The sequence below is a fragment of the Panthera pardus genome, unplaced genomic scaffold (genome assembly GCF_024362965.1).
Source record: "Panthera pardus isolate Hobbes unplaced genomic scaffold, ASM2436296v1 HiC_scaffold_10, whole genome shotgun sequence".
In the NCBI taxonomy this organism is placed as follows: domain Eukaryota; kingdom Metazoa; phylum Chordata; class Mammalia; order Carnivora; family Felidae; genus Panthera; species Panthera pardus.
The window spans coordinates 1,639,989-1,710,387 of NW_026526655.1; the positions used below are offsets into that span (position 1 = coordinate 1,639,989).

The 70,399-nt window shown below is 55.1% G+C and overlaps 2 long non-coding RNA genes across 2 annotated transcripts; one reads left to right on the forward strand and one right to left on the reverse strand.

Annotated features, from left to right (window-relative positions):
* Positions 1-3,597: 3,597 nt before the first annotated feature.
* On the forward strand, positions 3,598-26,219 carry LOC109264817 (uncharacterized). Its single transcript, XR_002078877.2, has 5 exons — positions 3,598-5,210; positions 7,708-7,823; positions 12,412-12,774; positions 25,291-25,443; positions 25,557-26,219. It is a non-coding gene; the product is annotated as an uncharacterized LOC109264817 (long non-coding RNA).
* Positions 26,220-56,951: 30,732 nt separating this feature from the next.
* On the reverse strand, positions 56,952-61,551 carry LOC128777115 (uncharacterized). Its single transcript, XR_008422328.1, has 2 exons — positions 61,304-61,551; positions 56,952-58,124 (listed from the first exon to the last, which is right to left on the reverse strand). It is a non-coding gene; the product is annotated as an uncharacterized LOC128777115 (long non-coding RNA).
* Positions 61,552-70,399: the final 8,848 nt, after the last annotated feature.

Here is a 70,399-nt window from a genome sequence, read left to right on the forward strand (position 1 = left end):
TGTTAAAACGCTCGTCAGAAGTGATCCCTGAGTAAGCTGTCTGGTGCTCGTACAAAGAGGGGAGGACGTATGTTTAGCCCACTTGAGAGAGCACACGATTAGCGTGTTTGAGGAAGCGGGAAACAGCCAGGTTCACAGAGGGGGCCGCCCACAAGTGGGCACTTCTGTAAACCCTCTCCCTAGCGATCCACCCAGACTGACTAATCCCTCTGAGAGTGGAAGGCGTAATCGCCCGTCTTTGGCAGGTGAGGGCACCTAATCTCTGGTTTTGTCGCAAATGTGGCTCTCTCCTCTGTGGGCCCGCAGCAGCTGCCGCGGGCCTGCGTTTTCCCCCAACCCCGGTCTCAGAGGGTCTGTCCTGTGGGTGGGTGTGACGCTGGGGGGGGGGGGGGGGCAGGCGTCAGACCAGGGGCATTAGGAAATGAACGGGTTACCACCAGGCCCAGCGGGGGAGCGTGGCAGAGCCCGTGGCAGGTGTGAGCCAAAACTGGTCCCGGGGCCCCGGTTCTGACCCGCCGGGGTCACCTGTCGCTGCATGCGACTGTCTCCAGTTTCCCTAATGGGTGGGGCCCGGGGATACAAGGAACAGGAGATGCCTCGGGTCTCTGGGTCCGAATCTGTGGGGGGAGAGATGTGGCCCGCCATGAAGGGCTCCTCCCTTGCCTCGGGTCACCCGTCCCCTCCCTGGCCGCAGGCACCTGTGAGGGGACTGGGAGCTGAGGGGAGGCACCTGCCGCCCGGCTCCTCCTCTTCCTCCTGGCGCTGTGGGCTTCCGACCCGCAAGGGGTCTGCTCAGTGTCTCCTCTTGTCCTCCCAGGACCCAGCAGGAGCCCGCACGCAGCAGCTGTTTCCACTCGTTGAACGAATCAAGCGTGGGTTCCCCAGAGACAGAGAGACCCGGAGAGATTTAAGTTTTACAGGACTGGCTCGCACAACCGTGCAGCCGTCAAGTCTGAGATCCGCGTGGCAGGCTGGCGAGGCTGGGAATCCGGGCGGGACTTGTTGCCACAGTCTTAAGGCCGGCTTCCTTTCCTCCAGGAAACCTTGCATTTTTCTGAAGGCCTTCAACTGATTGGACGAGGCCCACCCACGTAACAGAAGGCGATCTTTGCTCAAAGGCTGCTGATGGTGGGTGCTAACCACACTTGCCAGATACCTTCACGGCAGCACCGGCATCAGTGTCTGGTTGAACTGTGGGTACAGCTGCCTGGCCCACGTGGCACCCGAGCTGACCCGGGGTCACACATGAGAGATCCCAGGCACAGGGGTTGGAGTATCTGGCCTGGCCTGGGAAGCAAGGGAGCTTGTGGGTGGTGCAGGCCTGGAAACAGAGGCCCTGGTGAAGACCGCCCCCCTCCACTCGGTGCCTCACCCCTTCCCCCCCCACAACTGCCAGACCCCTTCACCCGGCTGGGGGAGGCCACACCGCCAGTGACCAGGTGGGAACGGCCGGGACCCCTGGGGCCTCCACTACCACAGGAAGGGACCCGGGGAGGAGCTGGCCGGGACACTAGGGGTCTTCCCCTAGTGTCAGGGGGCTGAGGATAGAACCCAGGGAAGATAGCCTTGGAAAGAGGGGCCAGACGAAAGATGGAGGGAAAGGCCAAGTCTGGGGGGGGGAGGTGGAAGGGCAGGGCGAGTGGAGGAGGGGCCCGGCTCGCCTGTCCCCTCCCCCACCCCAAGGGAGGGCAGCTGTAAAGGGAGCACCAGGGCCCAGCACAGCAGTCCTCCCTGTCTGCCTGTGGGCCCACGGATCCAGGCCACCACCCAAGGGCGGGTGGCCAGCCGGGTCCTTCACGCGGTCAGCAGGATGTGGAAGTGGGAGAGGGGGAGGCAGCAGGGGGAGCGGCAGTTCAGGAGGAGGGTTTGGTGTTGGGGTAGGGCTCTGGCTCCTGAGGATGGCCCGAGGATGGCCCGGGGGGAGAGCCGCTGCAGGCCCAGCTGGAAAGGGAGAAGAGACACTGGCCTGTGACAGAGTGACATTGTGCCCCCACCACCTACCGCGTGCCAGGCCCTGGGCGGCCGCTATAAACGGCCACGGAGTGGGTGAAACCTGGTGGTTTCCCTCCCCAAGGCCCCTGCGGTCGGTCGGTCGGTCGGTCGGTCGGAGGGCTGGGGGAGCCTTCCAGAAGATGGGGGAACCTGCAGGTGGAGGGCAGGAACGGGGGTGGGGGAGATGCACTGAGGGAGGAGCACCTTCTAACAGGAAGGAAAATCACTGTCAGTTAAGTGCTGTTAAGTTTCCCACACAGACGGGAAACTGTGTGGTCGCGGGTTGCTTCTTCCTCAGGCCCCGGGGAGGGGGACGCGTGAGAGCAGGGCGAGGCGGCAGAGGGGGGACCTGGTGTCTGCACAGGTGCCCTCCTGAAGGCCCCCGTCTACCCTGAGTCACCCCCACCCCCCAGGGCCCAGGCGTCCATCCGTTGTCTCTCCCGACCCCTCCTCCCGACTCCGGGGCAGGTGGTGGTCATCTGGCCGCCGTCCTCCTGTGGCCCCGGCAGCCCCCCACCTCCCGCCAGCCCCGTCTTCCCTGCTCCACACCTGCTTCACCCAGGGGGGATGCTCAGAGTGGATGCTCTCTGTTTATGAGGGGCTGGGAGACCTCCCCACCCCCCACCACCCAGGGGGCAGCACGTTCGGGCGGTGGGGGGGGGGGGGGGGGTGGGGGCGGCGCAACCGAGAGTGAATGCAGGTGGGCGGTTCCCCTGACCCCATCCTCAGGGAAAGGCACCCAGGGTGCGGGGGGCCTGGGGTCCCTGACTCAGTCGGGGGGAGGCGCCCGGGGTACAAGGAGCAGACCAGCAGGACCCCTGACCCCTACGTCCGGTGGAGGAGCCCGGAGGGGCAGAGGCAGAGGTGGCCCAGACCGCCTTGGTGGCGTGGGGAGGGGGCGGGGGGCGGAGGGCTCCCCCGGGGAAGGGGCTGGCAGGGGCTGGCAGGGGCCGGGGCACCAAGCGTCTGGAGGCGTGGCTGGCGGCGCCCACGGGGCGGGGACCCAGGCAGGACCTCCGAACCCGGGGTGTGGCTGCCCCGGGCTCCCGAGCAGACCGAGGTGAAGAGTCGCGCCCCGGCTGGGCGGGGGGGCGCACCTGGGGGCGGCCGGGTTGCCGTGTGGCTCCCGAGGAAGGGGCAGAACCGACGGCCGGGCTCCCGGACGCGGCCCCCGGGGCGGTGCGCCCGCAGGGAGTCGCGCCCGGGGGTGGGGAGGGAGGCCGCCCGCGCGCCCGGCCCCGCCGCACCCCTGCAGCCGCTCAGGGCTGGGGGCGCCCTGGGGCCGCCGGGAGGGGCGGGCGCACAGGAGGGGGTGTTACTGGGCCCCCTGCGGAGCAGAACCGCTTTCGTTTTTCCGTGTTTTCCGGCCGGTGTTCTGGGCTCTCGTGTGCTCTCTTGGCTGGTGATGCGCGGACTCGCCGCGCTCGGATTTCCCTGGCACATGAGAGTACCTCGGGTGTAATTTTTCTTCCGTTTCTGGAATAGTCGTGTCTTCACGGTGGCCCCTGGCCTGCCTGTCTGCCCGCACGTTTGCTGTTCCTCGTGCCGTCTGGCGCAGACGCCCTTCCGCGGGGCCCGGGGTTGCAGGGAGCCGGGCCTCCTGGGCCCCCAGCGCTGCTCACCTGGGGACGGTGCTTTGCTTGCTGGCTTCCTTTTAATGGTGCAACGGTTGTGGGCGCACAGGACACGGCAAAACCAGCGCACGGCGTGGGGGAGGGGGGCACGGACCCTCCCCCAGGTGCCGTGAACGTTTGCACACAAGTGTGTGGGTGGACATAGTTTTCACTTCTCTGGGATTCGTGCCCAGGCGTGAGGCTGCCGGATCCGACCCTGACTGTAGGTTTGGGTTTTATTAAGCGACCCCAAAACGTGCCCGCGGAAGGGCCGCCACCCCACCTGCGCTTGGGAGAGACCCGTCTCTCTGCCTCTGCCGGGGTCCCAGTCCTTCCTCCAGTCTCTGCCCGGTGAGGGGTGGGCTCGACTTCACGGGGGTCTTAATTTGCATTTCCCTGGTGCCTGAAGATGTTGAACGTCTTTTCACGTGCTAATCGGCCTCCCCCCACCCCCCCAAATGTCTGCTCACATCCCTTGCACATTTTTTAAGTGGACTGTTTGTATTTTTTACTGTTGAGATTGCGGCTCTTCACGCGGGCAGAAGTGAGTCCTCTGTCACCTGGCCTGCACGCGGGGGTTTCAGGAGCAGAAGTTTGTCATTTTCACAAAGTTCAATATTATCGTTTTTTTCTCTTACGGATTGTGCTTTGGGTCACGTTTCAGAGCACTTTCCCTCGCCTGGATCCCCAGGGTTTCTCCTGTGCTGTTTTCTAAGAGTTTTAGAGATGTACATTTTACATCCAAGTCTGTGGTTGGTTTTGAGTTAATTTTGTATGCGGTGGGAGACTCGGTCCCATGTCCCCCCTTCTGCCCGCGGATGTCCACGTACTCAGGTACCTGCATAGAGACGACATTCTCTTCATTCCCCTTCTTCCCAGAATCCCTTCTTTTCTGCTTTATTTCTGAAGGCTACTTTTACTGGGTATAGAATCTGGGACTGGTAATTCTTCTTTGGAAATCATTGTGCCAATTTTTTCTGGCCTCCGGGCTTTCGGATGAGAAATCTGCTGTCATTTAAGTCCCTTTCCCCTCCAGGTAATGCCTCGTCCCATCAGTACAGACTTTATATTTGAATATTAAATATTTATTATTTTAAATATTTATTAAATATTTTAATATATCATATTAATATATTAAATATGTAATATTTGAATATTAAAAAGAAATTTTTATAGGTTGGTAAAGCACACAGTTGCAAAAAGAGCCGTGAGCCTTCTCTATGACTTACACCAGGTTGTCGGTGGTAAAGGGTGGATGTAATCAGCAATATGGTTTATTGTCAGCATGTTGTGGACATAATCTAAGGGCATTTCCTCTCAAACCTGAGACCCTTAAAAAATATCCCTCAATAAAGTCTCACATGAACAGCTGCCCATGTGTGGGCCAGCCATATGATACCAGGCCACTGTCCCTGCCCCCCACACGCCCAGGTCAGGCCCCAGGGTGCATCTTTGGTCTGGCTGCACCCCCTCCCAGGTGGGCTGGCGGGCATGAGTGGCTTGACAGGAAGCCTGTCCCCGCAGGTGGCCCCGGGACAGGCTCCAGGGCTCATGGGATGGGAGGCCAGGGAAGAAGCTCAAGGTTTACACAGCCCAGGAGTCCAGGTAAGGGGTGTGCGTTGAAGGGTGAGAGGCTTCACGGCCCCATGTCCCCAAGCCCAAAGCAGCTCAAGTGACTATGGCACCTGCAGCTGCTCCCACACCCTGGTTTCCAAGGCCCCGTGACCCCTGGGGATTCTATCCCGTCCAAGGAGCGGCATGGACTCTCTCTCAAGAAAGGTCTCCAGGCTTGGGGCAAAGGTCTCTGTGCCGCTGGCCTGGAAGGTGGAGGTGGGGAGGTCCCAACGGCCCCTCCGTCCTGGGGGTCCACTCGCCTGGTCTGGGCTGCAACTCGCCACCAGACACATCCTGCAGACTTTGAGGTCAAGCCTCCAAGTGCCAGGCTGCCTTTCAGAACAGCTCCCACACTATCCAAAGATGCTGGCACCTCCAGAGCACAGAAGAGGTTGGGCGGGGTGGGGCACCCAGTGCACTTAGCACGGAGTCATGACAAACTCTGTTAGGGGCGATTGTTTATAATCGAGGGAAAGTGAAAAATGGAAGGAAGAAAGGGAGGGAAAGCAGAGGAGGAGGGAAGGAGGAGGGAGGGGGAAGGGGGAGGAGGGGGAGGGAAGATGGAGGAAGGGGAGGGAGGAGGGGGGAAGAGGGAAGGAGGGGGGAGGAAGGATGCAGGAGGGGAGAGGGAGGAGGGGAGAGGGGAAGCAGGAGAAGGTGGGGAGGGAGAAGGGGGAGGAGGGGGGAGGGAAGATGGAGGAAGGGGAGGGAGGGGGGGAAGAGGGAAGGAGGGGGGAGGAAGGATGCAGGAGGGGAGAGGGAGGAGGGGAGACAGGGGAAGCAGGAAGAGGTGGGGAGGGAGGAAGGGGGGAGGGAGGAGCGGAAAGGGAGACCTGAGTCAAGAGAAAAGCACCTGCCCTGCAGTCAGGCCTGTCCTAGCTTCGAGAGACCCACCTGTAGAGCAAGATCCCCACCGTTTGGTGTCCCTGGGGCCCCAGGAGTGTCTGACCCAGCATGGTATCTGTGTGGCCCTGAAACCCTCACTGCAGGACAGGACTCGGGGCCTGCTGCTGGCAGCTGTCCCGGGGTGGGAGTCCCATCCCGCAGACACTCCGGGGACTCGGGCCTGCATCAGAGGAGGAGCAGCCTGGGCCTAGTAAGGTGGCCTCGGCCACGTTGGAAGATCAGCCTCAGAGGGCGTGAGGCCCCGCTCTGGGGCGACCGGGAGCCACACACACCCCAGCGGGCCCAGTCTTCCTGCACGAAGGCCTCCCGGTTTGCTCTGGTTTCAAGTCCGTGGTCTGTCACGGCTCAGAGGCCATCCGGACCTGAGCAGCACCCCTGTAATGTGTGTCTTTCCAGGGCAGGGATCCCCGGTGCACAGGGTGCAGGGTGCAAACGTGGTTCCCCTAAGGACATGAGGACAGACCCACCTGGAACATTCCACATCTCCCCTCCCTGGACAGGAGTGGCCCCAGGTGGCCCAGCACTGCGGCCCCTGAGTGGGCACCACCCTGCTCCCGTCTCCAGAGGCTTCCAGTCTCCCTGGGGAGGCCACTGCCTCCTGGCTCTGTGCTGCCCCTCTGGCTGCCCTCCTTGCCCTCTGCCAGCTGACCTGTGCCCTCAGCCCTCCGGCAGCCGGGCAGGGTGCTGTGTGCCTGCTCCCCTCCTGCACCTGCTCCTGTCCCTGTCTGTGCTGAGTGCTCCTCTCCGACACTGTGTGTGGTGCTTTCTCAAGGGCCTGGATCCTCTGGTCATAGGCAGGGTAGGAGCTGACCAGTGGGTCCCCAGTGCAAGTCTGAGCCTTGTCTTGCGGCTGTGGCCTGGATGAGACCTCGGTTTCCCCTCCTGTCAGGACCATACCAGGACTCACACTGGGGTATGTGAGGCCTGATCAGAGCGAGGGTCCTGGACACACAGCGCGTAGGGATGAGACCACATGGAGGCCTCACTCTGAAAAGCATAGCAGGACTCAGTGGTCCTGCTGTGACCCCAGGTTCCTTCCAGCGAAAGCCTCGTGTCCTTAGCAGAAGTCAAAGGCCGGGGTGGGCATAGATACCTGTCATAGGAACGGGGTGACCTTTCCCAGAAACCGTGAGGGCGACCGTGAGGGTTGGCAAGTGGCAGGGTGCTGGGGAGGCTGAAGCAATGTAGCCCCACGGCCAAGATTTGGGGTCCCACCCCGTTCCCGGGTGGGAAGGCAGCAGGGCCTCCCCAGGTCCTACAGAAATGCTGGCCGGGGCCACTTGGGCAGAGAGAAGAGCTGCCACCCATCAAGGCTACCCCGTGGGCTGGTGACGGCTGCTGCTCTCCTGATACTGGGGGTTTCTCATCGAGACTCCCTGGAACGGGTCCCCGCCCCGCCGGCTGCAGGCTCCCCAGAGCCCTGGGGTTAGACAAGTGCCTCTCCCTGGGGCAGGAAGGCCACCTGGGTTTGCCCAGGACTTCAAGGCCATGAAGTGCACCACCACCCCGACACTGGCGCCCCTGCATCTGAAAGAGACACCCGTCTCCCCACCTCCTTGCCCCCGTGATCTTGTTTTTGCAGGGCCTCGGAGGAACCGGCAGCTGCTCGCTAAGAAGGGGCCATCTGTGAGCAGGGGAGAGACGGGCTCGCGGGCAGCTTGACAGCAAGGAAGGACACCGCAGGGAACAGCAAGAAAGGTCAGACCCTGGACCAAACCGCAATGATTTTCTGACCATACGCCGAATAATTTCTGTTCTCTTCCTTGTGAAGTGCTCGCAGATTCTCTTCTTTATTTCTAAACAGGGCCCTGTGTGGTCCTCTTTGAAAGATGTGCTTCTTATCTGTGGCCTTGCGGAGAAGCTCACCTTCAATCTGGGAGTCTCGATCCAGAAGGCTCTAGAGCTGCCTGGTCGCAGGTGGTCGCGGGGCGTGCAGGACTGACATGGCCCACACCCTTCCGGGTCATCTCCAGACAAGTTTCACAGGTGTCTCCCTGCTCCGTGTTTCGGGCACAATAAAGAGCCTGGGTCCCTAGTTACTGTGTTCCCGGAAAGCACATCGTGAGGTTCAAGGCATCCTCGGGAAGCCTGCTTCTCCAGAGATTCGTCATAGCTCCGATGAGACGAGAGTGGCCTGGGTCAGCTGAGAGGGTGCTCTCCAATCCCACTGCTGTTGATTGCCACGCCTCTCAACGCTGGGCCTCGGTTTCCCCGCGTATAAAACAGGCACGTGACTGCCCTGGGAGAACGTTGTTTAGACTGAATGGAATGACCAGCTGCACCCCAGCATTGGCTGGGCTTGTGCCGTATCTTACTTTGGGTTAAAATCAGTCAGATCTGCCTCAGGGGACCCCAGAGCCCTCCCCAGGGGTCCTGCCTGTTTCCAGGGGTTCGCCCCCTGGCTGCCTCCAGGTTTGACTCCCGAGGCATCGGTCCACACCAGGGAACGCCTGGCCAGCCACGTGCAGCTGGCTCAGTCACATCCTCTGTGGCCCCCGAAGCCGCTCTTGACAGAGCAAGGACATTCACACAGTGTGTCACAAAGCATGACCCCGCCCCATGTACCCGTGCTCTGTGTACATGTGCGCGACAGAAAAGTCTCTTCACGGAACAGCCCCCGCTCTGGACTGCGCAGTCTGGCATCTTCTGTGTCGTTACGTTCCAGTCTGTTCTACTCGTTAGGAAGAAAACACTAGTTGTGAGCCACTAGATTGACTTCCTGACCCATCTTATGAGTCGCAGCGCCACCCACCCCCCCCACCCCCAACTCAGGCTTGAAGAGCCTGGTGGAGAAGGCCACAGTGAGGGCTTTGGGTGAACACAGTATTTATTTTTCCGAAATGTGAGCACAGAAACGTTCAGCATTAGATCCAAGTTCCTCTGCTGTGTCTGCACCTGGGGTTCAGGCCGAATCCCTCACTGCCCCCCCATTGCCTCCTTCCTCCAGAGCCAAGAAGACACCGGAAGCCTGTGCCGGCTGGCTTTGGCGTGATCCCGGTGCACACCTCCCCCCACCTCCCCCCAAACACGGGCTTCTCCCTTATGTGGCATCTGAGGCCCCGGAGCCTTCTCTGCCCCGCGGGGATGGGGCAAGGTGGCCGGGTGGTTAGATGTCTGGGCTCTGAGGCCCACCAGCCTCTCCAGCTGACCTTGGTGAGTTTGGAGACTTGCTTTGTCCGGAAAGAAAGTTACCATCTGCCAGCCACCTCCAGGGGCCAGGCCCGCCGGCTTCTCCTGCAGCGTCCGGTCTGCTGCTGCTTTTCTGTGAAAGGGGATCCTCATGGTCCCCCACCTGGAGAGAGGGCAGACAAATGACCAGCGGAGAAGAAATGTCAGCTGCGCTCGCTCACGAGGACTCCTGTTCTTTTCGCAGACCTCTCGCCTGATCCGCGGGGGCGCGCCTGGTTCTAGTCTTGCACACGCTGAAGTGTCGCTAGCCAGCGGGAGTGAGTCACGAGAAATGCCCACGAGCTCCACGTGCAGAGAGAAGGGAGTGAAGGAGGGAAGTCTTTGGTCCTGATGTTGGCCACCTGCCCCCTTGGTGCACCTGTTAGGGCCTGGTCTCTTTGGGGGTTAGAAACCCCCGGGGTTCAAGTTCACCGGGAGCAAAGCTCCCCTAGTCTGCAGCATCAGCCCCTAGTTCTAGAAATCCAGCCTGGGGGAGGGGAGCAGAGGAAAATGCAGTGTCTGAGATGCTCCCTCAGGGTGTCTCTGGGGGGACCAACCTTTCCGGGCTCCGGGTGCTGGCACGGGGAGGGGAAAGAGGAGGGGGAGGATGGCAGATGGGGAGGAGTAGGGGCTTGGAAGGCAAGGCTCAGGCTTTGGTTGGTTGCCCTCCTCTCCCCTCCCTTCCCCACGACACCTGGGAGGACTGATGGCAGCAGAGGTCTCTGATCTAGGGGAGGACTGTGGAGCCCAGATGTCATGAAGTGATGACACTCTGGCCACGGGAACCCGTGTTCATCATTTTGAGTACCTTTGCACCAAAGGAGGGCCCCCAGGATGGCGCCTGCATGCGGTTTTCAACCCTGCTGCCTTCTTGAGCAGCCTGGAGGGTTCCACGCTGACGCAGACCAGGGAGCCCGGCCGGGTTCCAGCTCCCAGGGAGGGACTGCTCACCGGGGCCAAGGCTCATCAGCAGAGTAACAGAACAAAACTGGGGCTTCAGAAAGCATCTTTGGGGCCTAGATACTGGATCCCACTTGGGATCCCACTTGGGATCCCACTTGGAAGATAACTCCTCCCAGTTATCTTCCAAAGCCAGGGCTATTAAGCGCCAAACAACACCCTGACTCCACGTGCACAACCCCAGCCCCCGCCCCCGGCTCAACCCCCCCAACCCCTTAAACTCAGCCCCCATCCCGCGGGCTACCCACCAACCCCCGGGCTCAGACCCCGCCCCCCGGGCTCAAACCCCACCCCTGGGCTCAGCTCCCCCCGCCTCCCAGGTTCAGACCTCGCCCGCAGGCTCAGACCGCCGCCCCCCCCCCAACCCCGGCTCGGCTCCCCCCGCCCCCGGGCTCAGACCCCGCCCTCTGGGCCCAAACCCCACCCCCGGGCTCAGCTCCCCCCGCCCCCCAGGCTCAGGCCCCACCCCCGGGCTCAGCTGCCCCCGCCCCCAGCCCTCTGCCCCCTCCCCCCCACTACGGCTCAGACTCCGCCTAATGGGCTCCGCAGAGACCAGCCCTCAGCTCCTGCAGAGCCCAGGGCTACGCTGACAGAAGACACTAGGGACCTGCCGAATTTGGGGTGTCTCAGGAACATTCCCTCCCCATATTCAGCGTGGACGAGGGCACCGCGCTTGGGGGTCGGTGGGCCGTGCTGTGAGGCAGTCGTGACATTATCAAGAGAGGCGTGGGGCGGGGCACTCGGCGCGGCGGGCTCATTCTCCGCAGGTGCCACCCGCTCCACCCCTGCATCCGCCTTCACGTGGGGGCTGCCATATTGGCACACTTGACGCTTCTCCTGGTCTCAGCCGATTGGCTCAGGGGTGGACACGTGATCCAAGCTGGGCCAATCAGGGTCTTCTTGTGTGGATACTCCCGATACCGGACAGGTGAGGCAGGGCTTTGCCCACCCGCTTTCTGTGCTGGCAAGCGGGCCAGTGTGGCCAACATCTGCCTGCCTCCCCCTGGGGGTCCCCCTGGGACTTCCGCTCCCCCCCTGCGTTTGGCCTGTTGGGGAGCGCAGCAGGAGATGGGGAGGAGGGGGGCCAGGAGTCAGGATACCTACCGTTCCTGCTGGCTCCCCGTCCCTGGCTGTGTCCCCGCTGAGGTCACAGCCCCCAGAGGCTGCCTCCTGTCTTCTGGTCCCTTGTGGTTCCCTTACCTTCTCCCTGCCCGCACGTTAGTAACTGGTCTCTTTGTTAAGCCCTCCTGGAATTACCCTAATGGACTGTGTCATCTGATGTCTGCCAGGATCCTGGTCCCCCCTTGGAATTGTGCGCCAGAGCCCAGAAGGAGAAGTCGGAATTTGGGTGGGGGGCAGAACTGAGAACTTGACCATCGCGTGGCTCCGGGGGCCGGGGTCAAGCAGATGAAGGGGGAAGCCGTCTCCCTTCCCTGATTTACGCCTCCCAGCCCCGTGCTCACAAGCTGTCCAGCAGCCTCAGCATAAATTTGCTTTTCTGCTTAAACTATCGTAGGGTCATTCTGTTACGTGCAGCCAAAAGTCCCAACTGATACACCACCAGGCAACATAAAATCTTGTAACTGCTTCAGACTACTTTTAAAACAGAAACAGAAGAATTTTCATTTCCTTCCAGCCGTTAACTTTCCCACAAACCCAACACCAAAATGTTGATTACAGGTGCTGTTAGAGGAAAGTCGTCTTTAGCAAAACCAGGTAGGGATGACTCGGGCCACTGGAGAAGGGCTGTCCTGTCGCAGAATGCAGGCGTGCCAAGCAATGAGGGACAGAGACCCTGACGGTGGGTGACAAACCGGGAACAGAGCCAACTACCGGCTTGTGTCTGGACGAGATGCTTCTCGGCTGAATCTCTGGGGCCCACCTGCCTCCACCTTCCGGCACCTTCCAACCACTGGAAAGTCTACGTGCATCCTGGGCCCTGCTGACCTCTCAACTGGCCCACCTTGTGTGGTAGGTGGAGAAGCTGAGCGCTGGCTCCAGAGGGAGGGCAGGACCTCCTGCGAGGCAGCTTGGGTCCGAAGGGCCCATATCACAATGTGTGACACCCAACTTGGACAGTGAACAGTTTCATACGAAGTGCGATGCATTTGGTTTTGGGTTTTCTCTTGGCCAAACGTTTTTTTTTTTTTTTTTTCAGGTACACAAAAGACTATCGGGAACGTTGGCTAGCTGGAGTTCCGATTTATGTGAAGATACGACGAACACAGATACTTGTGCACAATCCCGGGGGTCCTGGGCCGTCCCCCGAGAGCTGCGTTTTGACCAGTGTCTCCCTGTGAGGACCGACCGCGAGGGAACAGCTTTCCTCAGTCGCAGCTTGTGTTGGAGGGAGGGTGTCTCCAAAGATATTAGGCGTGTGTATTCATGAGCCACAATCGGTTCAAACATTAAATGGAAACTTCACAAATTCTGTCCCCGCTGATGTGTCCCGGACCAGCTTAGGAATCGGTACAAGCCCTGCCCTGAAGAGACAGGCAGTTGGAGCCAGCAGGGACAGAAGGTAAGGCAACGAGCCGGCAAGTGAGGCCAGGTGTTTAAACACACCTGCACCAGCCGTTCGCGAGTGCCGGGGACAACAGAGGACTGTCCCCCCGGCTTCCCTCCTCCTCTGCTCGCTTTATTTCAGTGCAGCCGTGTGCGATCGTAGCAGACGCTGGATAGTATCTGAAGTAAAACGCACACCCACTTGTCCTCCAGCTGACGGAGGCGACCTGCCGCCTGCCCTCTATCCCCAGCGGTCTCTTGCCCGCCCCCTGTGTAATTCTCAGCCACTTCCAACATCTGTTTCCTGCGGGTTCGCTGACGTTAAAATGCCCGTCCGGGGTTCGTGTCAATTGGCCTATCGGCACGGAAGGCCCTTCGCTCTGCTTATACCGATGGAGCGGGTTCTAGATCACTTTTCTAACAGCGACAGTGGTTATTTAGCTCCCGAATTAGCTCTTGTGGAGATGGCGAGTTACCCGTTTTACTTCGTGGCCTAAGACTATCCGCGTAGCCTTCATCGGCAGCAGCATCATTCCCCGGGTGGGAATCCTCTGCCCACTGTCTCCGGGCCGCCTTCGTGCTCTGCCCACTGCTGGTGGGCGCCTCGGAAAACAGGGCCGGCCCAGGGCAGGCCTTCCCGACCACCCCGGTAGTGCCCACGCTGGCTGGGACACGGGAGTGTCTGACCTCGGGGTGTGGTCAGCAGGCTCCCTTTGGGCTCCACCTTGCTGCCTTTTCAATGTTTCGTCCCAGGGAAATGTGAACTTGATCTCCGGTGCCCACGGCGGGGACTCCCGTGGGAGACCCGGCCCCAGGCCACGCCTGCGTCTCCACCCCTGTTTTTTGGAAATCCGTCTGATGTTTTGAACGAGATGAGCTCGAGGCAGGCCCCAGCCCACGGGCACTGGGCATGATTCGCATAGGTAGGCTCCTGAGCTGCTGTCTGTCTGATCTAGACCCCACTCGGGAGGGCGGGCGCCCAGAGCCTGCCGTCTCCCGCTCCTGCTTGGGGACAGGGTGACCAGCAGGGTGGACCGCAGTGTGGACACAGCTGGGACTCCGACCGCCACCCCAGAGTCCAGTGGAACTGGGACCCTGGGGCTGGGGATCCCCTCACGCAAGGCCGGTGAGAGGCCGGGTCAGACGCTTAGCGGGGTCCCACGGAGCCGGGCTCGGCCGGGCCTCGGGCGGGACGGCTACGCGTGCGTTTTGTTCTTTCTCAGGCTAACCCCTCTCGGAGCCGAAGTCCGGCCACCTGGGCTCGCGCTTCTGAGTCACTTCCTGGCGTCCTTGTCGCCCTGTAGCACTCTCAGCAGGCTCTTCTCATCTCTGCAGGCACGAACGATTTTCCCATTTGTGCTTTGCTGCGTTCGTCGGGCTGACATTTTTGTCGTTTTATTTCTAAGTGTGCAATTCGGTGGTTTTTAGTATACTCACAGATACGTGCAGCCGTCACCGTGGTGAGTTTTAAAACCCCTCGTTCACCCAGGAGGAAACCCCGGCCCTTAGCACTCACGCTCGGTATCCCCCCCGCCCCCACCCCGAGTCACGGCTGATCCACTTTGTGTCTGTGCACTTTTGCCTGTTCTGGACCTTTCCTTCGTGTCTTCTCTCACCGAGCGTGTGTTTAAGGTCCATCCAGGCTGTAGCAGGTGTCAGCACGTCTTCCCTCGTCGTGGCCGAATAACGCCCCGTGGGGGATAAGCTTAGGAACCCCCCGGGCTTACACCAGTGGGTTAACAAGGCACAAAGAAATACGAAGTCAGTGTAATGCGCACACCCGAGTTTGGGTAAACCAGGTTGGCACTGCAAGAATAGGGGGGTGCAAAGACACCCCGAGAGTAGGGAGGGGGTGCTGAGCCCCCCAAAATAGGGAGAGAGACGCCAAGACCTGAGAGATAAATGGCACAAAGGTGCCCAATACACAGGAATAACAAGATGAGATATTCAGGGTGAAAGCACCCCAAATTTAGTACTATAGCAGAAAGCTGCTTTCATAGGAGAATAGGGCCAGGTTCGGTAAATCGGTGAATTGGACTTTGGACGGCTGCGCTTTAGGCAAAGCAGCCCTGAGCGGAGGTGGTTAACAAAAGAAAAGATGTCTTGTCAACCCTGCCCTGGGCCGGCAAAGACAAACAGGCACGGCGCCTCCTGTCCGCTGTTAACAACCATCTACCCATCTGCCCGGCGCCTGGATTTTGTTTTATGTTGACCCAAGCCCCAAACACTGTATGTCTTCGAAATCCCCCTTCCCCCCTCACATCCACAAGTTAACGTTCCTGGTTTCTTTGTCTCTTTGTACACGCCCATCGCGTTTGCAAGCCTTCTGATCTGAATAAAGACGGGGCAAGGACCCTTATTCCGGGCTCTTGTCTTTTTCCCGAACAGTAGCCATCCCTCGTCTGAATCCTGCGTCCGCTCTTTTGCTGGCCAAAAGAGAACTTTGGACTTAGAGTCTACGACACGCCCCTCTGTGTGGCTGTGCCACGTGTGGCTCTCACGGGCATCAGTTGATGGGCGTCGGGGGTCGGTTCCACCTGTTGATCTGAGTGTCCTTGCACAACTGTTCGCGTGGCCGCGTGTTTTCACTTCTGTCGAGTGTCTACCCAGGAGTGGTCGCTGCGCCACGCGGTAGCTCTGATTCACCGAGGGGCTGACGGGCGTCACAGCGGCTGCTCCGGTCGCATTCCCACCTGCAGAGCGCCAGCCTCCCGGCGCTGCCGTCATCACCAACACGCCCTTTCCTTTACAAGCCTTGGTGTTATTGTGAGGTTGCTGGTGGTGCCGCCTCTTTTCCTTTCCGATTTTAGTAGTTTGGAGTCTCCTCTCTTTTCTCCTTGGTCAGGCTGGCTAACGGGTCGTCGCTTTATTGAACTTTCCAAGGAACCGGCTTTGGTTTCGTGGATTCTTCTGTATTTTTTTTTTTTTTTCATTCTCTCTTTCATTAACTTCCATTCTAATTTCTACGAGCTCTTTCCCTCTGCTTCCTTGACATTTATTGTGCTTTCTTTTTCCGGTGTCGTCAGATGGCAAGTCAGAAAGACTTGAGGTAGGTCTCTTCCTTTTTTATGATTTTATTTTATTTTATTTTTAAGTTTATTTTGAGAGAGAGCACAAGCAGGGGAGGGGCAGAGAGAGAGGGAGAGAGAATCCCAAGCAGGCTCAGCACTGTCAGCGCAGAGCCCAGCTCCAGGCTTGAACTGATGAACCGTGAGATCACGACCTGAGCCGAGATCAAGAGTCAGACGCTTAACGGACTGAGCCACCCAGGCGTCCCGAGATAGTGCTTTTTTAACGCAGTCCCTTTAGCGCATGAGTGTCCTTCTAGCAACGCTTAGCCACACCATGCACGTGCGGGCCTGTTGGGTCTCATTTTTGTTTTATCTCGAAGTATTCGGAGGCTTACTTTCTGATTTATCCTTGGACTCCTTAGTTATTTACTATTTAGGGCGTGTCGTCTAACACGTCGCTGCGAGCTTCCCGGTTTGGTTACCATTTCATGTCGGTCACAGAACACAGCGCTGTTTCCGTCCTTTCTCACGATGGAAGTTTATTTGCGGCCAGCACGTGGTCTGTGCCAGAGAACGTTCCGTGTGTGCTCCCAAAAGGTGTCTCCTGTGGTTGGTGGGGCGCCCCGTGGAAGGCTGGCAGGTTTTCTGTGCGTTTGGGTCTATTTCCCGGTGATCGTGTCCTGGCCACATCTGTTGTGGGCCGCGGGGGGTGTTGAAGGCTCCCGCCGTGGTTGTCGAAAGGTCTCTTGCACTCCCATTCCTGCCCCTTTTGCTCCACGGATCCTGGAGATGTGCTGGTGGCTGCTCTGTAATTGGCTCTTCCTCGCGGACGGTCGCACAGCGTCCCGCTGACCCCCAGCAGTATATTTGGCCCAAGTCTATTGTGTTTGCCACCGGGGTGGCCACTCCAGCCTTCCCGCGTCTGCCTCTGAGTGATGCACCTGTTTCTGTCATTTTACTCTTGACGCGTTTGCATCTCGGCTCTGCAGCGTGTCTCGAAAGTGGCCGTGTTCCCAGGTCGGCATCTCACCCCCGTTCACCGAGGGGGTCACAGGAGCTTGGAGGCACCCCTGCGCTGCCACCTGGGTGTCTTGCCTGACTCCGAGTCCCGCACTTTGACAGCTCCTACGTCACCTGCCGGTCTGCCGACGGCTGGGGCGAGTTTGAAGCCCCGGGGCCCTCGTGCACGTTTTCTCATCTGGTTTTCACGCTGCTCGGTGCACTAGGCCTGCTGCCTGCCTTTCCAGAAGCACAAGCTGAGGTTTGTGGACGCAGGATGCTCTGCTTGGGGTTCTACAGCCAGTGGGGAGCGGGGGGCCCGGCTCCAGGCCCCTGCTGCCTGGGCGCCGCCCCTCTGGGCCAGGCCCGCATTGCAGCGACAAGAGGGCTCGGCACCGGGGGTTTTACTCCCAGGTGCACACACTGTGGCGGAGCGCACCCTCCCGGACCCCTGTCCCCGCACAGACATTCAGCCCGGTGGGGAGGATGCCCGTCCACCTGGGACACTGGCTCAGGGCTGGCAGCCAGACACAACCTGCCCCACGGGGAGCCGCTTCGGCCAGTTGTCATGCCCGGGTGGCCTGCACCCCAGAGAGGGCGGGGCCCCGTCCCCAGAGTCCCGGGCCTGTGGGCTGCTGGTCCCAGAGATGCCCTCGGGGGGGATTTGCACGCCACGCTGAGGGCGCGGCAGTCCCCTGCCTGTGTCCTCTGGGTCCTGCATGCGTCACACCTGTGTCGCACATGAAGCCACAGCCTGGGAGAGGAGGGACCTAGCGATCTTCTCATCTGTCCACCTCTGTTTTAGCCAAGAAAACCAGGACTCGGGGCATGGTCTCATGAGGAGGTGCCACGCGGGAGGGGAGCCGAAGTCCGGTCACCGGGCACGCTGGTGGTTCTGGGTGTCAGGGGACAGCAGGTGCTGCTCAGGTCCACGAGCACAGTCAGCGCCTCCACAGGTGGACATCTCCGCTGGCCCTTGTTGCGATCAGCCTCTCTCTGTCCCTCAGCTCTGCCCAGAGCCGTGTGGCCTCGACCCGGCTCCCTGCTAATGCAGGTTGCGGGGTGGGGTGGGGGGGGTGTCTCAGGCTTCCAGAACAGCAGCCTCCCCTCCCCCCACACACACGCTGCCCTGTCCTCCTCCGGTTAGCCCTGAGTTTTGCGGACATCCCGCGGGTGCCAGGGAGTTCTCTGGCCCTGGAGTCCCCTCTCACCTGCTGGGAAACGCCAGGACCTCGGTCCCCGGGGAGCCGCTCTCCAACGATGCACCCGAGGTCCAAAGACTCACAGACGACTTCCTTTCCAGTTACAAAATATCTCACACACACACGACTGAGGACGGTAGTGACCCTCACCTGTGTGCCCACACCCAAATCAGCCAGACTGGCAGCGGAGGGTCTCCAAGATGTGTCCTGGCCTCCTCGGGGTCGTGGGGTGATGGGGGCAGAGCGACCCCAGGAGCGTCCCCTCCCTGCATGTACGGCCTGCAGGGCCAGGCGTCAGGTGGGATGCGGGGCTCCCCGTAGCTGGGCACGGTCACCCTCACGGACCACGGGGAATCGGGGCTGCGTGCTGCCCGCCTCCCGACCCGATGCTTCAGAGAACTGGGAGCTGCCGCCGTCCGCGAGCGTGGCCTTCCCTCTCGTGTCCGCTGGTTTGTTGCTGCCCGCTTGGCCGTTGCGGGAGAACGCTGGCATTGGCTCCCAGAAATTCACTCTGGGCTGGTGGCACTTACCCCCCCCCCCCCGCACCCCGGGGGGCTGGCTTCAGGGAAGTCGGACCTGCCTGGTCGTGATTAATGGACACAGATCTGCCCCGGAGAAGCTAACGTAACAAGAGCCGTAGGCCTCTGCTTCTGCGCTCCTGCCTCGGCCGCGGGCGCACGCGTGTGTTTCTGTTGGCCGCGGCCCAGATACCATCGAGAGGTGGAAAACAATCTGGAAATCTGAACAGTGTTGAACAAGGAAAGAAAATGCTCTATCGACCCAAACAAACAGAGATACGGTCTCTCCGCCCCCGGCCCCCCGACGTGATGCTCCGCTGGGCCTGGGAGGAAAACAATGAGACGCTGAAGGAGAAACACGTGAAAACACGCAGCCCGTGAAGACAGAACAGAGTGCGTCCGTCCCTCGGCCGCAGCCCCGGACAGACCCTGGGACCCCGGGGCAGGCCCCCCCGGGAAGAGGGACCTGGCGAGCGGGGCAGGGCTCTCCCGGGGGTCCGGGCCCGGCCCAGGCGGCCTCTCTGTCTGCTCTGTGGACAGCACGGGCGTCCGGGTGTGACGTGAACGCCTCTCCACGTGTCACCCGCTTCCCTGTCACGGATATGTGAGTGATCTTCCCGCAAGGATGCGCTGCGCCGGGCACAGATGGGCCTGGGACACGGCGGTGGGGGGGCCCGGGGGCTGTCACACGGAGGTGAGAGAGTCGGGGAGCCCGAGGGGCGGCGCCGGGGTCTCCGGGCGGAGCCTGGTCGTGGAGCATGAGGACCAGGTTGTAACTCCACCTGAGGCAGCAGAACTGCTGCCCCCCTGCCCTTGGAGGCCGTGTTCCGGCAGGTTCCACATCCGGTTGCATGGGGGTCACGGGAAAAGCACCGGGGCCGACACTCTTGGTCCTTCTGGAAGGAGGGAGCACAGAGCCAGGTTCCACACGTGCTCTCTTCATGGTGAGGGCGCCGGGGACCCACCGTGGGCAGCGGGGGGACGTGCGCACACAGGCAGTCGCCTCCCCCTCAGAGCCTCGGGCGTGGGCCAGGGGACCCTGACGGTGCCCCCGTGCCAGGGCCGTGAGGCGTGCGCTCTGGGCGGGCTGGGGGGAGGAGGGCTTCCGAGGACGTCCCCCCGCTGCCGTGCAGGGACCGTCCCCCCCTTGCGCTGTCCTGACAAATGGTCGTGTGGCGAAGGTGCCGCGTGAGGTGCTGACGAGGAACGGCTTTTGGAAGGATTGGGGTTTGCGGGTCCAGGGCAAGGCCCGAAAGAGCTCTGCTGTTCCTCCGAGCCCTGCGGCTGCTCCAGGGGCCCACGGCCCCCCGGGGTGACCGAGGCCCAGGGGACAGTGGACGAAGCGATGGGAACTCACGGCCGTTCACCCAGCTCCTGGCTCAGCGTCAGGCGTGTGGCCCCCCCGGGGCCGAAAACCGCACGGCCCGGGGAGGGTGAGGAGCCGGAGGGCCGCCCTCCTCTCTGCAGCCTGCCCCCCACCACCCCCGGCTGTGCCTCGAGGGCTCCGCTCGTTCTCAGGTCCTGGGCAAGACCGCAGCTCAGTTGTGTCCCTTCTATCTTACAGAAAACTTAACCTTTTTACCCAATTATTGAGGACAGGATTCTAAAGGGACCCCGACATTTCCCCGCGTGGGGCACCTGCCTGGGACCCTTTTCCCCGTGCAATGGGGCGTGGGCACATCTGTGGATGCTTCACACGGCCAAGAGGACTTCGTGAGTATAATTCAGGCTGCGGGCCAGTGCACTTGGACGTCAACCAAAGGGAGGTCGTTTGGGTGGGCCCGGCCCAGTCGCTGGAGCCTTTTACGTCTGAGCAGGGAGGTCCGATCAGAGAGCGCGTGTGGTCCTGCCGGCCTGCAGACGGTCGCGTGATGCCGCCGGCCCGAGGGCCACCAAGCAGGGAGGTGCGGGCCGCCTCCACAGGTCAACAGAACGAGACGGTTCTTCCCCAGAACTGCCCGCAGGGGACACAGCCTGGTCACGCGTCGGTTCCGGCTTCGTGAGACCCCGAGCAGAGAACCCGGTCACGCCGTGCTGACTCCTGCCCCACAGAACCGTGGGCCAGTGAAGCAAGCGTTGGCCGAGCTACTAAATTGTGATTCTTTAATACGCAGCAACAGGTAATCATACAAAAAGCAGCACAAACGCATGGTTGCAAAGTTAGCAAAACCAGACGGTAAAAAGAAGGGAATGAAAACCACTGATGGTGAGTCCGCCCAGACGGGCCTCTGGCTAACGTGGTTGAGCAGCCTTTCATGTATTTTCTCTCTCTCTCTTGCACATTTACCAGCTGTATCGGGCTGTGGCTGACCTACACCACGTTTTAATGTTTTTAAATCATGGTACAGTTCGTCAGATGGACGTGTGCTTGCTCCCACGAAGCCTGCCCCTCAATCAGGATATTGAACCTGTCCTACTCCCCGGAGTCCCTCATGCTCCTCTGAGGCCCCTTCCGCCCACGCCCGCCCATCCCCGCCACCCCCAGGTGCGTGATGACACCGTTCTGTCACTGTGCAATGCAGCAGTCCCCCGCCTTAACTGTGGTCTCCGTGACCGGCGCTCGGCCGTGGTCCCGGAGCAGATGATCCTGCATCACAAGCCCTCGTCACTGGCCCACCTCACCGTGTGGGCGTTCCGTCACCTCCCAGCCTCCCAGGAGGAGGGGCGAGTGCAGGGCAAGAAGACATTTCGAGAAGAGAGAGACCACGTTCACGTACCTTTAATTATAGTGCATGGTTATAATTGCCCTATTATTAGTTATTACTAATTTCGTGCTGTGCCTGAGTTTAAAGTACACTTCACCGCAGGTGCATATGTGGAAGAGAAGAGTCTCTGGAGGGTTTGGTGCTGTCCCTGGCTTCGGGCATCTGCTGGGGGACTTGGAGGCATCCCCTGCAGATAAGGGTGGGGGGCGCTTCTGTGCCGTCACGTCCAAGAACCGTGTGTCGGTGGAATCATGCGGTCTGTGCTCCTTGGTTTGGTGTTTTGATCTCCGTGTTTCCTCACGCTGCCTTCAAATTCAGTAAGTTCAAGTTCATCTGCAAGATCGGACCTTCTGTTGATCCCATCCAGCCACTTTCCATATGAGACTCACAGTTCTTGTCTCTGGGCCTCTGATCTGGGTCCTTCCGGCCTCTCTCCACCCTGTTTAAGGTGCGCGTCTCCCCCTCCCTCCTGGAACGCACGGGGTCAAGTTGTGACGAGGGCCGCAGTGTCCTGTCTACCAACACATTCACCTGCGTCACGTCACCCTGTTTCAATCAACTTGTCCTAATGGGTCACACTTCCCTGCTTCGTGGCACGCCTGGTGGCACTTCACTGGATCCGGACGTTGTGTGCTTTACCTCGTCGGGGGCCACGGAGTCTCGTAGTCGCGTGACTACTGCTCTCCTCAGACGCGTGTCCTGCTCAGCGCTCCCCTGTCCTGGGTCTGTCTTATCAAGCTCCCCACACTCCAGCCCCTTGTCCCCGGGCGGTGAGCGGGCACCGGGGGGCGGGGGGCTCAGCTGGGCTTTGTTCCCATCCTGCGGCGTAATGTCCTTCATTTCCTCATGGCCAGCGTCTCCAAGAGAGCCCTTTCCTGTTTTGTCCGGTGTTTTCTTGGTTCAGACCAGAGGGTAACTCCAGTTCCTGTTATTCCATCTCAGCCGGATGTAGAAATATCGGCGTAGATTTTGAAAAAGAAACAATCAAGCCAGACCCGGTGTTTTGAATCCTGGTCACCATGCCTGGAAACGGTCAGTCAGTGGGGTTCGGGCTGTCTCCCTGCAGAAGGCCTGGGGAGGTTGGCTGCGGGAGATCGAGCCCCACCCCGTGCCCTCGGGGTCACTGCTGGGCTCAGGTCCCCGTCGGATGTGCCCATGGGCCCATCTCGTCTGTGGGAACCCCCAAAGTGAGCTCTGGGGAGCCGGGTCCTGAGACGCTGACCGGGGTCAGAGTGGGGCAGGGGGACCCTGGGTGAGGACGGGCTGCCCGTGGAGGAAAACTCACACGCGAGCAGGAGATCCTTGTCGGGACCTGGTTCCCGGGGCCGAGGTGGGGAGGCAGCCGCGTCCACAGGGCCGGCCTCCCGGAGCCGACACGCTCACACCGTGAGTGTTGAAGGAAACCACGACCTGTCGTCACGGTGTTCCCCAAACTTTTTTAACTTAAATTTAGTGAGTTGAACCTATTGGTCTCCTAACTAGAGCGAATCCATCTGTCCGTCCACACCCAAGTTCCTGTTCGGGGCCCTGAGAGCCGGCCGCACCCACACCCCGTCCTCCGGTCCAGGACCCGGGAAGGGACAGGGCGCTCGGAAATTCTCTGCCACGGAAGCTCCGCGTACACATCGCTGTCCCAGGGATGTCAGTCCTGTCCAGCGTCAACCTGAGCGATGGTCCCCCAACCGCAGCAGTGACACCAAACGGGAGGAAATTATCGCAGTTTCTGGATCAATAGAAGAGACGTGTTGAATAGAGTGACAGGAACGTTCGATTTGCTCCGTCTAGAAATCACATGAGATGGGAGCCATTTACTAATAAGATTCACATGTGTGGAACGAACACATAAAACACTACCCTGAAATTATAATCTTACCAGGTCTCTAAAACATGGCGTAAACACTTAGTAATAGCAATAAAACCAAAGGAGGAAAAAAAGTTGAATTTATTTTAGAAGACAAAAATCTGGCTGTGTGTCTGGGTTATTTTAGTGAATTTATTGGCAATAATAAAGATAGTGTAATTACAGTACTTATAAATAGGATAAAATGTAGGAATCTCATGCAAGAGTTATTTAAATACTCCGCAGTTGTAGAACATTATCTAAAAATTATAATCTGAGAGGTTTGAGACATTGATTAATCACTTCATGGCAGTAAAACTAAGAGAAAAACCAGAATTAACTTAGGCAGAGAGGAAAGTGTCTTGCTGTGATTTTGGGTCTTCAGAAGCCTCCTTGGAGGATGGGGACAACTTGGAGGCAAGTCACTTCTGCTTTGAGGCTGCGTGGACAGTGCTTGGTGTAGACACATCTCTGGGCACGTCAATGGGCATATGCATGTCAGGGAGTCCTGGGGTAGGGCCCCAGGCCCCTAGGCAGTTTCTTCCTCCCGTTCTGGAATCTGGGGAAGGACCGACCCTCTGCTGTGAGGCCAGGGTGAGGGAAGGAGGGAGCCCAGGTCGGCGACACCTTGTTCCATGGGCAGGCTGGATCGAAAGAGTTCTGTCTCCCGCTTCTGACTGTGATTTTCTGCTGTGGCGAAGCGTTCCCAGGGCGGTGACTTCCCCGCGTGATCTTTAAGGGCATGGACTGTTCTGGCACTTCCATTAATCCCACACACATTTGGGTGTTTTCTTTATGTTTAACTCGCCGCATCAATGTGTCTCCTTGGAACCCCTTTGGGTCACCGTCCAGAGGGCACCCTGAGACCCGCTCTCTCTCCGTGTTCCCGAGCTTCTTTCTGCTGACGAACTAGGTCACCAGGCCCCCCTGCGTGCCAAAGCTCGGTCAGGAGCTCGGTCGGGGGCTCCCCGTTGTGGAAAATGCCCGTTTTCAAAAAAATCTTTATTGCAGGGGCGTCTGGGTGGCTCGGTCGGTTAAGCGGCCGACTTCGGCTCAGGTCGTGATCTCACGGTTCATGAGTTCTAGCCCCGCGTCGGGCTCTGTGCTGACAGCTCGAGCCTGGAGCCTGCTTTGGATTCTGTGTCTCCCTCTCTCTCTGCCCCTCCCCCCTCTCGTGCTCTGTCTCTCAAAAATAGTGAATAAATATTTTAAAAAGTTATAAAATAGGGGCACCTGGGTGGCTCAGTCGGTTAAGTGTCTGACTTTGGCTCAGGTCATGATCTCACAGTTTGTGGATTCAAGCCTCACACGGGACTCTTTGTGCTGACAGCTCGGAGCCTGGAGCCTGCTTCGGATTCTGTGTCTCCCTCTCTCTCTGTCCCTCCCCAGCTCGAGCTCTGCTTCTGTCTCTCAAAAATAAATAAACATTAAAAAATGTAAAATAAAATAAAATCTCTATTGTGAAGTTCACCCTTTTGAAGTGAGCAATCTGATGGCTTTTAGTCACTTGACTGTGTGGCACAACTGTGGCCATAAACAAGTTGGAGGTTCTGTTCGTCACTAAGATCCCCTCAGGGCTGAAGTTTGGGTGAGTTGACAGCCTGTCCTTCACTTCCTTTCTGATTCCAGAGCCCCTGTCTCCTGCCCCAGGAGATCCTGGCACCCTCCCTGGGGCCACAGGCAGCCCCGTGGCGAAGTTTCGGGAGCGTCCCCAGGAGGGTGTCCTGCACCATGAAGCTGCCGCTGGGACAGGGGCCACTGGCGGGCTGACCCCGAGAGCCCGGAGCGGGAAGGGCGGAGTTTGCCGGAACCTAGTTTGAGAAACACTGACGGGGATACTCGAGTCCAGTGTCCCCAGCTGAACGCCCTCCCGCATCCTGCCTCCCTCGCTCCACCACCCTCACGTGCCACATCCCGCCCGTGTGGCCCTGCCCTCCGCCTCCAGGAGGCGCGTGGTCAACACTTGCTTTGTGCCACATACTCTCAGAGCCCGGACACGAGGCGCAGAGCAAAACGTAACAGGACCCCCCTGTCCTCCCGTAGACGTGACACAGTCCAGTTGTTGGGACTTTGCTTTGGCTCCTGAACAGCTGCCCCTTCTTGGGAAAGGAGGTGGCGGTTTTCAGGGCCGTGGTGTGTGAGACGGCCGCTGCTGAGACTTGGCCCGTTCATGCTGGTTAGCGACCTGCACCGACCCCTGGCCTCTCCTGTGTCACCCGTCACTCGGCCCCCCTGGACACATCTTCATTCTTCACAGGTGTCTCCAGTGGAGGAAACACAGCTGCTGGCAATGTCCCGCCAGCGTCGTGGGGGCTCCGGGTCCGCGGACGTCCGTCTCTGTCTCCCCTGCACCGTGACCAGATCTCAGAGCAGCCTGGCTCAAGTTCAGTCGAGGAGAGTGTCTTTGCCAGTGGGTGTGGGGCGTGAGTGTATGTGTCATGGGAGCAGAGACTCCCCTGGGTTCCTGGCCCCCCAAGAGGAGGGACAGGGCATTTCAAACAGTGTTTATTTTATTTAAAGCAGGAAAGAAACATGACGTTTTATGCAACTCCAGGATCTTGGAACTGCCATATTTATGACGCAAGGAACCAGCAAACAAGGCTGCCTGGGGCTCATTTGGCCTCATATTTGGTAGCACACGAGCTGTTTGGGCACAGAATCCAGGACACCGGGCACCAGCGGGGACATCAAGTCTGTACCCCGGGCCGCTGTGTTGAGGAGGCAAACACTCCCCCCTTTGCCTGAAGGTTGGGCCACCGTCAGACTGGCGGCTGCTGGCCGTCCCCACCCTGGGCGGCTGCTGTCTCAGGCTCGGCCTGGCTCCAGCCGTCCGACAGCCTCTCCCAGCTCGCTGGGGACCCCTGTGCACCTTCCCCCTGACAGCACCGCGCCCTCTCTGTGCTGTGTCACACCCTCACCCGCCAGCTACGCGTCTGGACAGAAGACACACGAAACCGGCGCCGTGGCAGTTGACGTCCTGTTCCACGCGCACCTGTCTTTCTCCTTCCGTATTCTGGGCTCCTTGCCTTTGAGTAGGACCCGGCTGACAACATCCGCACTTACTTACTGACAGACAGGCCCCCTCCGGCCGGAACGTGCCGGCCTCAGGGGATGCATGTCGACGTGCATCCCGGAGCCGCCCGTGGGGTCTGGCGCACAGTAGGCACACGACACAGACTTGCTGGGTGGCTGATGGCTCCGTGATCTCTCAAGATGGTGGGAAGCGCTGTGACCACTTACAGCGTGCTGTAAGTGTGTGAGCGTGCTCCTGTGTTCCAGCATCTCGACTGTGGCAGATGAGCCTCGAGCAATGCAGTTTGAACTGCTTGTGTCCACTTACCCGTGGCTTTTTTACAGTACACACTAAATGCATTTTCTCTCCCCTGTGACTTCCTTAAAAACGTTTTCTTTTCTCTGGCTGACTGTGTTGTGAGAATACAGTATACAAGGCATACAGTGTACAAAATACGGATCAATCAGCTGCTTTTGGCATCAGTAAGGCTTCTGGTCAATGGTAGGCTACTTGTAGTTAAAGTCTGGGGAATTAAAAGTTCTCTGTGGTCAACCGTGAGGGGTAGGCACCCCTCACCCCTGTGTTGTTCAAGGTCAACTGTGCTTTGTCACCGTCATGAGGGAAGACTCTCTGTGCTTCTCTGAAACTCTTATTTAAGTATTGCCCTGCTCTGCTGTCGGCTGGTCCTGTCACGTACGTGCCTCTGTGACCCGGGTCATGGGGGGCGGCGAGGAAAGAATGAGGTGCCTCTTCTCAGAAGGTGTTGGCAACAGAAGGGATGAAATCCGTGTCCCCTAAAGTTGCAACACAGCAGCAGGAGAAGTGTGGGAAGGGGCCGGGACTCTTGAGGGCCACCCCAGAGAGGGGCAGGAGGCAAGGGCAGTGACTGCCCTTGCTGGGAGGCCGCTGCCTGAGGCTCTGACCACCCCCCTGCACAACCATGCCAGCCACTGACAGGAGGGACGAGGCCCAGGGGCCCTTCCAACGCTTTCCTGGTCCTCTTTCATTTGATGTTTAGTGAAACCTTGTTCATTCTTACTTAAAAGTTACCAAGATTTTTTTTTTCTCTTTTCTCACCATCTTTGATGACTTCTCTCCAGATGAAATTCATTTCCAGAAGTGCATTTTTTTTCATTCCCCCCCTCCCCCATTTGTTTTATATCCAAGAAATATTCACTCTTTGGCTAGTGTATAGAGATTATTAAGGCAATGCCATGGCTTCCAGAAGCACATATATTAGCAGGGGGACAACCTCTCTGCATTAACACATGGTAAATCCCACGTAGATTGCCTTCTCCTTCCTGCCCACTGTAACCCCCTGAGGCCCATGTAACCCTTGGGTGCAGATACATTTGGTGAAGGAGTGAATAAGAGCTAGTTAGGGGCACATACCATATGCCAAGTGCTACTCCTTGTGGTGTTTGTACTTCATCGTATTAGATTCTCGCAGCCACCCCAAGGCAGTAACACCATGCAACAGGGACTGCCATGGGAGCACTGACAGGTGACCACGTGGAAGGACATTTCAAGAAGAGGAGCAGAGAGAAGACATTTGAGCAAGAACTTGAAGGGTGTGAAAGCAGGATCTGGGAAGGGATGAAAGTCAACCAGAGTCACCAGCAGGGTTAGATGCCCCATCAAGTGACTGACACGTTCACCATGATATCATTTCCTCCCCTCTGTCCCAGGAGAGCTTCCAGATCATTGATGGGCTGGACCACCCAGAGAAAGGACCTGAGCTCCTGAGAGTATAGGGTAGGACTGAAGCATATATGACTAATTACACTCAAGTTAAGAATGAGAACTGGGGGCGCCTGGGTGGCTCAGTCAGTTAAGCATCCAACTTCTGCTTGGGTCATGATCCCATGGTCAGTGAGTTCTAGCCCCACATCGGGCTCTGCTGACAGCTGGGACCCTGAAGCCTGCTTCTTATTCTGTGTCTCCCTCTCTCCCTGACCCTCCCCTGCTCACATACACACACTCTCTCTCTGTCAAGAATAAATAAACACTAAAACATTTTTAAAAATGAAAAAAAAAAAAAAAAAGAATGACACCTGGATGCTTTTTGGTACCATTTAAGAGAGGAAGTCAACCTTGAGAACTGTTTGAATTTCTAGAACCTATGGGTTTGTCCAAATATGATCTTTTAAACACACTTCTGTTTCCTTGAAGGCTAGAGAACATTCTCAAAACATTAAGGGCCCCCGACCTTGCATCTTGAACAGTAGGCAGAAGGAGGGGGTGGATTGGTGCTGGGTGCTAAGTGGCTAAAGCTGCTGGACAAGTGGCCTGAGTAGAAGGGGGCACCAGCAAGAAATAGCACCACAGCTCTAGAGAGGAGGGCACCACATGTGTCCTCCTTGAAGCCTGTGGAATTAAGACATGGAAGGAGGGAAGGAAGTTCTCACCAAATTGAGACATAGGACTATTTCTATTATATATTTCCTCTTGAGTAAGTTTTGGCAGTTTTTGTCTTTCAAGGACTTTCCCCATGTCCTCCGAGGTATCAGATATAATGGCAGAAAGTTGCTCATAGTATTCATTTCAATATCTGTAGAGTCTGTAGTGATGTCTCCCCATTCATTCCTTATGTATACAACTCGTGACTTCCCCTTTTCCACCAGATAATCTCGATAGTTGTTTACCATGTTTATTTATATTTTCATAGAATCAACTTTTTAAAAAAAATATTTATTTATTTTTGGGAGAGTGCAAGAGGAGGAGGGGCAAAGAGAGGGGAACAGAGGATCTGAAGCAGGCTCTGCGGTGAGAGTCTGATAGCAGTGAGCCTGATGTAGGGCTCAAATCACAAACCACGAGATCATGACCTGAGCCAAAGTTGGATGCTCAACCAACTGAGACACTCAGGTGCCCCAGAATCAACTTTTTGATTTATTTATTGCCTCAATTTTTATGTTTTTGGTGATTGCATGGATGCCTGATTTTATTTTTAATTCCTTTTTTATGCTTCCTTAGAGATTAATTTTGCTATTTTTGATGATCTTCAGAATGGAAGTTTTGATCATTAATTGATCATTCTTCATGCATTTAATGCTACAGATTTCCCTCTAAGTGAAGCATTAGGTGTGCTCTATAAATGTTGATATTTTATGTTTTCATTTTTATCCAGTTCGTGATATTTTCTAATTTTACTTGTGATTTTTTCTTTGACCCAATGTTTATTTAAATTCGTGTTCACTTCCTAATATTTGGAGATTTTTAAGATTCTGTGGGGAGGGTGTAGGATTCTGGTCTAAGTTCGTTGTGATCAGAAATCATACTTGCATGATTTGAATAGTTTTTAAAATATTGGGAAATTTTAATGATCTCTCTAGATAAATATTCCATGTACAGTAAAAACAATACGTATTCTGCTTTCATTGGGTGGACTGTTCTGTAAGTGTCAAATAGGTAATATTGGTTTATATATTTACTCAGGCCTTTTTATCCTTACTGATTTTCAGTGTACTTGTGTTACAGACACCCACGTTCAGCTGCCTGTCACTCGAAAGGCCAATAGTCAAGAGATGATTTTAACATGAAAACTTCTCCACTTGGGGAGAAGGCAGACTCTTGTCCAAAGGCCAACTCCCAGGTCTCAGTCTGACTCAGAGACTTTTTAAGGGGTTTAACCAGTTAAGGGAGTGCAGTCGTCTGTGACATTTCTTGATTATGTGCAGACTCAGTGATGCCAGCTACAGAATTATCTCTGTGCTCAGAGGTCGTACAAGGTCTTGTTCCTTGGTGCCCAGGAGAGGTTGTACAGGAATACTCTGTTCTTTCTACAAAGGAGGGCAAGGTTTACAGGTGTGAAAAAGGAGGTCAGTAAAGTCATTTGTGTGACCTTAAAAAAGAAAAAAAAATGCTAAAAGATCACTGGGCTAATCAGAAAGCTAAGGGGGTGTCAGTAGACCTGCTGGCCTCTGGCCTGGGGATGCTCTGGTGTTTTATTCCCCAAGGCCAGTAGTATGCAAATCTCAAAAAAAGTAAATTAATTCTGTTACAGATCAAGGGCTTTAAGTCAGGGAGCAAGGAGTGTGTTACCTTGAACAAGTTAACCCTTTAGACCGACTGGAGGGCTGTCATGCTTGTTCTATTAATTATTGGACAGGAGTATTGAAGTCCTGACTGAAATGGTGGAATTTTCTGTTTCCGTTTAGTTTGAGCATTTTTTGTTTCATGAATCTTGAGCTCTGTTATTAGACATATTTAAGATTTTTCTCTCCTTTCGATGGTTTAACTTATGAAATTATGGTTATGAAATATTTCTCTTTTTCACCGATGATTTTCTATTCTCTAAAAGTCTTTTTTATGTGATATTAATATAGCCAGTCTAGTTTTCTTTGGAATGTTACATACTTGATGTATATTTCCTATCCATTTTAAGGTCATGTGTTAACAACCTGCATTCCATCTGCAAACTTAATTCCTCTTTGCCATGTAAATGAGCATATTCACAGGCTCTAAGGATTAAGACGTAGACATTTTGAGGGGACCATTATTCTGTGTACCACAGATCAGACTTCCCGGAGATTTGTCATATTTTTCACCTTTCAAAAAATCTCTTTTATTTTCTCTGCTTTCTGGTTTTGATTTTATTGATTTCTGCTCCTTATTATTTCCTTCCTCTTGTTTGCCATGGGTTTATTTTGCTCTCTGTTTTCTAGCTTCTTGATGTAGGACGTCAGGTTATTGACTTGAGACTTTTCTTCTTTTCTAATGTATGCATTTATTGCTATAAATTCCCTTTCAATAATGCTTTTAGCTCTGTCCCACAAATATTGATATGTTGTATTTTAATTTTCATTTAGGTCGATGTATTTTTTTTTTTTTTTTATTTCCCTTGAGATTCCATTTTAGACCCATGGATTACTTTGGAGTGTTGTTCAGTTTCCAGTTGTTTGGAGAATTTCCTATTATCATTCTACTGTTGATCTTTGATTTGATTCCATTATGGTCAGAGAACATGCTCTGTATGATCAATTCTTTTAAATTTGGTGAGGTTTGTCTTGTGGCACAGGATGTGGTCTATCTGGCGGTCTGATCCTTTGGTACTTGAAGTGAGTACATATTCTGCTGTTGTTGAGTGGAGTGATCTGTAAATATCCGTTGTATCTGTTGATTATGTGTTGTGAGTTCTTCGAAATCTTGGCTGACTTTTGTCAACTTGTTGTAGTTTTGAAGTCTCTACTTCTAATTTAGGGTTTGTCTTCTTTCATTTCTATCAGTTTTTGTTTCTTATGTTACACAGCTCTGTTCTGGCTGGGTGTATACATATTTAATATTCCTATGTCTTTTTGATGGATTTGCCTTTTACTTTTATGTGATGTCCCTCTCTGTTTCTGATTTTTCTTTGCTTTGAAATCCACTTTAGGTAATATTTATGTAGCCATTCCTGCTTACCTTTGATTAATGTTTGGATGATACACTTTTTTCATTATTTTACTTTCAAACTTTCTACATCATTATATGGAAGTGAATTTCTTATAGTCATCTTGTAGTTGGGTCCTGATTTTTTATCCACTCTTCCAATCTCTGTCTTGTAATTGGTGCAGAGACCATTTGCGTTTAATGTAATTATTGATATGTGAAGGCTATGGTTTCCATTTAAATCTTTGTTTTCTGTCTGTTTTGTTTTTTATTTTTGGTCTCTTCTGTATTTCAGTGGGTTACTTGACACTTTTACCATTCCATTTTGATTTATCTATAGGTTTTTCAGTGTATATGTTTGTATAGCTTTTTCAGTGGCTGCTTTACATGTTATATTATGCGCACATAACTTATCTCAGCCTACTGGTGGCATTAGTTTGCCAGTTTGAGTTAAATGAAGAAAACTTGTCTCCCTTTACATCCCTTTATCCTCTCCATTTATAATACAGTTATCTTAAATATTTCCTCTGTATAGATTTAAAGCCATATCAGACAGTTATAACTTTTGCTTGCAATGCCAACCTTAATTTAGAAAACTCAGGAAGAATTACATTTACACTTAACCCCCCCCCTTTTTTTTTTTTTTGCTTATATGTTTTCTCTTCCTTCCTGATTTCCCTCTTTTATCTTCTTCTTCCTCTTTAAAGGATTTTGTTTAGTCATTCTTCCAGGGTTAATCTGCTTGCTGATAAACTCCCATCTTTTTCTTCATCTGAGAATATCTTGACTTCCCCTCCATCCCTAAAGGCTATTTTTTTCTGGACATAGGACTCTGGGTTGGCAGATTTTTTTTTCTTTTGGCACACGAGAAACGTTTTGCCACATTTTTTTCCTGTTTTCCAGTGATTTCTAATGAGAAATTCACTGTCACCTGGATGCTTTTCCCCTTGAAGGTAATGCTTTGTTTCTGACCAGCAGATTTCACATTTTTTTATTTGTGTTTAGTTTTTGTAAGTTAGATTATGATGTGTCTTTGTATGGATCATTTGTGGTTTATTCTGTTTGGGGTTTGTTCAGCCTCTTGAATCTGGGAGTTTGTGTCCTTTGCTAAAGTTGGGAAGTTTGGGGGGCACCTGGGTGGCTCAGTCGGTTGGGCGTCCAACTTTGGCTCAGGCCGTGGTCTCACAGTCTGTGAGTTCGGGCCCTGCATCGAGCTCTGTGCTGACAACCTGGAGGCTGGAGCCTGCTTCATATTCTGTGTCTCCCTCTCTCTCTGCTCCTCCCCTGCTCAGACTGTGTCTCTCTCTCTCAAAAAAAAAAAAAAAATTTAAAAATTAAAAATTAAAAAAAAATAAAGTTGGGAAGGTTTTGGACATTCCTTTTTTTCTTTTTTTAAAAATTATTTTGTTTATTTTTATTTTTGAGAGAGAGACAGACAGACAGCATGAGCAGGGGAGGGGCAGAGAGAGAGGGAGACACAGAATCCGAAGAGGCTCCAGGCTTCTAGCTGTCAGCACAGAACCTTATGCAGAGTTCGAACTCACGAACTGCGAGGTCATGAACTGGGCGGAAGTTGGATGCTTAACCAGCTGAGCCATCCTGATGCCCCTTGGCCATTATTTCTTAAAGTGTTTTTTGTTGGTTTGTTTGTTTTGTTTGTTTCTTTTTGTTGTTGTTTGTTTGTTTTTTGGGGTTTTTTTGGTCCCACCCTCTTTCTCTTCTCTTTCTGGGACTCTGATGGCACAAGTATTCGATCTTTTGTTAGAGTCCCACAGGTCCCTGAGGCCTATTATTATTATTATTATTTTTCATTCCATTTTCTTCCTAGTGTTCAGATTGGTGCTTCCTATTATTCTGTTTTCCACTTCACTTATTTTTCCTCTATCTCCTTTATTTTTCTGTTGAGCCCATCACTGATTTTTTTAAAAAAAGTTAGTTATTGTATTTTTAAGTTCTAAAATTTACATTTAGTTCTTTACATTTTATATTTCATTTTTGAGACTTCCTATTTTGTTTGCTGTACTGTCTTTCTATTCTTTTGATTATTTCAAGCAGTTTTCATTTTAAGTAGACTTCACACCCAGTGCAGAGCCCAACGTGGGGCTTGAACTCATGACCCTGAGATCAAGACCTGAGTGGAGATCAAGAGTCAGATGCCAAACAACTAAACCACCCAGGCACCCCTATTTTAAGCACATTTTTAATTGCTTGTTGAAACATTTTCATGATGGTTACTTTGGAATCCTATTTGAATGGGGCGCCTGGGTGGCTCAGTTGGCAAAGCATCAGACTTCAGCTCAGGTCATGATCTCACTGTTCATGAGTTCCAGCCCTGCATCGGGCTCTGTGCTGACCGCTTAGAGCCTGGAGCCTGCTTCAGATTCTGTGCCTCCCTCTTTCTCTACTCCTCCCCTGCTCACACTCTGTCTCTGTCTCTCTCTGTCTCAAAAAAAGGAAGAAATGTTTTTACAAACTTAAAAAAAAATCCTTATTGAATAATTCTGATTTCTCTCTCATCTCATTGTTGGCATATTTTGCTTTTCCTGTTTCGTTCAGTTTTAGATGTTCCTAGGTCTTAGTATGACAAGGGATTTTCAGTTGAAATCTGGGCAGTTTTTGTATTATGTTATGAAACTCTGTATCTCACTTAAATCTTCTGTTTTAGCTGACTTCCTGTGACACTTGAGGGAAAGTGGGGGCACTGTCTCATTACTTCCATGTGGGGGTAGAAGTCCGGGTTCCCTATGTGCCCTCTGTTGACACCTGCAGGGAGAAGTCCCATGACTGAAAGGCAGGGATAGGAGTTCTGGCTCCCCAGTGGGTGGAAACATATAAATGAGGCATCAGTTAGGATACTTACAGCTGCAAGGAGCAGAAAATCCAGCATCATGATGTGAATCATCAGGATATTTATCATGGTGTTGACAAGAATTCCAGGGTTAGGTAGTCTCAAGATGAGTCCAGCAACACAGTAGTATTATCGGGGATCCAGAATTTTTCTATCTTCCTGCTGTGAAAGCTTCTCTGACCTCCTGCCTATGCTACATAGTTGTCAGGAATAGTCCAGGAATCGCATCGACATTCCCAGACAGGAAGAAAGGAGAAGACTAGCGCCAGGGAAGTCTAGTCTTGGATCTGTACTTCTTATTAGGAGGAAAAAACTTTCCCAGAAGTCTGCCTGCAGTCTCTGCTTGCATGTTGTTGGGCAAAGAGATGTCATATCTCCATCTCTTGCTGCAAAGGAGGCTGGGAGAATGAGTATCTGGAAAGGAGGATTCGGATTTTTGAGATCGGCTAAGCAGGGTAAGAGTGTACTCCTCCTAAGAACACGGGGTCTCACCTGCCTCCTGACCCGGTGGAGAATCTCTTCATGGGACGCATGGGGTTGGGGACCCTGCTGACCCGGTGGAGAATCTCTTCATGGGACGCATGGGGTTGGGGACTCTCCTGACCCGGTGGAGAATCTCTTCATGGGACACATGGGGTTGGGGACCCTGCTGACCCGGTGGAGAATCTCTTCATGGGACGCATGGGGTTGGGGACCCTGCTGACCCGGTGGAGAATCTCTTCGTGGGACACATGGGATTGGGGACCCTGCTGACCCAGTGGAGAATCTTTTCATGGGATGCATGGGTTTGGGGACCTCCTGACCCAGTGGAGAATCTCTTCGTGGGACACATGGGGTTGGGGACCCTGCTGACCCGGTGGAGAATCTCTTCATGGGACGCATGGGGTTGGGGACCCTGCTGACCCGGTGGAGAATCTCTTCGTGGGACACATGGGGTTGGGGACCCTGCTGACCCAGTGGAGAATCTTTTCATGGGATGCATGGGTTTGGGGACCTCCTGACCCAGTGGAGAATCTCTTCGTGGGACACATGGGGTGGGGACCCTCCTGACCCGGTGGAGAATCTCTTCATGGGATGCATGGGGTTGGGGACCCTGCTGAAAAGCAGAAAGCTGCGTGCACAGAACCTCTTCAGCAATGCATTCATTCTCAGCAATGCATTGGAGTAATTTCTCTGTCAATGATCTCTTCTCAAAAATTACAACGTAAGCATACCTCCCTAACCCCTTTCCATTGTGTTGCTTGAGCATGGTGTATGCACGAAAGAGCATTCTTGCTCTGGTTATGGCTGACAGCCACTTCTAGTGGCTCGAGTGGGCTGTGCTGTGGACGTGGGTGCAGGGACAGGTGCGGAGACACCCTCCTTCCCACGGATTCGTTCTGACTTTCTGTTCGTGGGCCACCCTGAAGCATAATACCCCACACAGGTGAGCACGAGCCCAGGTTTGATGAGGAGACAGAGGAGTGCGTTCATCCCTTCCCTCCCTGTTCATTTGTTTCCCTGTCCAACCTGACAAGGCATCCATCAGTCCTTTACCTCCTCCAGCTGCTCCAGCTGTGTCCAGATGTCTCCAGAGTCAGGGCTCCGTGAGAGAGGCAGACAAAGGTGCCCTCATCACTCTTGCTGTTGATGCTGGAAGCAGGGCCATCTTCACTGGCTCGTCAGCAAGATCAGGGGAGGTACAGACATGTGAGGCAGAGAAAACAGATGGGCACAGGGGATGCAGAGAGCAAGTGACAGAGGGGATGGCAGGATGCAGGGTGCACCTGGAGAGGAGGGGTGGGGGTGGAGGGAGGCAAGGTGCACCTGCAGAGGAGGGGTGAGGAGTGGAGGGATGCAGCCAGAGGCAGCACAATGGGGGAGACCAGGGAGTCTATTCGTTGCTTCCCTGTTCACCTTTGCTGAATACATACAATCACCCTAGGAGAGGGGAGAACTTTCTAAGGCCTGTGAGGACAGGAAAGGTCAGATTCAGAGTCAAGGACAACAGTACAGTTTTGTCAAAAGTCAGTGCACATTTTAGCATAAGAGAGTTACTGATGTTTGAAGACAAAGGATCATTTTGCCCGAATGCCACAAATGCAACTTGTGGTCTATATCAGGTGGCACCACCCCAGGGATGCCCCTGGAGGTGATGTCACCTGGAGGTGATGTCACCTGGAGGTGATGCCCGTGAAGGTGATGTTCTCCTGGAGGTGATGTTCCCCTGGAGGTGATGTTCCCTGGAGGTGATGTTCCCCTGGAGGTGATGTTCCCCTGGAGGTGATGTCCTCCTGGAGGTAATGTTCCCTGGAGGTGATGTTCCCCTGGAAGTGATGTCCCCTGTAGGTGATTTCCTCCTTGAAGTGATGTCCCCCTGAAGGTGATGTTTCCCTGGAGGTGATGATCCTCTGGAGGTGATATCACCTGGAGGTGATTTCCTACTTGGGGTAATGTCCCCCTGGAGGTGATGTTCCCCTGGTGGTGATGTCCCCCTGGAGGTGATGTCCCCCTGGAGGTGATGTCCTCCTCGAGGTGATGCCTTTCGGAGGTGATTTCCTCCTTGAGATGATGTCCCTCTGGAGGTGATGTTTCCCTGGAGGTGATGATCCTTTGGAGGTGATGTCACCTGAAGGTGATTTCCTACCTGGGGTAATGTCCCCCTGGAGGTGATGTTTCCCTGGAAGTAATGTCTCCTGGAGGTGATTTCCTCCTTGAGGTGATGTCCCCCTGGAGGTGATGTTTCCCTGGAGGTGATTGTCCCCTGGAGGTGATGTCCCCCTGGAGGTGATGTTCCCCTGGAGGTGATGCCCCTTGGAGTTGATTTCTTCCTTGAGGTGATGTCCCTCTGGAGGTGATGTTTCCCTGGAGGTGATATTCCCTTGGAGGTGATTTCCTCCTGGAGGTGATGTCCCCTGGAGGTGATTTCCTCCTTGAAGTGATGTCCCCCTGGATGTGATGTTTCCCTGGAGGTGATGTTCCCCTGGAGGTGATAGTCCCCTGGAGGTGATGTCCCCCTGGAGGTGATGTTCCCTGGAGGTGATGTTCCATGGAGGTGATGTCCCCCTGGAGGTAATGTCCCCTGGAGGTGATGTCCTTCTGGAGGTGATGTTCCCCTGGAGGTGATGTTCCCCTGGCAGTGATGTTCCCCTAGAGGTGATGTCCCCATAGAGGTGATGCCCCTTGGAGTTGATTTCCTCCTTGAGATGATGACCCTCTGGAGGTGATGTTCCCCTGGAAGTAATGTCCCCTGGAGGTGATGCCCCCTGGAGGTGATTTCCTCCTTGAAGTGATGTCCCGCTGGAGGTGATGTTTCCCTGGAGGTGATGTCCTCCTCGAGGTGATGCCTCTTGGAAGTGATTTCCTCCTTGAGGTGATGTCCCCCTGGAGGTGATGTTCCCTGGAGGTGATGTTCCATGGAGGTGATATTCCCCTGGAGGTAATGTCCCCTGGAGGTGATGTCCCTCTGGAGGTGATGTTCCCCTGGAGGTGATGTTCCCCTGGCAGTGATGTTCCCCTAGAGGTGATGTCCCCATAGAGGTGATGCCCCTTGGAGTTGATTTCCTCCTTGAGATGATGACCCTCTGGAGGTGATGTTCCCCTAGAAGTAATGTCCCCATAGAGGTGATGCCCCCTGGAGGTGATTTCCTCCTTGAAGTGATGTCCCCCTGGAGGTGATGTTTCCCTGGAGGTGATGTGCCTTGGAGGTGAGCCCTGTGATCCACTCCTGAGTAAGCCCAGGGGTTGCCCTGTGTTTCCAGACTCCGTGAAAGAGCTATTTCCGGTTGTACCTGAGCAGGACCAGCCTCATGACCCAGCAGTCAGTGCCTCTCTCTGGCCTCCTGTCCTCTTCTGGAACACGGCAGCTGTGTGTTTGGAGGTTGATTTAGGAGCTGCTCCGTAGCTACTCTGTCCCGCTGGCCCTGACGTTCCGCCAGTGCAGACCCCTTGCCGTGGGCGCCGGCGTCTTGCCTGACACGAGGCCAGGAGCTCACCGTCAGGTCATGGAGCCCCTGGCTGGGCCCCCTCCCTGCCTGTAGCTAGTCCCGTCCCGGGGACCCCGAGGCTTCCTGGGGACCAGGTCTTTGGAGGCCATGGGATCTATGATCTGGACCTATGGTGGCCTTATGGTGACACCTCCCAGCCCCCGTGCCGTCACTGGACTAAATGGCATCTCACACCCACCCTGGCTCCTGCGTGCAAACTAAGCCGCCTGGACTTACTTTCCTTTTTTCCTCCTAAACCACTGGGTCATGAGCGTGGAAACTAGAAGTGACCCAGGAGCCTCAGGGCCACACTCTGACTTCGCAAACGCAGGGAACCCGGCCAGCCAGGACGGGGAGGGCCCCGGGGCCCCGAGTCCTGCAGCCACGAAGCGGGCGTGCACTCTGGAATCCCAGGCCAGGGTCCAGGCCCTGCAGTCGCCTGGCGGCTGAGTCCCCTGAGTCCCCGGGGCCAGTCACAGGAGAAGACAGCCCTGCGGGGCTCGCCCACACCCCTGCTCTCAGCACGAGGAGGGCCCAGCTCCGAGATCCCCACCACGGTCCTGAGCCCCCTGCTACTATCCCCCATTGTAGACTCTCGTGGGCTGAGCTGTGTCCCCAGAAATGTTGAAGCCCTAACTCCTGTACGTGTGAGGGTGACCTTATTTGGAAATAGGTTCTTTGCAGATGATCAAGGTCCGATGAGGTCATCAGGGTGAGATGCCCCGGGGGCTGGCGGTTTGGTGAAGGCTCTTGGGTCTCCTCGTCCCTGCGGCTGGCCCGGGACCACCTCACTCCCCCAGCTGCCATCTGATTAACCCTCCTTTTATGCACCTTTCTGGAAGACTTCTATCCAGATGCTACTATTGATGAATTTCGGTTGGTTAGAGTGAATCTTACACATGTTAACTTTTTGGGGGCGGGGGAAATACTCCAAAAAGCTTGAGAACGGCCGTCTGGCTTTGGACGTCCAGAAGCCCCAGCACGCCCGAGGCAGAACCCCAGAGCTGCTCTCCGGCGGATGGTGGGGCCCACGGCCCTGCGGGCTGGCCCGAGGTCTGTGGCCGGTGCCCGCGATGCCAGCGTGGCAAGGATGAACACGTGGCCACGAAGGCTCACACGGGAACCCGCTCTGTTTCTGGGAGCAGGTGCCCCCGCCCCAGATGCTCTGTCCGGCCCCTTCCTGGTGCTCGCTGCTCTCGCTGCCCTTTAGCCGGTGCGCAGGTGAGCACGTCTGGCTCCCCGCTAAGCCACGAACCGGGCGGGGCCTGACTTGGCCCACGGCGCGCATCCCAGTGCCGGGCAGGTAGTAGGTGCTCGAGATGTTTGTCGAATGAATCAATGACCTGGGTTTGACTTTCAGCCGCTGACTTCCATGCTTATTCCCTCAGTTGCGACAAGGAAGCATTTCTGCCTCCCTCGCGGGATGATGAAGGCGGATGTGTGTGTGCAAGAGCTTCACGCCTAGAGGTGTTCGTGTTTTCGATGAGGGCACCTGCAGTGCTGGTGAGCGCCGCCCGGGACGTGACCTGCGCGCAGCAGCAGCTGACGAACTGTGGCGCCTGCCCGCTGGTTCTGCCACGTCAGCACCTGCCATCTGCATTTAATGAGGCCACCAGGGGAGCCACGTGCTCAGTCCCCCGTGAGGAGCCCTCCAGGGCCCCGGGGGCTGCTCCGCAGGGCTGGAAGGGGGTGGGGGTGGGGGTCCGGCCAGGAGGGGCAGGGTGTGACCCTCCCCTCGGCGCTCCCAGCCCTAGAGGGCGGGTGTTGGTTCCTGACCCTCCAGGAGGAATCTGTCACTGGAGGATGGACGGCGGGAGGGGGTCCATTATCAGGAAGAGCAGCCGAACCGAGGAGTCTAATCGTCCTTTTCCTGTGGGCCATTGATCCCCTGATGGCCTTCCCCAGCTTTAGGCCAGCTGTCTGCCATGCCAAGCGCTCACAGCCCTCGGGGAAATCTTACGTTTTCCTGGTATCAGCAGGAAAATAGGAAATGGTTTGGAAAACCAGGCTACACCAAACAATGGCTTAAGGAGACCGAGGTCTGGATAAACAGCCCTGTTGCCCTTCGGAGCCTCTGGATTAAAGCGCACACTCAGGAATGTGTGTTCTGCACGGGGAGAGATAAAACGAACCAGGCCAGCAATTCTGCTGGAGCAGCCGTGGCTGGCAGACACAGGAGGGGGGCGCCGGGGCGCCGGGGGGCGGGGGGGGGTCCCCCAGCTGCTCTCGGATGCAGAGACCCATCCTGCGGCCTCAGCAGCCTGGCTACCTATCAGGTGTGCTCCTGACCGCGAATCGGGTCGAGCGGGCAGCCGAGGTCCCTGCCAGGTGGATGGCGTCCGTGCCCAGGAGGACGGGCGGGGCCTCGCTGCGGGAGGGGGTCTGCGTCCGGGCCGGCCTGGTTCTGTGACCCATCTGCAGGCAGCCGGTCTCGGGGACTCGTCTGGGGTTTGGGGAGGGCGCTTCTGTGACTTTCTGTAGAATTAGGAGATTTTAGAGTTGGTTTTAAAGATAAACTTACCCACGGAGTAAACGCCCTGGAATTACGATGGCCCCTTTGCAGTGAGCACCAGGCAGGCTTGCCCGGCTGGAGCCGACGGTGACCCCGAATCGGGGACGTGTTTAATCCTGCGGTAACCGCGGAGATCTCATCCTGCCTCGCGTTTGACCCTCAGGTGGCCCCGCGTGGTGGGGACAGGCATCGAAGCCACTCCCTTGTGACATTAAGGGAAGTGGGCCCAGGGAGGGCGGGGCTGCCAGGGCAGCGTGGACCCTCGAGGCTGAGCTCGTCTGGAGTGGGGTGCTGGTTCCCTGGAGCCGCTTTGTGGGCCGCCCGCCTCTGCCGGGCGGTGGCCCCGGCCGGCCAGCTCCGCGGACGCCCGGTCCAGCCCGAAAGCTGCAGAGCACTGGCCACTCAGCGGCAACCCCAAAGCCTTGCGGGGATTGTCATCTTTGCTGAGAGGGCGGGACTCTGTGCCCCTGAGAGAGGCCGCCTCGGTCCGGCCCCTCGGCCTGCGCGGGGCTGCGGCTGCCTGGGGGCTCAGCCGCCTCCGTCACTCAGGCGTGGCCCGCCTTCCCGGTTCACACCCGTGAATATCGTGGGGAGAAGTTTGCCTGTAACAATATACGCGGTGCTTTTTTTCTAAGCTTACAGTGGCTTGCAGATACAGCTTTGTGCTCCTTCTGGTTTGTTCCAAAGACAGGGGGCGGGCCCTCAGTGAGTGCCCCCTCCCCAGCTAGTCCGTTCTGTTCAAGGTACTCACTGAGCTGAGACACAGTCGCGGGTCTCAGGCCCCGGGCTGGCGGCTCCGGGCCTGCGGCCTCTTTTGCCAGAGATCTAGGAACAGCGATTCTCGGAGAAGGACAAAACAGTGTGGATTAAGAAAAGGAAGGAGGGATGTGCTGGGTCGTGGGCCTGGGTGCTTGGTGGCCCGTGGGCTCCGTCCACACCACGAGACCCTGCTGCATTCTGGGAGAACCTGCTTCTTGGCTGTCGTTTCTTAGGGAACCTCAAAATAGCGCTCTGCGCATTCTACCCGTTTTCTCCCCTTCCCTTTGGACTTGCAGAGTCAAGTTGCTTCAGACTTTCAAATACCTGACGATGCACTTGCACTCGGGTTCCCTTTTTCAGGATGAGTGTCCTGGCCGCTCTCATCTGGTCCTTATTTGGCCTCCTCCCCTATCCCAAGCCAGGCGCTCCTCTTTGGCAAAGTGGCGATGGCAGCCCCACAGCCCCCCCCCCCCCTGCTCGGAGCTGGACCACACTTCCCTTACCCCATGCTGCCAGGGACTACGCTTCCCAGCAGCCCATGGTGTTAGGGACTACACTTCCCAGCAGCCTATGTGCTAAGGGACTACACTTCCCAGCATCCTGTGCAGTTAGGGCCTGCCATGGCCCTGAGTTCTGGCCAATGGAATGTGTGAGAGCAGTTTGGGAGTCCTCCAGAGCTGGCCCGGGAGGACCCCACTGCCTGTGCCCTTCCTCCCTCCCTTCCTGCTGGCAGGGACAGCGACCCAGGGTGCTCTTGGAAGCCACGTGTTGGGCCCGATCCCCGTGTGACCTCCGGGCCCTGACCTGGAGCCACCTCTCACTGTGCCTTCCCCAGAATGGCGCTGTTACAGGCCTGGGTCCACCTGTCCAGCCTGGCGTCCAGCGAACACACTGACGTCGCCTGTGGTTGGCAGGACATCCTGGGGGCCGGCAATACTGGGGTGTCCTTGGAGCACTGCTGGTTCCGGACGAATCCGCTCCCCACCCTGGGCGTCCCCGGTTCACCTGTGAGCGGACTGGCGGGCGGGGGCCTCCTTGCCCAGGCAGCCGCTGCAGCGATAGCACGTGTTCCTCAGGTGGGGACAGGCCGCCCTGTGCCAGCAGACAGATGAAAATCTGTGTTCAGAAGCAGCCAGAAGTCTGGCAGCAACGCCTGTGGCCCGGGGACTCGGGGACTCGGGGACTCCGGGAGGGGAGGCCAGCTGACCAGCTCGGGTTTCAGGCTCTCGGTAAAAACAACGTAATCCACACCACTTTTTCCTAGTGGAACACATTTCTCATCCCTGGGCTTTCTCTGGCAGGAAGAGGGAGAGTTTTTAAGGCGGGACAAGGTCACCAGCAAGCCTGTCCGTCCCAGAAGCGCCGAAGGGCGCCGACTCCCTCCTCTCCTTTCACCCCGCGCAACATCAGTCCCATTTTACAGCCAGCGACGTGGGGACACCTTTTATTTCTGGCTAAATGAAAATGAGAGTTGTCTTGGGTGATGAATTATCTATCTGGGCAGTCCTGCCGGAAATGAAGTACGCTCAGGTTCCAAAATAAAACGCAGCGCACAAGTGTCCCTGAGCGTGGGTTGTCCACAGAACTTACTCTCTGCCTGCTGGTCTGGCTTTCCGGGGACAAGGGACCCAGGCTTCCCGGAGGGGGTGCAGGCGGAGGACAGGGAGCCTGGTGGGAGCCTGAGAGCCCCCGAGGCGGGAACCTCGTGGGGGAAGGAGAGAACTGAACCCCTCTCGGCTCCCCCGGGCCGGGCCTCGCCGGTGCCCAGATCCTGCAGCCTGGCCGTGCCCGGCAGCAAACCCCTGAACCTCTGCAGGCAGGATCCACGCTGGTGGCGGACAAGCGCACCCACAGGGCAGGGCGGTGCCCCCCGGGTGGTGGGCATGTTCCGGGCCGACCTCAGGGCGTCCCCGGCTGTTTCACAGATGAAAATGCCATTTGAGAACCCTGGGTGCTTTGTCCGGAGCTGCAGGGACCCGTAGGAGCTGGGAGCCAGACCTCCCCTCCACCAGCTCTTGGAAGGAAGGAGCTGGGCGGGCGAGGCCGAGTGGGCAGCGACCGAAGGGGAGGCCAGGGGCCGGCTGGGGTTTCCCAGACCGAAGCGCAGGGGGAGGTCTGGGTTTTATTCTGAGCTTGAGGGTGCGTGAGGTGGGGGTGTCCGCTTATTCTGGGGCACGGGCGGCACGTGGCGTGTCACCAGGAGGGGGGATGGGAACCCCCCGAGGGCGCACAGGAGAGGGTTCGTGGCCAACGGACTGAGGGTCCAGGGCTCCCTTGTTCCTCTCCTCCCCCCATCCGGTCTCGTTCCCCAGCCCCCCACCCAGCAGGCTGTCAGTCCCCTTTCCCGGCCCCCTCATCCCGACGGGTGCCACGGGGTCATCCCCATCACCTCAGGCCACCCTGGGAACCCAAGATGCCAGGCAGTGGCTGTCACATTCTGAGGTGCTGGGAGCTAAGACTTGCAAGTATGAACTTGGAGGTGGGGGTACAGTTCAACTTGCGTGAGTAGGCAAATCTGATTTTTGTAAACTCTGACACACAGTCCCCACGCAGGGGACTTCCTTGGCTTTGAGGCTCATGACACCTGAGTGGGCCACCCTTTACCCTTCCTAGTGGTCATCTACAGACCTTCTGGCCAACCCCGCCCCCATTCCTTGGGAACTTTGGAGGCTTGTCATCTCCCCGCACAAATACAAAGACACCTTTCCACGTGATTTGGAAGCCTAATTGGGTCACATATCCTCCCTCTTAGCTTCAGAAACCTGAACCTTCTAGAAGTCACTGACTGTCACCATCACTTAACCAGACATGCCCGTGAACATGAGCAGTATCTTGGTTATCACCCAGAATGGCTCTAGCTCTGAAATTTTAGTCTCTGTGGTCTAGACCACAACCTCAAACCTTCTGGCCCGCTCAGTCCTTCCTATACTTCTGACACCTGCTTTGTGACCTGACCGAGAGGTCAATTCTTGTCCTATGAAGGCTCATCGGGTCGCAGCTGATGGGGGACCCGACCTAAAGTAGTGGCTCACCTACCTGGTAAATGCAGAGACTGATGGCTTCAGGAATGCTGGAGCCAGGCGTCAGGGGAAGCAGTCAGTTCTTTGTATATTTCCCGCCTCTCCTGACTTCTTGCCTTCTCTCTTTCTCAACTCGGATTGACTTTGTTCTTCAAACGGGTGTCTCCACCTGGCTGCCAAGGTGGCCTCTTGAAGCCCTAAGTCTGGATTCTCATGGCTTGTGATCTAGAAGAAAGAAAGAGAGCTTTCTTTCTTGCACAGCCCGAATAGTACGTCTCTGCAAAGGGCTATGCTAGGCTGTGCTAGATTCCCATGTGCACATGGACTGGCCCTGGTCACGGGGATGGGATGGCCTGGCCCGCCACACCGGTGAAGGTCCCTCTGGAGGTCAACCGTTTGGGCCTCACCATTTTGGCCCAGTAGACATGTTCACCCTGAAAGAGTTTTTACTCCAAGTTTCATGAACCATCGTATTAATCGGAATTATGCCAAGAGCTGTTGACATTTATCGAGGAAGTGTTTTTGGAGGCTAATTCCGCGAAGCTGGTTTAGTCCCTGGGTCAATTTTCTACACAGTGCAATTCACCAAATTGTTTCCATGTTTATTTCCCAGTAATGATCCTACTCAGCCATTTCTGCGGTGGTTTTTGTTGCTTGCGCTTTTTACCCTTGCCTGGATCCAACCACTGTATCTTCTGCTCTAATGACTTTCCTTCTGTGGCCAACATGTCTGCAAAGCCCAATTTCTTGGATAATTTGCACAGATGTCGATTCCGTTAAAACTTTTTTATTTTGTCCGTCTCAATCCTTAAAATCTTAGCAAGTATGTTTGCATTCTGATACTTTCTTTTCTATTGCTTCCTTCCATCAACGCTCTTCTTTGCTGGTTAAATTCATCGTCTCCGATGTCAGCAATAACTTTCCATTCAATGTTTTCCTCCATAACCACTCTAACTGTGTGCGGCCTCGGTCGTTGTTGGCTTTATTTTGTGTTATTCCTACCAGTGATATGAACGTTGAACTGGAAAAAATCCAGCAGTCTGCATGTCGTAGCCAGTCCTGAGAACGTGGCACGGGACTATCCTTGGATAATCGCTCTGGACCACAACTGGTCTAGTTTGTACTAATTCCTTTCTTTCATACGTTGAAAATGACTCTATGGTTTATGAATAATCACTCACTCTTTGACAGAACAAAGCCTCATAGGGCATGTAGGGGTGAGGCCGCCTCCCGGGAACACCTGGTTGGTGGGGGTTTCTCCTCGAAGAATGGCGTAAGTCATAGAATAACTTACATGGTCTTACCCATCAATTTCTCAAGATCTCTTGTGACCTCCAACCTTCACTACTGGCTTTATCCAGGTTCTTACCCACAGTGCTCCTCTTTATCCACCAACATCCCTAGTATGTCCCTTCCCCAGGGTTCCTGTGCTGGTGCTTGACGGATTACCAGTGAAGGCTGGACCCAGCGCTCCCCACCCTCCCCCACCCATGCCCAACGGTCCCCTCATCTACCCATAGGCAATAGTCCCTTCTCCACTCATACCTTCAGGCTGCGGGGGACAATGCAAATACAATCCTTTGGGACCCCTAATGAGGGGCTCCCATCACAGCTGCCACCCCAGGTGCACAGGACTCCCTGTCCGGGGCTTGCACATCCCTCAACAGTGACTGTAGGCTTTTCCTCTCTGCTCACGGTCCTCACATCGCACCTTCTGTCACTCTCGGCAGATGCCCAGGCTCTACACTTCTCTGAGCCACAGAACCTCTTCCTTAAGATCCCTCCCCACCTTCCTGCAGCCCCAAGGAGAGCCTTTCCCACATCTGTACATCATCTTGTGTTTATCTCCTTCTCCACTTAGGGTAAAGGGCAACCCCTTCCCCTGCACCCTGAGTACCCTCCTCTAGCTTCTTAAGGACCATCCCTCCTTGATTATCCCTTTAATCTCTTTGACTTCACCTTCCCTGTGCCAGGGGCTCGCTGTCCTGGCGCTCCCTCTGGCCTTGTTAGCCTCAGGCTCTCCCTGAATCTCTTTCTTCTCCCCGCTCAGGGCTTGTCTCTCATCCTCTCCCAGCCTCGGGACCTGCATGATGCTTCCCTCCCCGAACCACCCCCATCTGGGTGTGGACTTTCCACCTCTTTGCTGTAAATCTGCTGCCTTCCACTGTCAGCTCTGGATCCCAGATTTTCACCTTGGGTGGGGCCCTTGCTTGCCCAGGAGGGGAGCTCTGTTCCAGATTCTTCTGTTGGTCCTACTCTCCAAGGCAGCCCAGCCTTGGGGGTACCAGGGTCTCACCTGCCTCTGCTTATGGCTTCTTCCTGTTCAGACAGTGGTGTGGGTGGGTGCTCGGGGCTCCTGCATCCGTCTCCCACCCTCACCCAGACTGGCTGAGTCCTGAGGCTTTCCTGGCCCAGCGGTGCCCTTGGGTGGCCCACAGGCCAGCTCAGAGGAGGAAGGAGGGATGATGGAAACCAGACCCGGCTGGTCTTGCGTCCAGGGGCCATGCCAGCCCCCCTTGCTGGTGAGGGGGTGGATCTGGGGACAGGCAGCCTTACCCCGCACTCTCCTGGCCCCGTGAGGCCTCAGATCCAGAGGCACTGGCGGAATGGGCAGCACGTTCCTGGACCTTGGGCTTGGTGGGGGGAGGAGAGAGAGGGGCTGGTCCATCTGTTCCGGCCAGTTGAGAACCTGCTGTCTGAGCATCACCTGTGTCAGCCCAGGCCCTGACACGTCGGGCGGCCTCCAGAGCCCCGGATCTGCCCGAGGCTGTCTGTGTGAGGGCTGGGGTGCTGGGCACTGTCTCCTCCCCATGCCCACCCCTCCAGGCCAGAGCTCGGGCTCCAGCACTGAAGGGAAGGACCCACACCGCAGCCCGCCTGCCAGCGGCCCGGTGACCGAGGTGACCGAGTACCGCGCTCCCTGTCTCTCTTTCCTTGGGGCGAAGAGCCCCTGCCCCGCGAAAGCTGGCGGGAAGTGTGTGCGAGTGCCTGCCGTGACATCCCATTGTAATCACTCCTGCTTCACGGGCCCTCAGTTAGACGCAGGCTCGTAAAAACATTGACACGTTTGTCTTCTTCCTCCGGAACACAATGCGCTATTGTTCGTGTTCTGTTCACAGTCAAGGCCCGAGTCAGACGGGGGTGGGGCACGGACCTCATCACCAACCTCACGCTGCTCCTGACTCCCGCTGCCCTGGGTCCCGGTGGTCCCGTCCTTGGCTGTGGCAAAAGCCATCCTCGTGCCTCCAAGGCCCGCCTGCATCAGCACCTTTGTCCCTTCGCGGGGACACTCCAAGGTGACACGGCCGGACCCCCACCCTCTGGTCCCGGTGAAATCTGCAGGCTGTCGAGCCTTCACGGCACCCGGGGTGATTTGCCAGGTTGCCATCACCTTGGGTTCATTCACTTTGCTGGCGTCTTCGCCAGCCCCCTCCTGGGTACCCGGGAGGCATGTCGGACTCTCCCCTCTGGTGGTCTGATCTCTGAGGCAGCGCACCCTGGGTCTGGGCCCCGCTGCTCTGCGCTGGAGACACAGAGCTGCAGTCCCGGAGCTCCCACCGCGCAGTCAGGTCCCAGCACGGGCCCCGACCTAGACAAGCAACGCGCAGGACGGTGACACCCAAACTGAGCGGAGGAAGAGGGACGAGGGGGCCGAGGCAGCGGGAGAAGGTGTCCCTGGGGGAGGAGCCTGGCAGAGTTGACGGAGGGCCATGGCGGTGGCAGTGTGGGGACAAGATGGCCTCTGCCCGCCTGCTCCGGGCCCCGGCAGAAACCTCCGAATGCCGAACGCAGGCGGGGTGTGGGGGCCGGGGGTGCTGCTCCCTGACGCCCCTCCTTGCTTCCCGGGGGAGACCTGGGGAGATCCTCCACGGCCACGTGTTTCCCAGGACGGGGCCAGAAGGGTCCCTGCCACTGGGCTGGCGTCCCTGGACCAGGACCTGACTCACAGCCAAGACTCGGTTACGGCTGATCCCTCTGCCGCCTTGTCCAGGAGCACGGCCAAGTGCAGGGCACCGCTGTGCGCCTCGTGCGCCTGTGCGGCCTCTGCCGCGGGGCCTGGAAACGCGTTCTGCCCGCCACGCGCGGGCCTGGTGCCCTCCGCGGATGACCGTGCGGGGCCGGTCGCTGGGCCCGCACGCGCACGTGTGGGCCTGCATGCACCTGGGGCTTTTCTTTTGTGTGTGGATGTTTGTGCCAGACTGTGCTCTCATACTGGATTTTAAATTAGTTTTTTTTTTTTTTTATTAGAACTGAAAGTGGAAAATAATACACCTCTGGAATGGCATTAGCTAAACCTTCCACAGAAATAAATCCGTGCGCTAACGGTTTGTTTCTGTGCTGTTTGGTTGTCGTGGTGACAGGCTGCATTAACTAAGAAGTTTTGTTTTGAGAACTTCCACGCCAGTTTGCCGAACGTTGTCCTTCTCCGCGGGGGCTGACGCGCGGACGGCCCTCACCGATGGGGACCTGGAATTCAGGGTCCGTCACGCCCCTAAAATGGCCCGAGCCCCTGCAGCAGCCACGGCTTGGAAGGTCTGGGAGGCTGCGCCGTGTGTGGACGTATTTACCGTGACGGCCGCCCGGAGATGCCGTGCGGAGAACATAACCAGCGAGGCTGTAATCTCGGCTTTCTGGAAAACGTTCCCACGCGGGACCGTCTCGATGGCAGGCGGGAGGCACGCGTCCCTTCCGGGTGGGGGACAGGCCTGCGCGGCCCCCGCAGCCCCTCAGTGGCCACCGCGGCCCAGAACGTGGCGGCACACGTCGGGGTGCGGGGCCGGGGCGAGGGCGCACCGGCCGGCGGCCTGCTGCCTGCAGACGGGGAGCTCAGCGAGGTGCGAGGCCCCCGCTGAAGTTTGCGTGTGAACCTGCAAGAGGGACGCCGCCTGCCTGTGAGAGGAGGGGCCCTCGGCCGGATCAGAAGGCCCTTCGGGTCCATGTCTGCCTAGTTAAAACGCTCTGGGCCTCAGGAGGCCCATTCGAAGGAAGGACACCTTCTGCCCACGGGGACTCTGGACGGGACCCGATGGCAGTGGGGCCTGGGCGCGGCCCTCCGGCCTCCCCTGCTGTCCCCTTCTTCCCCTGATTGGAAGGAAACCGCCCTGCTTACCCATCGGACCGGTGACACAGACCTGGCCGGCGAAGGTGCCCAAGGACAAGGTCCTCCCGTCGTCCCAGCCCTGGTTGCGGCTCAGCTCTGCCAGAACCTCCTGGAGACGGTTGGTGTCCACAAGGAGCCCCGCGCTGTCCTCACACACGGGCCTGCCCTCGGTCTCCACCTAGTTGGCGGGGGCCTCCGGGGGGACAGCCGGACCTCCAACGTCACGTCTGCAGTCTACCTCAGAGCCCCCGCCAGACCCCAGGGCTGCGACGCCACGGAGGGAGACACGTGGTCCTCAACGAGGGGCCTTCCTGGGGGTTGGGAGTTATCCTGCCAAGGGACCTGTCAGTGGCTCAGAGAGCGGGGAGTAAATGAACTAATTTAAAACGTGTTGAGCACCTACCACATGCGTGACACCGTCCTAGGAGCTGGTGAGCCCCGGGAACGGAGCGGGCCGCACCCTGCTCTGACGGAGCCTGGATCCCAGTGACTCGGGCACAAGCAAGTGAACAGCTGAGGGCCGTGCCGAGGAGGAGGCAGTCTGGGTGGCACGGGGGTGACGGAGGGGAGGTGGGTCTTTCAAACGTTGGTCAGAGAAGACCACCGCGGGGGCGTGGGGGCAGTGGGGGCGCTGGACGGAGGACGTAAAGCGGAACGGGGGGGAGGGTGGGAGGGGTGTCGCGGACCCGCATGAGTCCTGCACGGTGACATCATCTGTGAGGGAGGGGTGGAGTGGGAAATGACGTGTTTGCAGGGAAGGAGGGGACGCCAGGTTTGGACAAGCAAGGGGTGAGGTCAAGGTGGAGAACAGAGGTGGCTGTGGGTGTCTCTGTGCCATTGGAAGGAGGATCTACGATAGACTCTCGGTCGGTGAACGTTCCCACTCCTGCCCCCTCTCAGGTGTGGCTGTCGGGGCTGCTAAAGGTCGTACGTGAGGGGGTCAAACCGAGCATCACAATCCGAATCTTGGAATCTCTACAGCCGAGAGTGTGCTTGTGTGTGTGTGTGTTTGGGATGGAATTGGTCTCTGCTTTGAGTTGAATTTCTGGAAGTGACCTATGGGAATGTTTGTGATTACCCGAGGTGAGGGAGCGGAGGATACGAGAGCAGACGCGTTGCCATTCTGTAGTATCTGTTTCTATTAACATCACTGTTACCGACCGAATATTAGTGTCTCCCCGAAAATTCATATGTTGGAGACCCAGCCCCCAAGGGATGGTTCCAGGAGGCAGGGCCCTCGGGAGGTGATTAGGGTTACGCGCCCCCCACCCCCCGCCCCCCGGTGGGATGGGTGTCCTGGTAAGAAGAGGAAGAGAGGGATCTCTCCCTCTGTCTCTGTCTGCCTCCCCCTCTCTCTGCCTCCGAGCCCCCCAGAAAGGCCACGAGCACCCACAGTGAGAAGGCCGTCTGTGGGCCAGGACGAGAGTCTCCCCAGGACCCGCATCTTGGACTCCGGCCTCAGGACTCTGAGAAATGAATGTCTGTTGTTTGAGCCCGGGTCTGGGGTCTGGTCAAGACTGCGGGAGCCGCCCACGGCACTTGCTGAGAAGCAAGACAGAAGCAAGGGTCTGGATGCTCTCAACTCAGGCGCGTCACCCAGGGAGGGTCCTTCAGACCCCCGCCCGGAGCCCGCTCCCTCCTTTCTGGCACACAGTGGACACACACCCACTTGCCTGGTTTCCTGAAGTTCCACGAGGAAGACACATCGGTCCCAGAAAGGAGCAAGGCTCTTTGAAGCAGGAACATCTGGAAGCTGCTTCTGTGATTAATCATAGTCGTAAAAAGAGTGCAGAGAAGCTGAACTCAGCAAACACAGGGCCCACGTGCCTTCTAACGGAGGACAGTTTAGGGTCAGAGCAAACGACCTCACGAGTTCCTGTGTGTGTCACGTCACGAGGACGGCGCAGCGTCGAAACCTGTATCGGGGCGCCTGGGTGGCTCAGCTGGTCGAGCGTCCGGCTTCGGCTCAGGCCACGATCTCACGGTGTCTGAGTTCGAGCCCCGCGTCGGGCGCCACACTGGCAATGCTGAGCCTGCTGAGGATCCTCTCTCTCTGCCTCCCTCCCACCTGCACTGCTCTCTCTCACTCTCTCTCTCTCAATATAAATAAAACTTTAAAAAATTAAAAAAAAAACCCTCATATTAAAGTCAGCATAGTCAGTACAACGGATTAGAAAGGCATTAGGAAAAAAGTCTGCCCCGTGGTTTAAGGTGTTCGCGCTAACGGGGCTCCTGCCATCATCCGCTCCGGCCTCTCCGTTTTACGCAAAGGCCGGGCTCAGCGAGGCCCAGCCACTCACTCCTTGGCCACCGAGAGTCACAGCTGGCACTTTCCAGCCCAGTCACTTCACTGTGGGAGGCGGGGACTCAAGCACTTTGAATGTCTATCGGGACAGACAGGGGACCGACCGGGTGGCTTCCCCGGGTGGTGCCAGGGCCCTTGCCCCCCCACACGAGCTGGGCCACCTTCTCGCTGCAGGGTGGCATTGGGGCAGAAGTCAGGTCTACACCGTTTTAACAGCAGTGATTGAACTCCCTTGCAGCGCGGGGTGGGGATCGCGGACCGCCATGGCGAAGTGGAAACCCCCTTCTGTCTAAAAGAGAGAAGCCATTTATAGTTCATTTCTGACCGGATTAGGCTGTCGCTGCCAGCAGATCTGAGAAAAGTCTTTCCTCTTCCAAATTCTACAGCACTCGGCTTTTTCCTCACATCAGAAATTCCTTGATTCCACTTCAAAGCACCTACGGATGCCAATTCTCCTTAGCACGGAGCCTCTGCCCAGATCCACACGACTCGTCTCTGCAGCCTCTGCGTCTGCTCCGAGGGCCGAGCTGTGTCTCTGTGCAGAGGCCACAGACGGGTGCAAGGGGCCCGCGGAGGCTGGGTGCTCCCCGCAGGCTGGGAGGAGACTGGGGACCACTGGCACAGACAGAGGGGGACGAGGGCAGCATGGGGGCCTCACTGCCCGGCTCAGGCGGGTCGCTGGGGCTCCGGCTGTGTGTTTGTTCCTTCTGAACTGAGCTGGGCTTCTGGGACTGGAGAGAAAGAAGGGAGAGAAGGTCTGCTCTCTCTGAGAACCTCCTGTCTCTACCGACGAGACGGAAGGGTCACTGTGGGCCAGCGGGGGGTCTTTGTCCCGCATAACACTGAGCGCGGTGTGTCTGGGAGGGGCGCACAGTAGGCCTGCAATTGCCCCTTTAACATCTGAAGGGGGTGAAATCCAACCACTGCTGACTTCAAAATTATCGACTACCGCATGCATTTGTGTCCGGCCTCCTCGGGCTCTCTTCTTTGTTCGTGAGTTTGGCCGCCTTGGGTGGTCAACTAAGCTTCATTCAGGCTCCCAAACCTTCTGGGACCAACTGTGTCCTTCCTTGTGAATCCAGTTTTAGCAAGAACCCTTCTAAGTCAGCTTCCCCAAGCCCCTGCCTTCAGATTTCAGATTAGGTTCCCGTCCCCCTGCCCCATGCCAGGTGATGTCTGATCTCCCTGGCTTGCCTTCAGCAAGAATCCTGTTAGGTCGGTTGAGCCAGGATTAGTAATTTTCCATCTGTGGACCCTGCCCTGCTCCTTGGCTATAAATTCCTGCTGGTCTTTGCTGTATTTGGAGTTGAGCCCAGCCCTATCCTGAGGTCTCTTTTCCCCGGTTGCAATAGTCCCGAATAAAGTGTGTTTTGACAGCTTTAACCACTGTCCGGGGCTGGATTCTCTTCCGCAAGAGTCGCGCCTACTCTGAGAGAGAAGACAGAACTTCCCAGCTCAGCTGTGCGTGCACGAGCTCCAAGACCACGCCACGCGGGCCTGACAGTGGTCCACACTTGCACACACTCAGGGCTGGACCACGGCCAGGCTCCCTTCTGACTCGGTGCTCCGTGGGCTTCGAGTAGTGGCGTGGCCCTGGGGTCGTCCTCCGGGCAGTGGTGGACGTGCTTCAGTGACACGGTGTCTCAGCGAGCTCCGAGTAGAGCGCCGTAACCGGACGAGGGAAGAGAAAGAGGGAGCAGACTCAGGAGCGGAGGGGAGGGGCAGGGAGTGAGGGGGAGAACAGAGCAAGAGCCAATTCAATCAGGACCAACAATCGTCCAAGGGTCCTTCTCACAGCCCTGCCACCCATGTGGGTGATGGAGATCCTGGGCGTGGCCCCTGTAGACCCTGCTGTGTAGCCCAGGAACACCACCGTCAGTTTTACCTGGGAGCTTGTGAGAAATGCACATAGACTCTCAGGCCCCACCCGACATCCTGAGTCAGAGTCCCCCTGTTAACAAGCCCCAGGGACTCGAGAGCAAGCTGCATCCTGACACGCTCTGCTCTAGAGCACGAGGAAGAGTTAAGGAGGCTTCGGAAGCTTCCATGGCTTGGTAGCTTCTCAAACGGCCTTGGCTAACACCAGATGAGCTACAATCCTATTAGGGCCCTTACGTTCATTTGGTCTCTATTTGTGTTTAAAACATGTTTGCTCCCTTCACCTGTTTTGCATAATCACCAGGAACCCTGATGCAAGGCAACATGATACTCAATGAGGGAAAAGTCTCCTGGAACCGTGTGTTTGTGTCGATCTCCCCCAGGCAGCGAGCAGGGACTCTGCCCAAGTTAGATCACCTTACTTTCCAGGGCCAAAGCATTCAGACAAATATCCAGCCTACAGGACAAGCTGCAGGACAAAATAACCAAACTTGCACTTGACCGATCTCCAGTTCACTGGGTTTCACTGGACTCACACGGCCCCATGCACAGACCTGTGGGTCAGGAAAGAAGGTTCTGCCCCCGGAAACTGAAGACACAGACTAGCCCTGCAAATACTGGTCTTCAGAGTGCAAGAAGTTATCGGGTTGATCCGAGAGCACATGTTGTGGAGCAGGAGGCCATCGATTCTATGTGACCAAAAGAGTCATGGAGGAGCAAAGCGGAGAAGTGAAGATTTATTGACACTGTTTTGTTCCAAGCATCAGGACATGTGCATTTTCAGTGTGACTTTGCCATAAGACAGTGAGCAGATCACATTCTCATTTTTAAAAGATTTTTTTGTTTATTTGAGAGAGAGAGAGAGAGAGAGAGAGAGAGAGAGTAGGAGCAAGGGACGGGCAGAGAGAGAGAGGGAGGGAGAGAACTTAAGCAGGCTCCACGCTCAGGGTGGAGCCCAATTCAGGTTTGGATCTCAGGACCCTGGGATCATGACCTGAGCCAAAATCAAGAGTCAGACACTTAACCTACTTAGCCACCCAGGTGCCTCCACATTCTCATTTTTAAGATGAGAAAACTCATACTCAGAAGTGAGGTCATGTTCTTAGATGTCATTTTTCCATCCATCCGTCCATCCATTCATCCACCCATCCATCCATTTATCCAACTGTCCATCCATCCATCCATCCACTCATCCACTCATCCACTCACCCATCCACCAATCCATCCATCCATCCATCCATCCATCCATCCATCCATCCATTTATCCAACTCTCCATCCATCCATCCATCCGTCTGTCTGTCTGTCCATCCATCCATCCACCCATCCATCCATTTATCCAACTGTCCATCCATCCATCCATCCACTCATCCACTCATCCACTCACCCATCCACCAATCCATCCATCCATCCATCCATCCATCCATCCATCCATTTATCCAACTGTCCATCCATCCATCCATCCATCCACTCATCCACTCATCCACTCATCCACTCATCCATCCACCAATCCATCCATCCATCCATCCTTCCATCCGTCTGTCCGTCCGTCCGTCTTTCTGTCCATCCATCCATCCATTTATCCAACTGTCCATCCATCCATCCATCCATCCACTCATCCACTCATCCACTCACCCATCCACCAATCCATCCATCCATCCATCCATCCATCCATCCATCCATCCATCCATTTATCCAACTCTCCATCCATCCATCCATCCATCCATCCATCCATCCATTTATCCAACTGTCCATCCATCCATCCATCCATCCACTCATCCACTCATCCACTCATCCATCCACCAATCCATCCATCCATCCATCCTTCCATCCGTCTGTCCGTCCGTCCGTCTTTCTGTCCATCCATCCATCCATTTATCCAACTGTCCATCCATCCATCCACTCATCCACTCATCCACTCATCCATCCACCAGTCCATCCATCCATCCATCCATCCATCCATCCATCCATCCATTATCCATCCATCCTCAATGATGTTTCTGTGGCTTATAGGAACTTAAAATGGTTACAGGTATTCGTTGCTCCTGACACTCATGTACAAGAAACATAATATATAATTTTAATATTCTCCCACTCACTAAGGCTGGTGAGGAGACTGATATCTAGTAATTTTCCACAATGCCTTCCCCGTTCCTCCCAGAGCGGTGTCAGAAATCCAAGGCTACTGCTGCCACCTGCTTTGTCCAGGTCTGTTTTCCCGTCAGAGAAGTCCTCCTCCTTCAGTGCCAAGCTTTATATTGGGACTTTGGTCAGTGCCTCCAAGGCCATGACACAGGGGTCGTGGGCACCACAGGCACCATGCAGCCCCTACTTGAACCTTGCAGCCTCCAGGCACTCTTTGGGTACGAGAGAGAACCCAGAGGCCCCCCATCCCCACCCCCACCCCCATTGTTCTTGCTCCAGCATCCCGCCGAGGGGACCACCGTGTGATGAAGCGGTCATCTCGGACATCTAGCTCAGTAGCACCTGCAGGTTACTCTGCCGCCATCCACCTGCAACCTCCTGAGGGTCGCCCAGCGACGACTTCCCACTTGAGCCCAGCAGCCCACATCGCTGTGAGAGATGACAATATACTGTCGTGTGAACACAAAGTGTCGGGTGATTAGTTGCACAGCAATAGATTAACTGCTCCAAACACCAAATGTGAGACCCCAACACGCAGAGTGCCACCTTCCCCAAGTCAACCTTCCACCCAACGGCAGGTCAGGGAATGGCAGGGAGGGCAGAGAGAAGGTAGGGCCGTCCTCTGGGAAGGAGGGACGGGCCACAGTCCTGGCTCAATGCTGCCCCCTGCCTCCATGGGCGGCAAATGCAAGAAACGATACGTTCAAGGGCTGGCAGCTGGAGCCTAGGGAGAGGGAAGGAGCCGGGGAGGGGGGTGGGGGCCACATCGGGAGACCCTGCCCAGACCCAAGACCACAGACCTGGGATCAAGGACAGGTGTGTCTTAGGTAGGAGATGCCTCATAGCAAAGTCTGAAAAGAAGAGTCGCCGATAAATGCTTCAGTTTCAAATGTTTCTGCTTATGGGTGGGGAACAGAGCGTCCGTCCCCAGGGCTCATCTCCTGGGGTTCACGGCCACCCTCAAGCCTGGTGGGGGTGGGGGCAGAGGGCAGACCAGAAGACACTCTGTTCCTGGTCATTTATTTCTGTATTTATTTATTTTTCCGATGACCAAGTAAAATCATGTCTTTGTAAGTTCACAGATTGCTCCCCAAAAGGGAGAAAGGGGAAGAAAACCCATAGGCCTCAAACCAACCAGAACAATTCTAGAGGAGAGCCACGTCAGAGGAGACCTGTCAGGCAGTAAGTTGTCCTTAAAGCACTGGGCATTGAAACCAGGTGTGGGTGTGCAGGGCCGGGCAGACAGATGGACCGGCTCTGAGTGGGGAGGTGGCTTTTCAGACCAAGTGACAAGGATCAGGTTTATGTTTCATTAACATGTTTTGGGGCAAATCGCTTGGAACATGGAAGCAGAAGACAGTTTGAGTCCTACGTCTTCAGAAACATATACATCTGTATCCACCAGGGAATTAACAGCAAAAACCCTAAATGCAAATGTTCTAGAACCAAACGATGTTGGAAGGGTCTGGTTTTGTATGTCCCCAGCTCTAGAAATCCTAATGGAAAGTATGACAGCTGGACCCACATAAAGTATAAAACAGGAGGCGTACCTCTCATGACGTCAAAGGCAAACTAAGAATCCGGGGGACTCTTTTCTGCACACCGACAGACAAAGCCCAGTAGGTGAGCATATTTATAAGAAAATCAGGCAACGGGGGTGCCTGGGTGGCTCAGCTGGTTGAGCATCCGACTTCGACTCAGGTCATGATCTCACGGTCCGTGGGTTCGAGCCTCGAGTCGGGCTCTGTGCTGACGGCTCGGAGCCTGGAGCCTGCTTCGGATTCTGTGTCTCCCTCTCTCTGCCCCTCCCCGGCTCAGGCTCTCATGAAAGCTTTCCCAGTAAGAGAAGTGGTTAACGAGCATAGGCACAGGGAGCACAGACACACACGAAAGAAGTGGAAACAGCCGATGATTAATTGTTGTAGGAGAGAACCGTAGATGTTAACACTGCAATAAATGTCTGGATGCAGGAATACTGTAAAGACTGAAAATCTCTGTGTTGGAGAATGTTCTTGCATGGCTCGCAGGGGTCTTAAATTAGAATTCTCTAGAAGACAGTTTGGGAACAGGTATCCTAATGCGGGATATTGTCTCCGACTCGCGGGATATTGGTGTAAAGGCGATGATTCCACACGGTCAAAGGGAGGCTGCAGGACGACACTCTCAGGATCTCGTTTCTAAAGCAAAGTGAAGAAGAAAAAAGGAAACCAACAGAAAGCAGGAGTGGCCATTCCCGGGGCTCGGCTGTGCAGGCTGTGACAAACACATCGGAACGACCATAATTAAAGGCGATACGTACGTGCAATTTGTAAGTGCCGCCCTATTTCTGAAACCACTGTTGATGGAAAAACACTGATTTCAGAACGACGTGCGCACCATGTCCCGGTTTATGTGAAACCGGAAGCTTGAATTTCGCAGACCAGCAGCCCTTCCCGGCCACCCTGACGAGGCATCTGCCTCGAGCGTGTTTGGGAAAGAAGGGGGTCTCAAGTGCTGCCCTGCTGTGCCCGCCACGGGCCCCTCCCTGGCCCACGGCGGACCCGTGTGGGTGGTGCACCCAGGCAAGCCCAGCCAGGCCAGTCATGTCCAGGCGGTTGAGGATTCCTACTTTCCACTTGTTGGGCTGCTTTATGTTTTTCTCACTCAGGGCACGTACCATTTCTACCGAAGTAAAGAACCTTTTCTCGGAGATAAGCGCAGGGCTGGGTGTGGGAGGCCCACATGCCCCCCAGGCAGTGTGTCTGAAGATGTGCAGAGCGTTTATCGAGCCCTGGAGGGATTTGGAGCCGCGTCTGGTGGCTCTGAGCCGCCAGGCCTGGGACGCAGTGGCCCCTTCATCTGCTTCTCGGGCTCTGGCGTTCAAAGCGGCACACCCCTGTGATCAGACCCTCGGAGGCGCCAGGAGGGCAGTGGTGAGACGTGGCGGGGCTCAGAGAGACCGGCAGGGCCTCCCCAAGGCCTGGGCGCCGGGCCTGGCGCGGAGGGCCCAGCGGCAGGGACAGGCTGGCCCGGACGTACGTAGCACAAAGTCCCGTGCGTTCCAGAGTCCTTTCCAGGGTGAAACGGAGAAATGTGCCGTGGCTTCCCTCCTTCCCTCTCTCTGCTGGCGAGACGGGCCCCGAGGGCCTGCTGGCCTGAGGTCTGTGCAGACAGAGCGGCTGACGGAGGAGGAGGGACAGTCCCCGACCATCTGCTGTTGCAGCGCTGGCCGGGTCCCTCGGCTCAGCCCTGCCTGCAGGCCAGCGTGCGTCCTGGGCCCTGGGCCCCGTGCTCCCGGGAAGCAGGTGTAACAGGCAAACAGACCTCAGGAGGCGCATCCCAGAGTCGTCTTTGCCACCGGTCAGAGTCCCTGGGCAACTTGCAGACCGCAGTGATGAGGGCAAAGCTCCACGACGCCCCTTGGGCCCCACCCAGAGACCTCAGCTGTGTTGGCCTGGCTTCTGTCCTACACAGGCTGTCATTGACCTCATGCCGGTCAGCGGTCACGCGGCAGCTGTGTGAGTGACCCGGCTGCTAGGGGCGTCCCTCCGCGGGAGTGTGTGGGTACAGACACCGGCACCGTCCGGGGAGGAGGCACGCGCTCCCGGCCCAGGCCCTCGCGGCCTCCCCAGCCCCTCCTCAGTCTCAGCCACAGTCGGACGGGGCACCGGCAGGTGCGCGGGCCCCGGGGAGACCTGCACGGCACCCTCACCTCCTCCTGTCACCCCTCACGAAGCCCTGTCTCTTCTGCGCTTCGGGCCGATGCCCTGCCCGGCCCCGCCCCCGCCTCCCGCAAGGCCCGGTGAGCCGCGGGGCCCCGGTTCCTTCACCTGAAGCAGATGAAGGGCTGAGCAGAAATGAGAGTCGAATCGTGGAGGTTCTGGAAGTCCTTGTGTTTTGCAGGGAGGGAAACTGAGGCTCAGAGTAGGCAGCAGGCCCCCACGTGGACACCCCGCAGCATCACCATGTCCCGGCCACGTCCTTGGACGGTGTTCTCGCTCGCGTGGGCCCCTGCAACGCGGCTTCTGGGGACGGGGCGGGCACAAGGGTGCGTGCGGGCAGGCTGCCCCTCCGAGCCATCCGGCCTTCGCTGGGACACACCTGTCGCCTGCACAAATCGCCCTCGCCTCCCAAGCCTCAAGGTATTTCGTACGCTCCGAATCTGGACCGCACTCCCGAAGGCTCGGCTGACCGGTGCTGCCTCCTTGACCAGCCCTTGTCATGGGCACTGACGAGCGTCCCTCCCTGGGGAAGGGTGGCCACAGTTCAGGGTTTTCTGCCCTCAGCGTCTTTAACTTGCGTTCCTTCCCTGCGGACGACAAGGCCACCTGTCCCCTTTCCCCGCGGCACGCCGCACGCCGTAGGTCCCCTTCGCCGCTTCGAATGTGGCTGCACCGCGGCTGCCGGAGGGGGATGGCGCAGAGTCTTGTGGGAGAGCACTGGCATCCAGGGGGGAGACTCCGGGGACCAGGTGCCGGCCCGCCAGCTGGAGTCTGGGAGGTCGTCACACGGGTGCCTCCCGATCGTGCTAAGAATTGCGACGAAGGTGCAGCTGCGGCTGAGACCCGGCCCGGCTCCTCCCCGAGGCCACCGCGGCAGCCAGCGGAGGGCAGTGCGCCTGCTGGCTGCCGCATGTGCGATCGCGGAGCGCAGCGCAGGTGGGGAAGGGCCCGGGGGCATCGGGCAGGGCTTCGCGGAGGAGGTGTCCTTGGAGGGGACGGCAGAGGATGAGAGGGAGCTCCCTGGGCGGCAGAGTGCGGAAGCGGGCGTCCTGGGGAAAGGCACAGCGGGCCCACGCGCAGGTGTGCGCCAGGGTCGGGACGTATCCAGGGGTCGTCTGTCACGTTTTGCAGCAGCTGGAGCCCAGCCTTAGAGCTATATAGTTCTTTGTTTGTAACGATGAGAGCAATTCATGGGGGCGGGAAGGGGCTGGACACCATCCTGGGGAGAAGATGAGCCAGAGGCTCCGCTCACCGGGCAGGCACCAGTGGCTCTGGGGCCCGTTCCTTGTTTTAAGCTTCCGGAAACGAGGGCACAATGTGCATGCGGGTGTCGGGGTCATTTCCTGTTTGTCCCCAGGACTGGGCAGGACCTCTCCTGACGGCCGGGCCGAGGCTCCGCTCCTGCTCAGAGCGGGCAGGTGACTGTCCGGGGCCCGTCCCATCCCGTGTGCCCGCGAGAGTGGCCGTCCTTTCGGCCGGCGTCCCGCCCTCATCCGGTCGTCTTCCCCGCCCTGGGGCATCTCCAGGCGGCCTGGGCTTGGCGCCCCCGTGCCCCGGGCTCTGTGCCGCAGCTCTAGGGCAGCACGTCCGCCCCCCTCGCCGGCTCCTCAGACAGTCTGCTCGTCCCCGGCTGTCACTCTGTCGTCTCTCCTCACCTGTCACCAGAGTTCCTTGAATCGAGCTGAGAGCGCAGGGCAGATGCCTTCTGAGCGCTGCCTTCATCCTGTTGGGCGCTGGCTCCCTGCTATATATATTCACACGCGCGTTCTTTTTGAGCAAGCTTTTCCTCTGCATCTGGTGGTGACACAGTCATCATGCGTGCTGCAGAATCGCGTTCTTCCAGCCGGGTTCTCCAAGGAGCCCCCTCCCCCCAGGCATGGGTGGGGGGCTCTCTCCCTGTCCCAGCCCCACAGCCAGCATCTGCTTGTCCTCAGGCGTTCATCTGGGGCAGACGAAGGGGCCGGCCCCACCCCCCAGCCGGACGGCACCCCCACCCCCAGCCATCTCACAGGAAGAATGGGATTTACTCCCCGATAACTTGAAAATTTACGATTATCCTCTTGCCCGAGAGCAAAAGAAGCCCCAGAAGCCCCGAGTTGCTTCCACGTCCAACCCTTTCTCCTGCCAGCTTCCCACTCCCAGGACGCACCTCCATGCACCTGCTGCCCACGTCCCTCCCAGCCACGAGGCGGAACAGAGAATGGCGCTGGTGTGGGGCTAGTAGGCATGAGGAGACTGGCCTGGCCGGGGAGGTGGCTCACGCACAGAGCGTGGCTGTGGCTGGGGGTCTCCCGCACCCCCTGCAGATCCCCCACAGGCTGCCCTTCTGAGGCAGGAACTGCCTGGGGCGAGGTCTGCTCCCCGTTCCTTTTTTCTCTTTGTGCCTCTGCTTCTCATCTCAGTGATGACGACTGCAGACAGAAAGCCCCCTGGTAGACCAGTATCCCCAGTTCCCGAGGCTTTTATGGGAGTTCTTCCTCGGGGAGATTTAAAGGTTGAGTCAGATGCAGGTGCCTCGCTTCCTTCTTGTGGGTCGTTTCCACAGGCAGGGGCCTGGGATGGAAATAGACGGGGGGATTTTGCTGCCTAAAGCACGACAGTGCCTCACTGGCTTCTGAGTCAGCTGCGCACCCAACGGGCGCACCGTGAAGAGGCTCTTGCGTTCGGGCGGAAATGACGTGCCTGCCAGGGTAGCCCGAGGACTGCGTTTCTATCCAGTCTCCTTGTTGCTGAGTCTGGTGACAGTTGGCTCCATGTGTGGGCTGGGTCATGTGTCAGCCCACCGGGATTGAGATGTCATCACCGGACTAGAGAACGATGCGGGGTGGGGGTGGGGGTGTCAGCAAAACGAGCCCTGCTTGTGGGACTCCTGTCTCAGAGGGTGGCGGAGATTGAGGCGGGAGTGCCCAAGCTTGGCTTCCTCTGTTGGGTGAAGGGTATGCTCTCCCCAAGTCCCACCTTGGAAAGACTCTGATGCCAAAAGCTTCTTAGATCGCAGTTGAGTTCTTCCATCTAAGCAAGCCCGTGTTTCTCACGCACAACTCGTACCTACTCAGAGCTTCTAGACTCCCCGCAACCGTCCCTCCCCTCTGTATGATGCTTTGCTCTGAAGGTCTCTGTATTTGTTCCTGGGATTTCTCACCTCTGACCTTAGCTTGCTCTAAGGAGGAAGGCAGGGGAAGAATGTTAGCTTCACTTTCCAAAGGAGGACATTGATGGTTAGGCAGATTAAGTGCGTTCCACAGGCTGCTGGCTAAGTGAGCCTCCGAACTTGGCCTTCAGCTCTGTGCTCCCCCTACTGAGCAGCCCCCAGCTGTGCTGTCTCCAGTAAGTGAGGGAGGGCAGGTTAGGGTTAGGGTTTTTCCCTATGAGAACACCTTTACAGCAGAAATTGGAACTCCAGACGTAGAATTTATTTTGTCCCCCACTCCTCCCAGAAGCCAGGCTGCTTTGCCAGCTCCAGAGCTCGGCTTAACATCCCTAATGGTTGGGCGCTTAGCAATTGTCTGGGGACTCCACGAAATCCTGCGTCTTTGGGAAACAGGTGACGCGTGGCTGTGTCTTCCTTGACTTCTGAGGTGCGGGGAGCCTGTTGGGAGGAAAGACTCCTTCTCTTAATGGGAAAAGAGGGAAATGAAACAAGGACTTGGATTATCTGAGTCAACGTCAGCAAACTTAGTGCTCTCCACAGGGAGTTAGTGCAGAAGTTAATTGTTTACTTGGGAAATTCAAAGAATGAAAACACAAGAGATAAGGCAAAGTGGTCGCGATCCAAAGACAGATATCACAGATAGACTTGTTTATTCTTGGCATATTTTTAGCTTTTTGTTGTATAACATTTCAAATATATACAAAAGCCACAAAGAATACTATAACGCACCCTCACATACCCAACACCCAGCTTCAAGTGTCGGCCATGGCCAATCTTTTTTTTTTTTTTTTTTTTTTTTAATCTAAACCTCCTCCTGCTTCCTCCTTCCTCCTTATTATTTAGGAGCAAATCCAAGACATTATATCTTTTGTAAATGTCTCTGCATATATTTCTAAAAGATAAGAACTCATCTTCAGGCTTGATAATGGTTTTGTGGTTAGGTTAAAAAATTTCTTACTATCACATATCAAGTCAGTGTTCCAATTTTCAATTGCCTCATAAATGTCAATTTATTCTTTTTATATTTTGTTTGAATCAGAATCCAGATAAGGTTAACACAGTGTGATTACTTGATGCTTTTTAAGTCTTTTCAATCTGTAGACTTTCCTTCCATATATATATATATATATATATATATATATATATGGGTTTTTTTTTGCAATTTATCTGTGAAAAAAGCATTCTTGACATATTTCATTTTGTGTATTCATTATTATATTTCAAGTCGAGGAGGAAAGCAGAGAAAGAAAGTCTGGGCCCAGCGTAACTCTTCTGGGCTTTTGACAAACGTGGTTTCTTATGACTTTTCAAAATGGAGAAGGAAGAGAACTTTGAGACATGTACACTCTGGACCTTCTTTGCTCTTGGCTACAGCTCATATTTCAACTCTCTGTGACGGTCTGAAGAATGGGTTGAGACTTACTTAATTCCACTTTCTCAGAATAGCGTCTGAAGATGGCAGACAGAAGGGCCAAGCTCAGAGGGGGGGCCAGGAAGTCAACACGAATAAGTGACACTGACTGAGCACCAGCTCCGTGCCACGAATTGGGCTTAGTTTTTTAAATGGATTATCACTTGGTTTTATTGCCCATTTAACAGAACAAAATTATGTAACCTAAAACTGTCCTTAAATTGTCACAAAGCATTCACCCTTCTTCCTACTACTCTGAAAGCTCCATGGGAAAAGGCTAGAAAGGGGTCATTTGCTTTACCTCTTGTACCTTGGAAAATAGGCTCAACAAATATTTGCCATTCATGGTCTGGCAATCCGCTAGCTTGGGAAGAAAGGAAGAAGGAACAAAGTTTACTTTTATTGCCCACCTATGCCAGAATAGGCCTTGAAAGGTCAAAGGGAAAACATTCACTTTCTATAGTGGTGAACTATCTTCACCTCTGCCACTGAGAACCATTCATAAAGATCTGGATAAAACACATTTTATTTTATTTTATTTTATTTTTTTAACATTTATTTATTTTTGAGAGACAGAGCATGAGGAAGAGAGGGAGACCCAGAATGCGAAGCAGGCTCCAGCTCTGAGCTGTCAGCACAGAGCCCAACATGGGACCTGTACTCACAAACCTCGAGATCATGACCTGAGCCGAAATTGGTCGCCCAACCGACTGAGCCACCCAGGTGCCCCTGGATAAAACACATTTTAAAAATCAGTTTAAACATACCATAGAGATGCCAAGGTACGGCGTATCTGAGAGGTCAGGATCTTGGATAGAAGAAAATCCCACAGAAATAAGCCCAACACTTGGCTCTTCTTCCTGTCTTTCGGCATTCACCTACACTGGCCCCCAAAACTGACAACTGAGCAGAATGCCCCACTGAGTGGCTGAAGCACCAGAAATCCCATAGGGTGGGAGCAGTTAGTAAAGTGTTTCCCAGAGAGGAAGAGTGTGGCCGAAACCTCAGCACTCAACCAAAGCCGATAGATCCATTTTCCCAGAGACCCACTCAGCTCACCTCCAAGTGGGGTTAGGCGAACTTCCCTCCCCATTAACTAACCACCAGAAGCCAACAAAAGTCTCTTTGGAGGATGATAATGTAATCCAGAACCCCAAACTGTACCTCAAATAGCTCATACATAATGTCAAACCTGTAATCAAAAATTACCAGACATGCCAGAGACCATGCTAAATGACTACAATCCAAGCAAGAAAAACAACTGATGGAAACAGATCTGGAGAAGATGCAGATATAGGAGCTATCACAGACTTTCCTCTTTTTTTTTTTAATGCAAAAGAATAAAACAGAAGTGCTGGAACTGGAAAATAAAATCACTAAATTGAGAAATCATTCAAGGGGTTTTACAGTAAATTGGACACAATGAAAGAAATGAGTGAACTGGAAGATGGGCCCATAGCAAACAGCCAGAACAAGGCACTGAGAGGAAAAAGGATGAGAGATGCAGAAAAAGGACATATGGGAGGTGGCGAAAAAGTCTGATATGCACACAGCCAGAGTCCCAGAGGAGAGGGAGAATGGGGCAGAACACTTTTACAGACACACTGGCTGAGAATTTCCCAAATACTAAAAGCATCAGGTCACAGAACCAAGTAATGTTACAAACCCCAAGTGGACTAAATAAAAAGAAAGGCACAACTAAGCATACATAGCGAAACTATTGAAAACCAAGGACCACAAGAAAATATTAAAAGAAACTTAGATTACTTCACACCTGTGAGGATAGCTATTATTTTTTTTTTAATGCCAAAAACAAAAACAGAAAATAAATGTTTTGGGCAAGGATATGGAGAAATTGGAACCCTTGTGCATGGTTGGTAGGAAAGTAAAATGGTGCAGCAGCTATAGAAAACAGTATAGCAGTTCCTTAAAAAATTACATATACATTTACTATATGACCCAGCAATCCTGCTCCTGGGTATATGCCCCAGTATTGAAAAAAGGTTCACAAAGAGATACTTGTAGTATTATTGTTCCTAGCAGTAGTATTCACAATAGCTAAAACATGGAACCCAGGCATCCATTGACAGATGAATGGATAAGAAAAATACAGTATATGAATACAAATTATGGACCATTGGGACTTTATCAAGATGAAAAGCTTCTGCACAGTGAAGAAAACAATTAACAAAACTAAAAAAGACAACCTACGGAATGGGAGAAGTTATTTGCAAATGGCATATCCGATAAAGGGTTAGTATCCAAAATATACAAAGAACTGACACAATTAAATACCCCAAAATCAAATAATCCAATTTAAAATGGACAGAAGACATGAACAGACATTTCTCCAAAGATGACATCCAGATGGCCAACAGACACATGAAAAGATGTTCAACATTGCTCATTGTCAGGGAGATACAAATCAAAACCACAATGAGATACCACCTCACACCTGTCAGAATGTCTAAAATCAACAACACGGGAAACAACGGGTGTTGGTGAGGATGTGGAGAAAACGGAATCCTCTTGTAGTGTTGGTGAGAATGCAAACTGGTGCAGCCACTCTGGAGAACAGCATGGAGTTTCCTCAAGAAACTAAAAATAGAACTACCCTATGTTCCAGCAATTGCACCTCTAGGCATTTACACAAAGGATACAAAAATACTGTTTCGAAGGGGTACATGCACCCCAATATTTATAGCAGCATTAACAACAGTAGTGAAACTATGAAGAGAGCCCAAATGTTCATCAACTGATGAATGGATAAAGAAGATGTGGCATATATATACAATGGGATATTACTCAGCCATCAAAAAGAATGAAACCTTGCCATTTGCAAAGACGTGGATGGAGCTAGAGTGTATTATGCTAAGTGAAATAAGTCAATCAGAGAAAGAAAAATACCATAATATTTCACTCATATATGAAATTTAAGAAACAAAACAGATGAATATATGGGAATGGGGGAAAAAAAAGAGAGGGAAACAAACCGTGAGAGACTCTAAATGATAGAGAGAAAATTGAGGATTGGTGGGGGGAGGTGGGGGGGGGAAACTAGATGGGTGATGGGCATCAGGGGGGCACTTGTTGGGCTGAAAACCGGGTGTTGTATGTAAGTGGTGAATCACTGAATGCCTCTCTTAAAACCAATATTTCACAGTATGTTAACTATCTAAAATTTAAATTAAAAGAAAGAAGGAAAAAAATACAATGGAATGTTATTCAGCTTTGAGAAGACAGGAAATTCTGACACATGCTACCACATGGCTAAACCATGAGGACATTATGCTCAGTGAAATAAGCCAGACACAAAAGGAAAAATGTTGTATGAATCCATGTGTGTGAGGTCTCTAGAGGAGCCAAATTCATAGAGACGGGAAGTGGAATGGTGGGCACTAGGGACAGGGGGGAAAAGAGTAAGGAGTTCAATGAGGATGGAGCTTCAGTTTTGCAGATGAAAGTGTTGTGGGACAACGTGAATGTGTTTCATATTGCTGCACTACACACTTCAAAATGGTTAAGATGGTAAATTTTATGTTGTGTGTATTTTTATCACAGTTTTTAAAAATGAGAAAAACAAGAAACCGTTGGTGGTGGTGAGGAAGTTACATTATTTTCAGAGAAATAAACCTGACAGCTTCTTTCTCAACAGAAAGAAAATAGAAGTCAGAAGACAATTGAATGCTGTCTTTCAAGTTCTAAAAGAAAATAATCGCCAACCTAGACTTCTATGCGCAGTGAAAACATCCTCTAAAAATAAAGGTAAAACAGAGACAACTTCAAATAAAGTCTAGGAGAACTTGTGATCAAAACACATGAACTAAGAGGATTGTAAAAAGGAATTCTTCCAGTAGGAGGAAAACGATCCCAGATGAAAGCACAGAAATGAAGGGTGGAATAAAAATGTAAAAGCATGGGTCAGTCTAAGTGAGTACCACATGTTTACAACAATTATAATCATTTCCTGTGAGATTAAAATGGATGTAGAATTAAACTATGGAAATAAATGGGATCTGAGAATTCTCAGGGCTTTGCATTGTGTTGAACATATTAATTTATTTTATAATTTTATAAGTGAAGGCTACATTTTTTAACTCTAAGCCTGAGATAACAAATAGAGTATCTCAAATAGAGTAACAAATAGAATGTACAGCTAAGGAGCTGATAGAAGAAAGAATGAAATTAAAAAGAAAACCAATACTAAGAAAGGTGAGAGAGAAGAAAAAAGGTCGTAAAAGTTGAAGAAAATAGAAACAAAACAATAGAACTGTAGTTTTAAAGATCAGAGGGTGGGAAACAATATCTGCAGTACACATAACCCATGACTCAAATCCAGAGCATATGAAGTACTCCTTTATATGAATGAGAAAAAGTCAGAATGCCCAACAGAAAAATGGGCGAGACGCTTGAACAGGCTATTCACAACAATGGCACCCAAATAGTCACAGATAACGTGCTCAGCCTCAGCTACGGGACAGACAAAGTAAGAGCACTGTGTGATGGAGAGACAAGACGAAAAATGGTGAGTACCGAAGTTGGCAGGGATGTGGAGCACAAGTTGGCACACGTACTTGACAAAGCATTAGGGGTCCCTGCTGCAGGGGGACATGCTCATATCCTCAATCCCAGAAATTAGTCTCTTGGGTAGATACCCAGCAGAAACTCCCACATGTGTGCACGTAGACATACAGACATACGCACGGGAAAGAAGCTCCCACCAATAGTAGGATGGATACATTATGACATCTGATTAAGTTTCGGACAGCAATAAAAATGAATGAGGTGCTGGTACACTCCATACCAGGGATGAATCTTACAGACCTGATGGTGAGCAAAAGGTGTCAGACCCAAAAGAATACACTGTACCTTTCCAGTCATATAAAGTACAAGTCAGGCAGGTGTTGTAGATGGTGTGAAAGTAGGGAGAACATTTTCTCTGGGGAAGGAGGGACGAGAGACGACCAGGAAGGGCCCAAGCATGCTCTGTTTCTCTATCTGGACGTGGCTAACAGAGGTATGTCCACTTGATGAAAAATCCAACCAGCCACAGGCTTCCAATTTGGTACTTTTCCATATGGAAATTAAACTTCAATAGAAGAGTGTGTTTAAAATAATAAAAGAGGCCAAGGGCCATTTGGGGGTTATGGTTATGTAACTGCAGATATTCCGGGAAACTTGTGATTAAGAGCATGGTCTGGAGACAAGATGATGTCATTCCATTAGCACACTGCTCTGAGAAAACGCAGCGATTTGAACAGTCGGATAATGTTGCAAGCCTAGTGCGGAGAGGGCCCTGGCGTTGCACTTACCCGTGGGGCCGGGGCCAGAAGGAGTGGCTGCCTCAACCAATGGAGGGGCACTCCCCGAGGCGGGGCTGGGGCAGAGTGCCAGGGAGAAGGCGGCCCCTCCTTGTCCTTGAGCGGGCAAGTTACGGTGGCACAGCCTCCTCGGATCCCCGCTTGGTCATTCGAGGATGGCTGGCCTCAGGTCTCACTCCCTTGTGTATTTGCTCGGACTGGCTGATTCGACTAAGCTGCCCGGTTGACCCAGGGGTCCGTACAAGCTCACGTCTCGGGCTCCAGGCACAGAAACTCCCCTCTAAAGGAACCCAGCCCAGGACCAATGCGGACAGGGGCGAGGAGCAGCCGCGGGGGGTGTGGGCTTCTGCTGGAGGAGGTGAGGAGCAGAGCTGGGCTGACCTGGCCGAGCCGCACCCGGACTGGGCTTCCAGACAGGCCGCTGGTGCTACACAAAGGAGCAAGGAGAGACTGAGAGATGCCGAGGCTGTCTGCTACCTGCGCCTGGGGCTCCCTCCCTGGGGAGGGACAGAAGTGTGTCCCAACACGTGAGGCCTGGCTCTCTCGTCTGTGTTATTCATGGCAGCCCTGGTTGAGGAACCACTGGAAGAGCCAGGCCTTCAGCGGCTCAACACAGAGGCTCCTGGGCCCTCCTGAAAGGTGGGGTCTGCCCCGGCACCGTGAGGGACAGCTGTGCTCCAGAGGCCCCGTGCGCGCCCTCCGCAGCGCACGGCCCCCACCCCTGCACATAAGGGGGCTGGAGGCTGGGCCTCTGGGGTCTCGTTCTCCAGCCAAAGCTGGTTCCTCACATCCGCCCCCGCCCCCTGCCACGTGAGCTCGCTCTGCCGTGTATTCAATCCCTGTCAACGGAACAGCAACAACCAATCTG